At 38.6% G+C, this 72,089-nt stretch overlaps 1 long non-coding RNA gene across 1 annotated transcript; it reads right to left on the minus strand.

The window, feature by feature from the left end:
* Positions 1 to 24,115: 24,115 nt before the first annotated feature.
* On the minus strand, positions 24,116 to 40,799 carry LOC128645114 (uncharacterized). The gene is made up of 2 exons (XR_008400077.1): positions 40,696 to 40,799; positions 24,116 to 25,143 (listed from the first exon to the last, which is right to left on the minus strand). It is a non-coding gene; the product is annotated as an uncharacterized LOC128645114 (long non-coding RNA).
* Positions 40,800 to 72,089: the final 31,290 nt, after the last annotated feature.

Below are 72,089 nucleotides of genomic sequence, written 5' to 3' on the forward strand. Positions count from 1 at the left end.
CTTTAGTAATTTAGAATAGGGTAGGGCATTTTTTTTATTTTGGGGGTCTTTGTTATTTTATTAGGGGGCTTAGAGTAGGTGTAATTAGTTTAAAATTGTTGTAATATATTTCTAATGTTTGTAAATATTTTTTTATTTTTTGTAACTTAGTTCTTTTTTATTTTTTGTACTTTAGTTAGTTTATTTAAATGTATTTATTTGTAGGAATTGTATTTAATTTATTTATTGATAGTGTAGTGTTAGGTTTAATTGTAGATAATTATAGGTATTTTATTTAATTAATTTATTGATAGTGTAGTGTTAGGTTTAATTGTAACTTAGGTTAGGATTTATTTTACAGGTAAATTTATAATTATTTTAACTATTTTAGCTATTAAATAGTTCTTAACTATTTAATAGCTATTGTACCTGGTTAAAATAATTACAAAGTTACCTGTAAAATAAATATAAATCCTAAAATAGCTATAATATAATTATAATTTATATTGTAGCTATATTAGGATTTATTTTACAGGTAAGTATTTAGCTTTAAATAGGAATAATTTATTTAATAAGAGTTAATTAATTTTGTTACATTAAAATTATATTTAACTTAGGGGGGTGTTAGTGTTAGGGTTAGACTTAGCTTTAGGGGTTAATACATTTATTAGAATAGCGGAGAGCTCCAGTCGGCAGATTAAGGGTTAATAATTGAAGTTAGGTGTCGGCGATGTTAGGGAGGGCAGATTAGGGGTTAATACTATTTATTATAGGGTTAGTGAGGCGGATTAGGGGTTAATAACTTTATAATAATAGCGGTGCGGTCCGCTCGGCAGATTAGGGGTTAATAAGTGTAGGCAGGTGGAGGCGACGTTGTGGGGGGCAGATTAGGGGTTAATAAATATAATATAGGGGTCGGCGGTGTTAGGGGCAGCAGATTAGGGGTACATAGGGATAATGTAAGTAGCGACGGTTTACGGAGCGGAAGATTAGGGGTTAATAATAATATGCAGGGGTCAGCGATAGCGGGGGCGGCAGAATAGGGGTTAATAAGTGTAAGGTTAGGGGTGTTTAGACTCGGGGTACATGTTAGGGTGTTAGGTGCAGACGTAGGAAGTGTTTCCCCATAGGAAACAATGGGGCTGCGTTAGGAGCTGAACGCGGCTTTTTTGCAGGTGTTAGGTTTTTTTTCAGCTCAAACAGCCCCATTGTTTCCTATGGGGGAATCGTGCACAAGCACGTTTTTGAGGCTGGCCGCGTCCGTAAGCAAATATGCTCTACGCTCCTTTTTTGGAGCCTAACGCAGCCATTCTGTGGACTCTCAATACCAGAGTTATTTTAAAGGTGCGGCCAGAAAAAAGCCAGCGTTAGCTACGCGGGTCGTTACCGACAAAACTCTAAATCTAGCCGATAGGTATACAGGAAAAAAACTGACTATAGGAATCTATTAGTTCTGCTGACAAAATATGTGTCTAATCATTTCCTTGTTCATTTACATTATAAGTCCTATTTTATAGAATGTGGACACTTTATAAAAACAGTTAGATTTATGACATTGAGGCCCATTTATCAAGCTCCGAGTGGAGCTTGAAGGGCCGTGTTTCTGGTGAGTCTTCAGACTCGCCAGAAACAGCAGTTATGAAGCAGCGGTCTGTGTCCACCTGCTCTGATGAGGCGGACAGGAATCGCCACAAATCAACCTGATCGAATACGATCGGGTTGATTGAAACCCCCCTGCTGGCGGCCGATTGGCCACGAGTCTGCAGGGGGCGGCATTACACCAGCAGCTCACAATGCTGAATACGGTGAGCATATTGCTCTCCGCATTCAGCGAGGTCTTGCGGACCTGATCCGCACTGTCGGATCAGGTCCACAAGACCTTTGATAATTCAGCCCCTTAGTATTTAAAACCTTAGCTAAAACTCTGAAAGAGGATATTTTCCCCTTTTTTACCCCGTTACTAAACAAGATAATGCAGTAAAAAGATGTTTGTGATACTTAAATACAAATTAATTTTTGTAAAAATGTATCAAGGATAGTTTTAATACTGTCCTTGTTAAAAGATATGTTACTCCCTATAACTGATGCACAAATGCTATATGTTTTCATGTATTTATATACATGTAAATATATTATTAACATTAAAAGGATTATAACCTTTTATTTGTGGTAAACGTTTAAAAAAAAAATAAACAACACTGTTTTAATAAAAATAAAAATGTTTTCATTATAAATGTTCTGGAAAATATTCAGGATTTTTTAAAGAAGTACAGAGAAAAAAATAATTAGCCTATGTTCTGATTATGGTTGTCACATTTAGTACAGCCCAAACCCGATACACTATTTATAATAGCACATAAACACAACCTTGCATATAGATATTCACACTCTCACAAAGTCTCTCTGTCTCACACATGCTCACACTCTCACACACTCTAACACACATACTCTAACACACACACACATTTTCACACGCTCACACTCTCACACACTCTCTCTCACACACGCTCACACTCTCACACACTCTAACACACATACTCTAACACACACACACTCTCTCACACATGCTCACACTCTCACACACTCTAACACACATACTCTTAACACACACACAAAGGCATGCAAACCCACTAAGACACTAACACTCTCTCACAAACACACATACACTAACACACACTCTCTCACACACAAATATACTCACTCTTTCACACACATAAAGAAACTGAAAGACACAAAGACACACACTCTCACAAACAAAGACACACACAGACACACGCCCACACACAGGCACAGTCCCACATAAAGACGCATGCACAAGAGAGAAATAACTGTAGGCATGTGCAGCATGTTGCAAATGCCCAATGTCACCTTTTTGGCTGTGGCTTTTTCCCACAAAACCCTGACATGTCCAGGTCTGACTCAGCTTCAAACCGGGACAGACAAATGGAAAACCGAACCCTAGTTCTGAATTAAAGATGTATGTACACCAGATTCCAAATCTTAAAAGTACACAAAACCCACATTTTTCTCTTTCATGATTTAGATAGAGCATGCAATTGTAAGTAACTTTCTAATTTACTCCTATTAAAAAAAATGTAATTGTTTCCTTGCTATCTTTATTTGAAAAGCTTAAGAGTCCTGGGTAGAACTTGCTGATTGGTGGCTATATTTATATATGTTTTGCAAATTTGAAACTGTATAAAAAAATGCAAAAATGTAAACCTCCCATATTGTATCAAATGCACACTCTACAAATGTGAAAAAGCCAGAAACATCACTGATCTGTGTATGTTTACCACTTCTGTCATATGGTGCAAGACTATATGAACTCCAAGATGGCAACATCCAGTTGGAGCTTCACCAACAAAACTGTCACTTCACTAATGATTTGCAGAAATATGTAAAAACTCACATGAGTATGTATATTTTATCTTCTGCAGTTCTGGTCAATTAGGGATAACTAAGTCATTTTGTTCACTGCTCTAAGAAGTCTGTGTATAGTATATAGCTGATTAATGGCCAGATCACAAGTGGAGCCCAAACGTTTGCACGCAAGCGATAGTGGGTTTTCACGAATGTTTTACACTCATATTACGAGTTTAAGTTAAAGCAATTGGATTTATGCTACAATGATTACCGCGACTTCAGAGCTGTGGTTAACTGTTTTGCAAAAATAAAAAGTTACACAAAACAAATCGAAAATACATTACTAAGTACACTTGCAATCATAGAAACACCATCTAATAAAAATATTAAAAAAAAAATATTGCACACAAATGTTATAAGGGCTCAGATATGAGATCCCAGGTTTTAGAAAAAAAGGAAGCCAAAGGGCTTAATAAAGGGATACATATACATGTCTAAAGATGTATATGTATGTGTGTATATATATGTATTTATGTATTTATGTATTTATATGTATATATGTATTTATGTATTTATATGTGTATATATGTATTTACAGACATATATACACATATAAAAACATATATATATATATATATATATATATATATATATATATATATATATATATATATATATATGCAATGGAGCCCTTTGCAGTTAAGTAAATGAAAACATGCAAAATCATATTTCTTCCATATTAATATTTAATAAAGTTTTGCACTGTGTATTTACTGTAAATATTTTACATTCCAATGTTCTGCACATAGCACAATATGTTATAAGTATTTATAAATAGATATTACTATATACATCTGTATATATGTATACCTATATATAATCATATATATACATAGGTATAGATATATATTGTACCAAAATACCATCAGGTAGAATTAAGAAAATTATTTATGAATAAATAGAAAATTTTCTACTACGTGAAGAACACTGGAATGTGAAATATTCATATCTTCATGTCAGGTTAGCTCACATTAGAGTATTCGATCGGGTATGCACATCTGTGTATATGTGATCAGATATGCGCATATGTGAATATGCAATTGGGTTTGTGCACGAGTAGGGTTTTTTCTCCACTTCTTTTTTGCGAGATAGTCTAATTGCCCTAGAAGAAAGTTGCTTGCACTCGTCGCAAGAGCGCAAACTTGTTACTTTCAACTCATAATACCAGTGCAACCCATTGAGCGCAAAAAGTTTACTTCTAACGCAATTAGTGCTCTAGCGTAAGCACTAAATAGCGCTCCACTTGTAGACTGGCCCTTAGGGTGTTTGCAGCATTTTGCAGCAAGCCTGGGTTATACAATTTCCTGTTTGGTCACTATAGTGAGAGTGAAATAAGCACATTTTTTATACAAAAGAAAGGTATTTTAATACATAAGCAAGCAAAGTAAATAATTAACGTATAATGTTTTTATTTTTATTGTGCATAATTTATTTTTTATTATAATCTCAAATTGTTTCTTGTTACCTGACCACCAAAATTAGACACTCCAAAATACTTGTGTGAGAGATATTTATATTCTCTTTTTAAAAAACTGAGTGTTTAGTTGAAAATGTTACAGCTGGGCAGTTATCTGAGTGGGTTGGTAACTAAGGCATTTAACTGACAAAGATGTTTGAATAAGATCTTGTTTAACTGGAATAATGCCTATCGCTATTGTTGATATTACCTTTGTGACGCTGGCCTGTTTTCCTCACTAATCTGATCTGAAAGAGCTTTACTGACAGGTCAAGAACATTTTGTGGTTTTCCTATAGCACGTCAGCTCTACAAAGACCCTTTCAAGGAGATTGCTCAATATTAATCCTATGCTGTTTGCAGAATTTATTCCTTTGAATAACTAACTTTCCTTTTGTCAGTACAATAACACACCTATTAATTCACCAGACAGTGATTTAGTTTCTTTAAGCCAGACAAGTTTTAGGACCATTCTAGTGAAATGACTGAAAGGATTACAAGATAGATACAAGTACACAAGTGGATGAAAAGAATGATAATGCTAAGAAAATATAATTTATGCTTACCTGATAAATTATTTTCTTTCTTGGCAGTGAGAGTCCACAAATTCCGTCCATAACCTATGGGAAATACTTCACCGGGCCACCAGGAGGAGGTAAATACACCCCAAACAGAGCATTGAAATACTATGCACCACCACTTGAAGAACCTTTCTCCCAAAAAATGCCTCTGCTGAGGCAAAAACGTAAAAATCTGTAAAGTTTTGTGAAAATATGTAATGAAGACTAGGTAGCAGCCTTACAGATCTGTTCAACTGAAGCCTCATTCTTGAAAGCCTGCAAAGTAGACACCACAAGGGTAGAATGTGCTGTAATCCATGATGGAGGCTGCTGACCCACCTCTGTATAAGCCCTGCAAATCAAATTTCTGACCCAGAAGGAAAGAGTAACAGTTGTGACCTTCTGACCCTTGCGTTTTCCAGAAAACAGGATAAACAAGGAAGATGATTGACAAAATTCCTCAGTAGCATGAAGATAAAACTGTAAAGCTCTAACAACATCCCGATAATGCAATAACCTCTCCTTGGAAGAAGAAGGATTAGGACACAGAGACGGAATAACAATCTCTTGATTGATATTATGAGTGGAAACAACCTTAGGTTAAAACCACGTCTTTGTCTGAAGTACAGCCTTATCCAAATGGAACACCAGATAAGGGGGATCACACTGGAGGGAAAACAATTCCGAAACTCTATGAGCAGAGGAAATAGCTAACAGAATAACACTTTCCAAATGAGTAACTTAATATCAATAGAATGCATAGGCTCAAATGGAGCCTGTTGAAGAACTCTAAAACAAGATTAAGGCTCCATGGAGGAGCAATCAGTTTGAAAACAGGTCTAATTCTAGTAATAGTTCAAACAAATGATTGAACATCTGGCAAAGAGCCAACCCCTTATGTAACAATACAGAAAGAGCAGAAATCTGACCTTTAAGAGAACTAGCCAACAGGCCCTTCTCCAAACTATCCTGTAGAAACTGAAGGATATGCAGAGTTTTCATCTTGTGCCAAGGGAACCTCCATTCTGCACACCAAGACAGATAAAGCCTCCACACCTTGTGGTAAATACGTCTGGTAATGGGTTTTCGTGCCTGAACCAGAGTATCAATCACCAACTCAGAGAATCCTCTCTGGGACAAAATTATTCATTCAATCTCCATGCAGTCAGCTTTAGAGAATCTATATTTTGATAGAAGAATGGACCTTACGCCAGAAGGTCCAGCCTCTGAGACAGTCTCAACGGAGGAGCAGACGACATTCTCACGAGGTCTGCATACCAATTCCTGTGTGGCCACGCAGGAGCTAACAAGAACGCTTAAATTCTTTCCTGTTTGATTCAAGCTATTACTTGAGGAAGCAGAACAATTAGAGGAAAAAGAAACACTAGATTGAAATGCCAACGAACTGCTAAGGCGTCTACCAACTCTGCCTGAGGATGTCTCAATCTCTACCCCTATCTCGGTAGTTTGGCATTGAGACGGGAAGCCATCAGATTTATCTCCGGGCACCCCTACCTGCGGGTGATTTTGCAAAAACACTCCTGGTTTAGAGACTAATCTGCTTGCCAGTTCTCCACACCTGGAATGTGGATGGCTGATATTTGTCATTCTAATGTCTCTGGCCAAATGAAGAATACGAGACACTTCTAGCATCACCAGAGAGCTGCAAGTTCCGCCTTGGCGATTGACATAGGCCACGGTAGGGATGTTGTCTGATTGCAATTTAATATAATGGACAGAGCATAACTGTGGCCACAACAGAAGAGCATTGAAGATGGCCCTCAGTTCCAGAACATTGATCAGGAGAATCACTTCCTCTGACCGCCAGGTTCCCTGATCTCTCAGAGAACCCCACACGGCCCCCCAGCCTGTCAAACCCATATCTGTTGTTATAATTTCCCAAGATGGGCGCAGAAAGCACATTCCCTGGAGAATGGGTTCCTGAGACAATCACCAGGAGAGAGACTCTCTCGCCTCTGGATCCAGAGATATTACCTGAGACAGGTCTAAATGATTTCTATTCCATTCCCTGAGCATACATAACTGTAGAGGTCTTAGATGAAAGCGAGCAAAAGGAATAGCATCAGAAGCCACAACCATAAGACCTACCATATCCATGCACTGAGCCACCGAAGGCAGAGGAATGGATTGAAATAGACATCAGGCAGTCTGAAGCTTCTCCCAGCATTGGTCTGTGAGATAAATATGCATGCTGAAAGAATCTACGATGATCCCTAGGAAGTTCACTCTCGTGTTGGGAATGAGAGAATTTTTCTCTAGGTTTAATCTCCAGCCATGCGTCCGAAGATACCAGAGTAACTTCTCTGTGTGAGATATCGCTAAATATAAAGATGTCACCTGAACCAAGATGTCGTCCAAGTATGGCGCTACCGCAATGCCCTGTAGACTGAATATAGCAAGGAGCGCTACCAAAACTTTTGTTAAAATCCTCAGAGCCATAGCTAGCCCAAACGGGGGAGCTACAAATTGGTAATGCTCGTCCAGAAATGCAAAGCAAAGGTACTGGTAATTATCTTGGTGAATTGGAATATGAAGGTACGCATCCTTTAGATATATGCAGATAAAGTACGAGTTTTGAGCGATATAGAGAAATTAACGAACGCAACAAAAGTTACGTTATTTATTTTCCTATAACGCTGCATTTACAAGTTTGCCAACATACGCTTTTGCGTGCGATATGGTTGCGTTGAGCTACATACCGCACGCAATCAAATCGCTGCTGAGACGTGCCCAAAAAAAAACTAACGTCTGCGATCGCGGAAACATAAGTTCCTTAACGCAGCCCCATTGATGTCTATGGGGAAATAAAAAAACAGTTTAAATCTAACACCCTAACATAAACCCTACGTCTAAACACCCATAATCTGCCGCTCCCGATATCGCCGCTACCTAAATAAAATTATTAACCCCTAATCTGCCGTTCCCGATATCGCCGCCACTATACTATATTTATTAACCCCTAAACCGCCAGCCCCCCACATTGCAACAATCTAAATTAAACTATATTAACCCCTAAACCTAACCCTAACGTAACCCTAACGTAACCCTAACACCCCCTAACTTTAACATAATAAAAATATAGCTAAATTAAATTTACAATTATTAACAAAATAAACCTATTAACCCCCAAATCGCAACAAGCTAAATTAAACTATATTAACCCATAAACCTAATCGTAAGCCCCCTAACTTTAACATACTGTAATTAAATTAGATCTAAATTAAATTTACAATTATTAACTAAATAATTCCTATTTAAAACTAGATGCATACTGAAATAAAACCTAATCTAGCTACAATATAACTAATAGTTACATTGTAGCTAGCTTAGGTTTTATTTTTATTTCACAGGTAAGTTTGTATTTATTTTAACTAGGTAGACTAGTTAGTAAATAGTTATTAACTATTTACTTACTAACTACCTATTTAAAATAAATACAAATTTACCTGTGAAATAAAACCTAACCTGCCTTACACTAAAACCTAACATTACAAAAAATAAAAAAACTACCATTACCAAAAATAAAAAACCTACCATTTAAAAAAATAATAAAAAAAACTATCATTACAAAAAAACGAAATGATCCCAAAAAATAAAGATTAATCCTATTCTAATACCCTTAAAAAAAAAAACTCCAAAATAAAAACCCTACGCTAGAATAAACTACCAAGGGCCCTTAAAAGGGCCTTTTGGGGGGCCCTTAAAAGGACCTTTTGTAGGGCATTGCCCTGAAATAAACAGCTCTTTTACTTTAAAAAGAATACAAACACCCCCTAACACTATGCAAAACCCCACCCCCCAAACTACGAAGGGCCCTTAAAAGGGCCTTTAGGGGGGCCTTAAACAGGCCTTTTGTAGGGAATTGCCCTGTGATAAACAGCTCTTTTACTAAAAAAAAAACACCCTCTAAAAATACACATTACACAAAATAACTAATTATCAAAAATAAAAAAGAATTACACCTAATCTAATAGCCCTATCAAAATAAAAAAGCTCACCCAAAATAAAAAAAAACCTAGCCTACAATAAACTACCAATGCCCCTTAAGATGGCCTTTTGTGGGGCATTGCCCCAAAGATATCAGCTCTTTTACCTGTAAAAAAAAATACAAACACCCCCCCCAACAGTAAAACCCACCACCCAACCAACCCCCCCAAATAAAAAAACTATCTAAAATAACCTAAGCTAACCATTGCCCTGAAAAGGGCATTTGTATGGGCATTGCCATTAAAATGTAATTTAGCTCTTTTACTGCCCAGACCCTAAACTACAAAAAAAAAAAACACCCAAAATACCCTGAAAGGGACAGTCAACACCAGAATTTTTGTTTAAAAAGAAAGAAAATCCCTTTATTACTCATTCCCCAGTTTTGCATAACCAACAGTTTTACCTCTGTGATTACCTTGTATCTAACCCTCTGCAGACTGCCCCCTTATTTCAGTTCTTTTGACAGACTTGCTTTTTAGCCAATCAGTGCTCACTCCTAGGTCACTTCACGTGCATGAGCTCAATGTTATCTATATGAAACACATGAACTAATGCCCTCTAGTGGTCAAAATGCATTCAGATTAGAGGCAGTCTTCAAGGTCTAAGAAATTAGCATATGAACCTCCTAGGTTTAGCTTTTAACTAAAAATACCAAGAGAGCAAAGGAAAATTGGTGATGAAAGTAAATTAGGAAGTTATTTAAAATTACATGCCCTATCTGAATCATGAAAGCTTTTTTTGGACTTGACTGTCCCTTTAAAAAAACCTAACACTAACCCCTGACGATCCACTTACAGTTGTTGAAGTCCCGCTTGAAGGATCCATCCAGCTGGCAAAGTCCTCATCCATGTGGCAAGAAGTCTTCATCCAAGCGGCCTCTTCTATCTTCATCCAGCCGGCTAAGTCCTCATCCATGCGGCGAGAAGTCTTCATACAGGTGGCCTCTTCGATCTTCATCCAGCCAGCGTGGAGCGGGTCCATCCTGAAGACATCTGCCGTGGAGCATCCTCTTCATATGGTCTCCGCCGTACACTGTATCTTCAATGCAAGGGACATGATTCAAGATGGCGTCCCTTGCATTCCTATTGGCTGAAAATTTTGAATCAGCCAATAGGAATTAGGGCTGCTAAAATCCTATTGGCTTTTCACATCAGCCAATAGGATTCAAGCAGCTCTCATTCTATTGGCAAATTTGAATTAGCCCTTAAATGCCAAAGATAGTAACCTAGACATGGAAACCATGTCTGCTGACCAAGACTTTAGCCAGAGAGCCCTCTGAGCTAGCACAGCAAAGCCAGAGTTCTTGGCATTAAGATTAATTATTTGAATAATGGCATCACAAATTGGAAATTTCAGAGCTAGCCAAGTGTGATGGATATCCCGACTAATCCGGCTGGGTAGCTCCGCCAAATGGGTTCTGCTTCCTCCCTGCCGACTGCTGCTATGTAGCTGGCAAATGACCACAGCCTGTAGCCACCCCTGATGCTGACAGCACCAGTATTCATGGTCCCACCCTGTGGCAGACTCCGGCTACCCCGACTAGGTAGCTCTTCCAGAGGTTACTTCCTCCCCCAGACAAGGGGTCACTATGTAGCAGATGGCTCTGCCACTGGGGATAGAGACCGACTGTCTCCTCTCCCGAAAAGAGGTTCTGTGTAAGGGGAGGGAGGCTGACTACCTCCACCCCAAGGGTATGGCTCTGCCACTGGGGAGAGAGACCGACTGTCTCCTCTCCCTTCTCCTGGCTCTGCCACTGGGGAGAGAGACTGACTGTCTCCTCTCCCAGGAAGGGCTTCTGTGTAAGGGGAGGGAGGACGCATACCTCCACTCCCAGGGGATGGCTCTGCTGCTGGGGAGAGAGACCGACTGTCTCCTCTCCCTGCTCCTGGCTCTGCCGCTGGGGAGAGAGACCGACTGTTTCCTCTCCCGGGAAGGGGCTATGTGGGTGGGAAGAGAGATTGGCAACCTCCGCTCCCTGGTTTCCTGGAACTGTTGCAGGTGGTTGGTAGAGGCCGGCGGCTCTCTGTCTTGTTGCCAGCACTTCTTTTGAGGTAGCTCCCTGGTCCAAGACCATAAGCTTGGAGTCAGACTGCTGATTGGGATCCAGCAGCTCTGGGTCCCTTTTTCTTTGTTGCCACTCCGCCACAGTCGAGCTCCATGAACCCCAGAGTGCTGCACCCCAGATCTGTATAGCCTTGGCATGCTGCTTAACGAGATCTAGCAGCCTCTGGTGTTCCTTGACCAGTGCCTCTTCCTAGTCACTTATAAAATCCAGATTTTCTACTAGCCAGGATTCCTCCAAGAGATCCAGCAGTTCCTCAGAGATATCTTTCAGACCCTGGTCCATCTCGCTCCCAAAGTGTGGGTCCTCTGTCCTTTTTGTAAATAGTAATCCAGGGCCGCCAAAGCCCTCTGTGGGTGAGCCATCCTTTAGCCATGGCTGCGCTTGCATAGTGAGCCATCAGAGGGCACGGTAGTCGTCCTCCACCCACATCTCTGTCTTGAGCAGTCTATGTAGGACAGATAGTGATTCCTTCTTTGGCTGTTTTCCCAGGAAAGGAACTCGCAAGGTTGGCCGAACCCAGAAGCTTGTGTCATTCATGGGGAGGACCTTTCCAGGATCAGATCCCTCTGTTCCAGCTCCTCCTGTAGGTAAATAGGACCATCCAGCTGGGCCAGTGCCTCCTGTACTTTCCTTAGAAACTCGACTTCCATATATACCAGCTACTGTGGCGATTCTCCTCTGTCAGCAGGAATCATGTGAAAGAAGCAGATTTCACCGCTGCCAGTCAATGTGACGGATACCCCGACTACCCCGGGTGGGTAGATCCGCCAAACAGGTCTTTCTTCCTCCCTGCCAAATGCAGCTATGTAGCTCTCAAGTGACCACAGCCTGTAGCCACCCATGATACCCAATAGCACCAGTATACAGGGTCCCACCCTGTGGCAGACTCTGGCTACCCTTACTAGGTAGCTCTGCCAGAGGGTCCTTCCTCCCCCAGACAAGGTGCCGCTATGTAGCGGAGAAGAAGTGATTTCAGCAATCCCCACCAAAATAACTAGACAACTAGCATTTAGGTGGAACAAAGAAGAACTAATTTTATTGGAAAACACACACTTCTTTTATACACAAAGCTCATCTTGATAAGACACTGGACAATCCCACAATTTTCCAGCCATTCCCGCCCCTCCAGACAGACCGGCGCCTCCATTACCCCTCTCTCTGAAGAATCAAATGCATGTCTTCACTCTTCAACCACCTCCAGCAGAGAGAAAGTAAAGACTGAGGTATGTATGAGATGGGAGGGGTTTTATAGGGCTCTTGGGGTTTGGGAATCTATGCCTTCTCCTAGTGGAAGAAAAATGTATTAAATAATTATATATATATTTTTACAATATGAATAGATATACAGGTATAGGTTTATGCATATAGTAATATATATTTTCAATAAAAATAACAATTCCTGTATGTGAAGAACATTGTAATGTTAAATATGTACAGTAAGTATACAGTAAAACACATAAATACATATGTGCACACATATATACACATATTTAGACATGTGTATGTATGTATATATCCAATATAGCCCTTTTTAATCAAACACCTTGTCAATTAAAATGTTCTGCTTCCTTTTCATCCTTTTCGATTGTTTATCAGAAGCACTTTTTATTATTGGTTCTGTAAAAAATTATTTAGCCAGTCCTGTTTAATGTTTAACATATTTACAGAGCATGTATTCACTTATCAATTTCCACAGGAAGAAGGAAAAACCCTCAGACAATCAATCATAACTCTTTTAGGCAGGAATATAGTAGTTCACCTATTTATATAACATTCAGGTTAGATACAGATAGCTGCAACCCACCCCAACAAGTATCAAACATAGATGTAGGGGTAAATTTATTAAAGTGCGGACGGACATGATACGATGTAGCGTATCATGTCAGCCACACATTGATAAATGCCAACAGCATACGCTGTCTGCATTTATAATCGCACCAGCAGTTCTTGTGAACTGCTGGTGTGATACCGCCCCCTGCAGATTTGCGGCCAATCGGCCGCTAGCAGGGGGTGTCAATCAACCCGATCGTATTCGATCGGGTTGATTTCTGTCCGCAGCCTCAGAGCAGGCGGACAGGTTATGGAGCAGCGGTCTTTAGACCACTGCTTCATAACTTCTGTTTCCGGCGGAGCTTGATAAATTGACCCCTTACTGTTAGAACAATTCATTTAGGGCTGGTTGAAAATGGGGCCATGCACAAAATACACAACAATTTTTGGGTTACAGACATGAACAATAGCCCAAAATGTATGTCCTGTTGTACCTGGACCTTAATAAAAATCATTTATTTCATACACTATGCACCTTTTTATCTATCTCTCTTTCTTTCTCTCTGCTTCTCTTTCTCTCTCTCTCATTCTCTCTTTTTCTTTGCTTTTCTCTCTCTATCTCTCTCGCTCTATCACTCTCTTTTTCTCTGCTTTTTTACCTTTCTCTTAATCTTTCTTTTTCTTTCTGTTTTTTCTTTCTTTTCCTCTTTGCTTTTTTCTCTCTTTTTCTTATTTTCTCTCTGATTATCTCTCTCTCTCTGCTTTTCTCTCTCACTCTCTCTCTGCTTCTCTCTCTGGGGCATATTTATCAATGTGCGAGCGGACATGATACAAAGTAGCGTATAATGTCCGACACACATCGATAAATGCCGACAGCATACACTTTTCTGATTTTCTCTCTCTTTTTTCTTTTTCTCAATCTCTCTCTTTTTCTTTCTGTTTTTTTTTTCTCTCTCTCTCTTTTCCACTCTGCTTTTTTTCTCTCTTTTTCTTAATTTCTCTTTGATTATCTCTCTCCATCTTTTTTCTCTGCTATTTTCCTCTCTTTATCTCTGATTATCTCTCTTTTTCTCTCTCTCTCTCTCTGGGGCATATTTATTAATGTGCGAGCTGACATGATATGAAGTAGTGTATCATGTCCACCGCACATCGATAAATGCCGACAGAATACGCTGTCGGCATTTATTATTGTACCAGCATTTCTTGTGAACTGCTGGTGCAATGCCGCCCCCTGCAGATTCACGACCAATCAGCCACTAGTAGGGGGTGTCAATCAGCCAAATCGTATTCAAGACCGATGCTTCATAATTTCTGTTTCCGGCAAGCCTGAAGGCTCCTCTCTCTCTTTCTCTTTTTTCTCTCTGCTTTTCTATTCCCCATTTTTCTCTCTTCTTTTTATTCTCTCTTCTTTTTCTCTCTCTCTCTTTCTCTCTTTTTATCTCTGATTTTCTCTCTATTTCTCTCTCTGCTTTTCTCTCTATTTCTCTCTATTTCTCCGCTTCCGTCTCTCCTCTTTTGCTCACACTCTCTACCTCTCTTCTGCTCTTTATCTTTCTCATTCGTGTTTCCACACACTTTCTCTGTTTCTTTTCTTCCATTTCAATCTGCTGCTGGATAAATATGTAAGATTTATGAAGTTATACATTTTCAGAATAAAAGGGTTACCTTTTTATTTGTTTGTACAAAGGAGCATTATAATAAGAAGGGACATGGAGAGTTTGCTCCTGCGGTGTATCACAGAGAATTAAGAAACAATGTCAGCACCTCCCTGACAGCTGCCTTGAGCTGTACAATTAATACTATTATCCTGGTAATTGGTGCCAAGGGGTTTAATAGGATGAACTTTGCCCGCTGCCTAGCAAGACGTGTTATGTAATTGGTACCTCCCAGGGAGAAAGGCAGAAAAGTGAAAAGTATTATGAATAAAGACAGTGAGATTATGTATAAAACAAATAAAAAGTGTGATAGAAGAAAGTGGAAAGAGAGAGTACAAAGAGCAATAATAATTTTAAACAAGAAGATACAACCAGAGAGGAAGTTTGCAAAGCAGTGAAAGAAAAAAATGTTCAATGAGAGAAGAGGCTAAAAAGAGGGAGATGAGATGCAAATAAAGGGGGTGACAGAGATCAGAAAAGTAAAATGATAGATTAAAATAAAGAAATGAAGAAAGAGAAGGGATAAAAAATAAAGTAAAAAGAGATAGATGCGGTTAAAAGTAAATGCAGATGGAGGAGGTTAAAACAGCAGAAAAGGAGAGGATATAAGATAGGAGATATAAATATATAAAATGGAAAATGATGGAACTGAAAGACCAGGAATATATAATTATGTTTGAAAATGAGAAGAAAAAAAATACAAAAAGGACTCGCTGGGGGCGGAGCTAGAGCCCAAACAGAGCAGACGTATAGTGCTGGAGCTCCAAGAAACAGCATTTATTTTATTTGATTTATTTAGTCTTAACCATACCAAAGTGAGACTTACACACTCTAGGTGTGCCCTACTTTGGACTAGAAAGCTGTCTGGTGAATCGGGAGTGGAATTCCCTGAGCGGAGGAGAGCAAGTGTCTATTGCGCACATTGGGCCTTGGTGGTGCTGAAACCCTCTGAGAGTTGCGATCTACAACACAGCTGATCTAGATCCTTTACTCCTTGCCATGGCGGAGCTACTTGTTGTACTGCAGACCTGCATGGAGGAGCTTGAGAATGTATTTTGCAAGAGATTGGATGACATTATATCGTCTGTGAATGCAGCGAGAGAGGATTTGCGGTCTGGAGGGAGAGCAACAGGCGCAGCTTTGAATTTGAGGATGACCCCAGTAAGATCTCCTTCCTGCATACCTACCTGTTAACTGTCAACTGATGGTAAGGTGGAGCAGGAGGATGGGAGCCTTCTGGAGCAGATGTGCGAGCTGAGAACTCCTGCTGACTTGGTCCTTCAGAGATGCGGCCCAGCTGTGGTAGCAACAGCCTCAAGAGCACAAGATGATAACGTGCGTGTGGCGGTGGAGTTGCCGTGATTCCGCAGGTCAGTACAGGAGAGGAATATGCTCAAAGGGGGCTGTGGGATGGCGCTTGGGAGAGTGCGGCCGGCTCCGCGGAGTGTGGCCCATGCCTATCTAGAGTAACTGCAAAAGAACCAGGAGGTTTACAGTGTGCACCATCGGCTGGCAAAGCCCCACAAGTCAGGGTCGCTATCATGCAAAAACAAGTCAATCTGAGCTGCCTTGGTGTGCCCCTGATCTTCTACCTTGCCTGCTTCCTCTCACTATGCACAGACTGGAGGCTAACATTCGTATTCCATTGCCTTTGTTCCCGTAGATCAGGTGTAGGTTGAGAATCTCAAGCAGGGACATTTTTTATCTATGGCTACTTGCTTAATTTGATGCAAAAAAGAGTTTATTTCTGTTATTCTTTATTTTGTTTCTCTCTTTCCTCTGCCTAATTGTATGATAGTCCTGTGTCTAACATATTTTACAAGAGTGTTCCAATATCTGCAGAAAAAAGTGGATTTACACTTCGAGGGGGATATATATAGTAAGCAATGAGGGGTTGCTGCATTGCTATGTTATACCTCTTACAGTACTTAGATTAATGTTGTGCACACGTATGTACTACTCTATATCTTAATAGATTTATACAAGTTTCTCTATGTTTCTAAGTGTGCTCAATACTGCAACAATATGTACATTGGTCATAGACCTTTTCCAAACCTCCTTATACCCTCTGATGTTATATATTGTTATATATTATTTTGGAACTATAGTGTTAATATTTGGTAGCACATTGCCTATCCCCTGGATACATAAGGAGAACTTAACAGATAGCTATCTAAATGAATCTGTCCTGGGTCTACGTGAGGCTCAGCCGCTATAGTCTTCACTTTATACCCCCTTTATATCTGTCAAGGGTATGTCAAGGGAACAAGCAGGAGCGCCAAGCAAAACTCGCCACAAGCTGAGGGAGTGAGCAGAGAATAGAAGCTGCTGCTATCAGCGGTAATGTGAAGCTGGCGGATGACGTCACCGCGTTCCCGTAGAACACTGCTGTGAGCTGACAGGCAAGGAGAGCGGTAGCTGGAACCGGAGTGCGGCAGAGAGATAAAGCAGAGTCCTCTCAACTTTAAATATAGAACACAGGAAAAACGATAAGTTGCCTTAAAGTAAAACAAGACAACAGAGATAGGAGTTTCAATGTTAAGGTTTCTCAGGAGTTCAGAGGTTTGTGAACAGCGTTCACAGGATGGCATAGGTTCACAGAGGATCTAGGAAAGATTACTGCAATACTAAGCAATGAGATATCATGAGGAGGAGCCTTAAATAGGGAAAGGAGTGAGCCTGCACTGGGTCTTAAAGGTACAGTGGTTATGTGATACCTGACAGAATCCCCCCTTCAAGGAGCCACTCCGGGGCTCAAAGCTTCGGGCGATCTGGATGTCACTGATGGAAAAGTGTAATTAAACGTGGAGCCGAAATGTTGCAAGCTGGTTCCCAGGAATCCTCATCGTGCGAGTATCCTTTCCAATGAATGAGGTATTCTAAGTGACCACGTCTAATTCGTGAATCCAAAATAGTGTGTACCTCATACTCCACAGTAGGGTCTATAGTAACTGGTGGTTGCACTACCGAAGTAATGGGGTCTCTAACTTCTCTGTAGGGCTTGATAAGCGAGACGTGGAAAGTTGGATGAATTTTGAGGGTAGTTGGTAATTTGAGACGTATGGCATTAGCATTTATGGTACGTAATACTGGGTATGGACCGATGTATAGAGGAGACATCTTTTTTGAAGGAGTATTGAGACGTAAATGTTTGGTGGAGAGCCAAACCAGGTCACCTTCCTTATACTGAGGAGGAGGACGTCTACGGCGGTCATAATACCGTTTGTATACTTCTTTTGCGCTGTTTATAGCAGATTCAATAGTTTTGAAGTTAGCTGATATGTTGTCAGACAACTCATATATAGTGGGGGATGATGTGGTAGAGTTTTGAAATAAATGGAAGTTTGGGTGAAAGCCGTAATTTGCAAAAAATGGTGTGATACCAGTGGTGGAATGGATAGTATTGTTGTAACAAAACTCTGCATAGGGGAGGTAATCAGACCAAGAATCTTGGTTGTTGGAACAATATAATCTTAGGAATTGTTCTAACCATTGATTACATCTCTCGGTCTGTCCATTGCATTGGGGGTGATAGGCAGTTGTCAGTTTCCTTTCAACTGAGAAGGTCTTGCAGAATTGGTGCCAAAGTTTACTAGAGAATTGAGTTCCTCTGTCACTGAGTATAGATATGGGTAAACCATGTAGTTTAATAACATGTTCAATGAGCAAGTGAACTGTCTCTAGAGCAGTAGGAAGTTTGGGGAAAGCAATAAAATGAGACATCTTCGTGAATAGATCGACAACCACTAATATAGTATTGTTTTTTGATGATAGAGGTAAATCCACGATGAAATCTAGGGCAATTTCAGCCCAAGGTTTCTTTGGAGTTTGTAAAGGTAAAAGGAGACCATAAGGGGAATGTTTATCCCTCTTGGAAACAGAACAGGTTGCACAAGAGCTTACATAATTTCTGACATCGGCAGAGATGGTTGGCCACCAGTGGGTCCTATTTGCCAATTCCTGCGTTTTGCGCAAACCTGGATGACCAGCTAAAAAGCTGTCATGAATAGATCAGAGAAATGAAGGTCTAAGAGTAGGAGGGACATACAATTTTGTGTCATGAGTATAGAGACCTTGAGAGTTCTTTTTTAAGAGTTGTGATGGTTTTGTGGAATCCAAAGTTTGTTCCTTTTTAAGTAAGGGTGTCATATCCGTTGTAAAAGAGATGAAATTGTTTTCTGGAATCACTGAGCGAAGGGTTGGTGGAGAACTGGGATGGCCTCCAATTCTCGAAAGGGCATCAGCCTTTTGGTTTTTTGTTGCTGGTCGGTAGGTTATCAGAAAGTTGAAGCGTAAAAAAAAAAGATTCCAGCGAACCTGTCTGGCCGAGAGTGTTCTAGTGGATTTCAAATACTGGAGGTTTCTGTGATCCGTATAAATGAGTGTTGGCACTGGAGTGCCTTCAAGAAGGTGTCGCCAATGTTCTAAAGACAGTTTTATAGCTAAAAGTTCTTTATCACCAATAGGGTAATTTTGTTCTGCAGAGTTTAGAGTTCTAGAATAAAAGGCGACAGGATGAAGGGGTTTTTTCAAACTTTCTCTCTGTGAGAGAACAGCTCCAATAGCATGGTTGGAAGCGTCTACCTCCAGTACAAACTGTAAATTAGGATCAGGAAAACGGAGTATGGGAGCTGAAGTGAACATCTGTTTAAGTAAATCAAAAGCTTGTTGTGCTTGTGGGGTCCACTTAAACGATGTATTTGCTTTTGTCAGCGAAGTGAGAGGTAGAGATATCTTAGAGAAGTTTTTGATAAACTTGCGATAAAAATTCGCAAAACCCATAAAAGATTGAACCTGACGTACGCTTTTTGGTATGGGCCAGTTTAAGACTGCTTCAACCTTTTTGTTTTCCATACAGATACCTTTGGGAGAAATCTCATAACCGAGAAAGGATATAGACTGTGTATTGAAGAGGCATTTTTCTGCCTTGGCATATAAGTGGTTACCTCTTAGTCTAGAAAGTACTTGTCTAACATGAGAGATATGTTCTTCAAATGTTTTGGAGTAAATTAAAATATCGTCAAGATATATAACAATGAAAATATCTAAAATATCTCTAAAGATATCATTGATGAGGTGCTGAAAAGTTGCGGGCACGTTACAGAGCCCAAAAGGCATGACGACATATTCGAACAAACCGTAACGGGTTCGAAATGCCGTCAGCCACTCATCGCCAGCTCTTATACGGATGAGGTTATAGGCACCCCTCAAATCCAGTTTGGTAAAGAATTTTGCGCCCTCTAACCTCTCTGTTAACTCAGGAATAAGGGGTAAGGGGTAACGGTTTTTTATAGTAACCTTGTTAAGTTGACGATAATCGATAATGGGTCTAAGAGTACCATCCTTATTTTTCACGAAGAAAATTCCTGCACTAGCTGGAGAGGTAGAGGGGCGAATAAAACCCTTTTTAAGGTTTTCGTCTAGGTAAGTCTTTAAATGTAAGAGTTCTGGATTGGATAGAGGATAGATATGCCCTGTAGGGATTTCAGACCCTGGAATGATCTCTATAGGGCAATCATATTTTCTATGGGGTGGTAAGTTTTCAGACTCTGCCTTACTGAAAACATCTGCAAAGTCCTGGTAAACAGCAGGGATCTGAGGATCCTCAGGAAGTGCAGATGTATGAAGAACAGTCGCAGGGAAACAAGTAGACAGACAAAACTTTGAATTGAAATCAAGTGTAAGTGAGTTCCAATCTATTTGGGGGTTATGAGTACAAAGCCAATTTATACCTAAAACAATAGGTGCAATAGGAGAGGGAATGATATCAAAAGTAAAATATTCCCTATGATGGTCGGTGGAGGTGATAAGTAAAGGGATAGTCTGATATTCGACAGGACCAGTGGGGATAGGAGTACCGTCAATACCTCTTAATAAGACAGGAGACTTCTTTTTGACTACAGGTATTTTATTTTTTTGAGTAAATACACTATCAATATAGGAAGCTGTTGCTCCCGAATCAATGATCGCGGTAGCGTTGACCCGATGGGAGTCCCACTGCAAGAGAAGAGACAAGTGTAAGTATGGATCAGGTAAGAGCTGAGTGGTACAACAAAAAGGTTGAATGATAGTCTTACCCTTGTTCTGTTTCTGCAAGGATGGGCAATCTCTAACAGTGTGACTGTCGCAGGCACAATACAAACATAAGTTGTTGGCCCTACGCCTGATCTTCTCCTCGGAGGAAAGGGGGCCTTTAATGAAACCTATATCCATAGGTTCGGAAGAAGATTTACTCACAGCAGGTATGTTTTGTTTTTTAGGATAGCTATCATGGTAGGAGCGTTCCTGTTGTCTCTCTCTAAGGCGCCTGTCGATGGTAATACTGAGAGACATCAATTCTTCTAGGGTTTGGGGTAAGTCAGTGCGAGAGAGCTCATCTTTTATACCATCTGATAGGCCCAACCTAAACTGATTTCTCAGAGACAGGTTGTTCCACTGTGAGTCTTTGGCCCATTTTTTAAAGTCTGTAATATAGTCTTCGACTATTCTTTTCTTCTGTTTTAAGTTTCTCATAGCGTTTTCTGCGGTGAGCTGTTTGTATGGATCTTCGTATAGGGTACCCATGGCAGTAAAGAAATTTTCTAATGAATTAAGAATCTCATCGTTACTTTCAAAATAGGAGTTAGCCCAGGTGCGTGGCTCACCCCTCAAATAGGAAATAACAGTTAATACTCTAGCTCTATCATTTGGATAGGTATGGGGTTTCAAAGAAAACATGAGCAAACAGGCATTCTTAAAATCCCTATATTGAGAGCGATCACCATTAAATTTCTCTGGAGTACTAACCTGGGGCTCCAGTAAGGGGACCCTTTTATCCACAACATCCCGGATGTAAGTTTTCATAGTATCATTCTCCACTTTGAGGGTATTCAAGGCCTCTGTAAGCAGATCAACCCTCTGAGTGAGGTTCTGAATATGTGTATTCATCCCAGCTGGGTCCATGATAGTTGGCTTAGTATTATGTCAAGGGTATGTCAAGGGAACAAGCAGGAGCGCCAAGCAAAACTCGCCACAAGCTGAGGGAGTGAGCAGAGAATAGAAGCTGCTGCTATCAGCGGTAATGTGAAGCTGGCGGATGACGTCACCGCGTTCCCGTAGAACACTGCTGTGAGCTGACAGGCAAGGAGAGCGGTAGCTGGAACCGGAGTGCAGCAGAGAGATAAAGCAGAGTCCTCTCAACTTTAAATATAGAACACAGGAAAAACGATAAGTTGCCTTAAAGTAAAACAAGACAACAGAGATAGGAGTTTCAATGTTAAGGTTTCTCAGGAGTTCAGAGGTTTGTGAACAGCGTTCACAGGATGGCATAGGTTCACAGAGGATCTAGGAAAGATTACTGCAATACTAAGCAATGAGATATCATGAGGAGGAGCCTTAAATAGGGAAAGGAGTGAGCCTGCACTGGGTCTTAAAGGTACAGTGGTTATGTGATACCTGACAATATCCTCATAGCTAATGGTCCATACAAGGCTATTAACTCCCAGCTGGGGTATGTTCTCCTTTTACTTATTTACACCTTTTCGGGGGATTTCAGGCACTTTTTATAGTCTGTAATATATGGATCTATATATCTCAAATTTTAAATGTATTCACCAAGTTGTATGCTTTTCACAATATACCTAGTGTACATCTTTCAGCCTATGGTGGTAGGCCAGGCATCGATTCAGTACCCCCCCTACAAATTTAGCTCATTGCGGACAGGGGTGACCTTTCGCCCTCCGCAACTTTAGGCAGAAGTTAATTAGTCTCTGCCCATCCCAAATATTAGTGTTCCGACGCCATATCATAGTACCACAATCTTAGTGTGGTCTTAAAAATGGCTGCTACCTATTATTTGGGAACATTTTTATGGTCTTAATATTATATATACATGGGGAATGTCTTATTTCTGCAATTTCAATACCAGTTTTTATCTATAAAATTGAGCCAATGGCCTCTAGTTATCAAGCTCCGTAAGGAGCTTGACAGCTCCGTGAGGAGCTTGATGGCCCATGTCTCTGGCGAGTCTTCAGACTCACCAGAAACAGCAGTTATGAAGCAGCGGTCACAAAGACCGCTGCTCCATAACCTGTCAGCCTGCTCTGAGCAGGCGGACAGACATTGCCGGAAATCAACCTGATCGAGTATGATCGGGTTGATTGACACACCCCTGCTGGCGGCCTATTGGCCGCGAGTCTGCAGGGGGCGGCATTGCACCAGCAGCTCTTGTGAGGTCTGGCAGACCTGATCCGCGGTGTCGGATCAGGTCTGCCAGACCTTAATAACTAGAGGCCAATGTGTGCAGACCCAGAGGGCCCTACTGCTATATACCCCAATATTTACCCCTTATTGATATTTAACAGCCGTGGTCCACGTGAGGCCACTATATTGTGTTTGGGGTATGCGTCACTGTCACTTTTATATTTTTATGGGGTTCCTCGAGCCAAAATATGAATCCTTTATAAATAAGAAAAAATTAGGTTTTAGGCCGTTCTGGTCTATTTGGTTTTGTATATCTTTATGTTGCAGTTAATATATTGGGGCCTATCTATCTATCAAGCTCCGAATGGCTGGTACAATGCTGAATACGGAGAGCGTATTGCTCTCCGCATTCAGCAATGTCTGTCGGACCTGATCCGCACTGTCGGATCAGGTTCGACAGACATTTAATAAATATGCCTCATTGAGTCTAGTTTTTGTGTCTCTGAATTGTTCCTGCAAGACATACTGTATCTGTGTCTCATATATATAGCTGCTTGATATTATTGTGATGCTTGCAGAACTTACTGTGCCCGCAAGATATGTATCTCTGTGAATCGTCATTACACCGGCTCTGTAACTTGCATTAATGTTCATTGATGATCTATCCCATTTGTACTTTTCTCTTTGTTAACCTCAATAAAAATTATGTTAGAAAAAAAATACAAAAAGAAACCCAATGACAGAGGAGCAAGAACTGAGGAGAGGTTGAAAGCTGAGCATAAAGGACAATGAGAGAGTAGCTAATACCACAGTGAGCCTTTGAGGCACATAGGCACTGGTTCTAGAGCACAACTAGATAGATTCACCTCTCTAATTCTCTTATTCGCCAAATCTTATGAGAAACACAGGAACCAGTGGCGTCACTAGGGGGGTGCGGGCCTCACCTGGGTGACACCCTCCAGGGGGTGACACATAAAAAAAATTAAAAAAAAAATTAAAATTTTATTGAAACAATGTTGAGATGCATAGATTATTTTATTAGAGGCTGGCATTTGTGAACATTAGTGGGACTGGGGAAGTTGTAGACACACAATTTTTTTGCCCCTTGAGCCAGGGCTGCAATTTCAACAAATAGTTCTTTTGCTTGTTTGTACTTTGCTCCTCCCCTGCCCAATTTCACTATGAATGTTGTGGGTGTGCCGTGGGGCTTGCAAAGTTGCGCTGCTAGCCTAAACCTGCCTGCCTATCTGTGCTCACTGCTCAGTGACATGCGGCCCAGGGCTGTGCACTGACAGACTTGGAACAGAGTCAGAGAGCAGAATTTTCATAGTTTGCGCTCCTAAACCTTTTCTTCGGTGATTTATTTTAGAGTGCTCTGTTTATCTTTCATTTGATGTTCTGCTGAGCCAGGGAGCAGCTCTAGGCATGAGCTTCATAATTAATGCAGTGCAGTTTACATATTTTGTATGTGTGTGTCTGAGTTTTTGTGTGTCTCAGTGTTTTTGTGTGTGTGTTTTTGTGTGTGTGTCTGAGTGTGTTTCCGAGTGTTTGTGTGTGCATCTGAGTATGTTTTTAAGTGTGTCTGAGTGTTTGTATGTGTGTTTGCCTGTGTTTTTGTGTGTGTCTGCTTTCGGGGGGGGTGACACCATGACTTACCGCACCGGGTGACACCAACCCTAGTGACGCCACTGCAGGAACTGCAAACATTGTTTACACAGCAGAGGTCCAGGAATGTATTTAAGACTCTGTATTTTGAGATGTGCTGTAATCTGTTTTAGCTTTTTGTTGTCCCACATCATGGGGTGGACCTTTCCACTTATTACTTCACTATAGACTTTAATAAATACTACTACATGAGCTTCCTGCATTGATAGAACTAACTGGCTGGGACTGGGAGTGCTGAGGGTGTAGTTTAAGTGGTATGGGGTTGAGGTGGAATAAGGCTGGGACTTTATGGCTCAGCAACAGACTGAGACTCAGGATGCTCAAGGGTAGCTGTAGGGTCCATGTGCATGGTCAGGTGTGGGTATAAGGTGGTCCTCAGCTGAAATATATAAAGAGAAGGAAAAACATCAGGAAAGACAGCTGGATTGGGCTCTCAAGAGAGGACAATCTTATAAAATACAGTAGGGAGCTCTGCGTGTATGGTAATCAGTTTGTAGAAGAGGAGGGCCATGTAAAATGCATTGGAGGGCCACATTGTAATCCTAAAGCATTGGAGCAGACTGATATTAAAGAATATTTATTTGCCTAGGAATGTACCTGATAATTTCATAGGTAACTCATGTTAACAACCAATGACACAATTATAGCTATTTGCCTCTGAAAACAGATAAATTTGTGTATAATCTCTCTCTGATATTCTTTCTTTTTGTATAACTTTTTGCAAAAGTAATAAACCTAATGTGTATATGTAAGTAAATATTTAGAAATGAAGAACTATGACAAATACAAAAAGGAAGTTTGTTGGCTCACAAGCTAAGGTGCCAACACTAACAAACTAAACAAATATGTGGCACATTTTATTTCTCTGGAAATCATTGATGAACTGCATTTATTTTAAGAAAATATGGAAATGTTTGGCAATTATTTGTTTTAAATGTGTAATTTAATGTTGTTATCAGAAAACCAGCTGAGATAAATAAAGGCTGAGAGGAAGCCCTTCCTATGTAAACTTCTGAAGACTGTACAATTATTATCATAGCAACTTCTGCAGACTGTACTATTATAATCATAGCAACCTATGCAGACTGTACCATTGTAATCATAGCAACCTATGCAGACTGTACCATTATAATCATAGCAACTTATGCAGACTGTACCATTATAATCATAGCGACTTATGCAAATTGTACCATTATAAGCATAGCAACTTATGCAAACTGTACCATTATAATCATAGCAACTTATGCAAACTGTACCATTATAATCATAGCGACGTATGCAGACTGCACCATTATAATAATAGCGACTTATGGAGACTGTACCATTATAATCATATTTTTTAGTGGCAGAAAAAAAAAGCGCTGGATTTTTAACACTATATATGCAAAAATAAAGATTAAAAATCGCTAAAGGATATTTTAGCGCTAACAAACTTAGATAAGAATGACTGCTAAAATATAATGTGAAAAGGATAGAATAGAGGAAGTGATATCACAAAAAATTAGAAAAGTTTTTCACTAAAAAATCATATATTTAAAAAACTGGTCATTATAGAATATTAATTCTATTTTAATACAAATTGGTACAAATTTAATTATACAATTCCCTTTAAAATTACAAATTTAATTATACAATTCCCTTTAAAAAATTCATGAATTAACATAACATAAAAACATATTAAAATAGGATTGATACTTAAATACAAGCTGAGTCCAGTGTATAGAGTATGTTGCAGTCCGCAAAAAGCAACAATGTTTTCCTTTTTTGGAGAGTTGCAAACAGACTTTGTTATCCAAGCCGTATTTCTCCAGAAAATGCAGTAATTAGATACAGATACAGAGCTTCTCTTAGTGTAATAAACGTTAGATTAACAAGTCAAAGTATATCCAAACTTACACTTAGGAAAGTCTGGTTCAGCTCCAGACAGCCAAACGATGTCGGATCTCTGTGCTGTGTAAGTGAAACCAGCCACAAGTCTGCAGTATTTCGGTTGGAAGCAGGTGCTTACAGAAGCTGTATAGACTCAAAAAACAGCAACGCGTTTCAGATTTCTCCTTTGTCAAGCTGAGAGTTACAAATACAGATACTGCTCCTTAAATAACAGAGTAACATAGAGGAAGGTGCAATTTAGAGGTTATGGACATTTTTATTGGCTGCTACTAGCAACTATAAATGGATCATTTTTATGTTAAAACTGTCACTTAAAAAAGTACCACTTAAAAAAGAAATTATCACTTAATAAAGAAACTTTAAAAGTCAAAGATGTTTAGATTTTGAAAAAAATCTGAAATACAAAATGATTCACAATAAAGCACACCTTCCTTTCACAATTTTGGAATATAAATTTCTTCTAAACATAAATGCCTTACAAGCAAACATAATTAGGCATATAAGAAATCGATAACATACTACTAGAAATTTTAAAGAAGTTAAAAATAAAAAAGTTAAAATAAAGAAGTTAAAAATAAAATTAAAAATGTTAACATTGCAATAATAATAAAACAAACAGGAAATAATACAGAATAGATACAAAGAAGGGGGGTATTATTATTTATTTTGCATATAGAATGGAGGACATTATTATTATTATTATTATTATTATTATATATCTCAAAAAACTCTCTAAATCAAAATCTATGCTTAACCCTATGGGGGTTAGGGTATTTAACTCAAAAATATACTTAGCTTCCAGTCTTAAAAGTGCATTATGTACATCTCCTTCCCTCCAGTTTTTTTTTGTAGTCTATCTATAATAGTATATATAAAGAATTTTAGGTTACCCCCATTGCACTGTTTGAAATGCTTGGGTACTGGGAGGTCTTTATTTTGTTCTTCATTCATATTTTCGATTGATGAGATATGTTCCCTTACACGATCTCTTGCTGGCCTCTCTGACTCCCCCACATATTGTACCCCACATTTACACTCAAGTAAATAAATTACATTTTTGTCTGTACATCTGTGCATTCCTTTTATTTTATATTCTTTGCCTGTTGATTTAGAAATGAAGATCTTTTTCTTTTCTGAATGCTTACAAGACTTGCACGAAATACAGGAATAAAAACCTTTTATATCATTTCCCCATAGATCTCTCTGTTTTTGTACCATCTGCTTCTTTTTTAAGTCAGTGGGGACTAGGATACTTTTTAAGTTTTTAGATTTTTTATATACTTTTTGAGGATGATTTGGTAAAAGTGGTCCTAATATATCATCTTTTTTGAAGAGAGGCCAATGTTTTTTCATATTTTTTTCTATTGTACATTGATTACAGTTAAATTGAGTAATAAAAGGTAAAAATAATATAAAAAGGTAAAAATAATATATTTTCCCTTGCATCTTTTTTCTTTTGTGATTTATTATGTAACAAATCTTCCCTAGACTTATTCATACTTTATTGTCTATCTTTTTCTATTGTTTCTGGACAATATCCTCTTTCTTCAAACTTTCTGACTAATATATTTGACTGAGTTATATAGTCTCTGTCACGAATACCAGACAGCTAAGGCTACCCCTGCCCTACAACCTCACCCCTGTTGTTTCTCAGTGGTCCCCCCCCCCACCTACAACCTCACCCCTGTTGTTTCTCAGTGGTTTTGGGCTCCTCAGAGCAACCACAATGACTGGAAGCTTTTGTTCGCTTGTTTTGTGAAGAGCTGGTATATGACCAGGAAAACCCTCCTAGGCTGGCTGGGCTCCTGGAACTCCCGGTCGGCCGCTTCACAATGGACACCCGACTAACTCCTTTCAAGCTGGCCGGACTCCTGGAAGTCCCGGTCGGCCACGGGACAGCAGGACACCCGCTAATTTTACCCTGGTCGCTCCAGCAGCCCTTTGCCCCAGAGCTCCACTCTTTTGGGGATTCGAAGCCCCTAGGGAGGGCAAGAGCTGTGGCAATTATCAGAGGGGAGCTCCTTTGGGAACCTGGGGTTTTGGACACCCCTAACTCCATAAATTTAACGGACTGTAACTCCGGTCCCCAGTAACGAATCATGCTGATTTTTGGACTGTGAAATTTGGGGACCGAGGGCTTTAAAATGACACCCTGGAAGTGCCGCCGCTCCACCAGGATCTCCCCAAAACCGCCACCCCTAGGTATTGAGATTATGTAGGACTCTGGCTCCTATGGAGGTGCCGGTCAGTCTGGATGGGCGGGAATGGTGGGAAAATAGTGGGATTGTCCAGGGTCTTATCAAGATGAGCTGTCTGTATAAAAGGAGTGTGTGTTTTCAATAAAATCAGTTCTTGTTTCACCTGAATGCTAGTCTGTCTAGTTATTTGGGTGGGATCACTAAAATCACTTTTCTGGGCAACATAGCAGCCTGTTCCAGGCAGAGAAAGGATCCTCAGGCAGAGCTACCCAGTCTGGGTGGCTGGAGTCTGCCACAGGGTGGGACCCTGAGTACTGGTGCTGTCGGGCATCAGGGGTGGCTACAGGCTGTGGTCACTTGCCAGCTACATAGCTGCAGTCGGCAGGGAGGAAGCAGGACCCGTTTGGCAGAGCTACCCAGTCGGGGTAGCCGGGGACGGTATCCGTCACAGTCTCCATCACTGCTGCAATTTTTTTTCTAATCCTGGTAAATTGACTTTTAAGGATGTTGCACTTCCATTTATTTTGGTGACAGGAGAAATCTGAAACGCATTGCTGTTTTTTGAGCCTATACGGCTTCTGTAAGTCTGTAAGAACAGACCCATTGCATTTAGACCTGCTTCCAACCAAAATACCGTGGACGTGTGGCAGGTTTCACTTGCACAACACAGAGATCTGTGTAAGTTTGGATATACTTTGTCTTGTTTATCTAACGTTTATTACACTAAGAGAAGCTCTGTATCTAATTACAGCATTTACGGAGAAATACGGCTTGTATAACACAGTCTGTTTGCAACTCTCCAAAAAAGGAAAACATTGTTGCTTTCCGTGTACTGCGACATACTCTATACTCTGGACTCTGAGCTTGGATTTAAGTATCAATCCTATTTTATTATGTTTTTTTGTTATGTTGATTCATGATTTTTTTTAAAGGGAATTGTATAATTAAATTTGTAATTTAAAAGGGAATTGTATCGAAAAAAATGGCATGCTCTGGTTTTCCGGTGGAGGAGGAGCAAGTAGCTGCTACTGAGCTCCCTGCTCCAGTCCCTTCAGCTGCTGGCGGTAAATTCTTTGCACCTTACCCCAAGAATTGAGGCTGCTACATGGACAGATAGGAACATCACTCTTGGAACCTAACAGTGCCCCTACACCGCACTGTTTTTGCTACAAGCCCTGCTGGCCTGGACCTTGCTACCCTGAACAGCTTGTTGTTACCTACAAGGAAGCCGTGCTGATTATAACCCAACTCTCTGAGTCTCCTACCCCCCATACCCCCCCCCCCCTTGGACTTCCTTATCTCCTTCTGTAAAATGGAGGGATAACTCACAAGAACCCTGCAACACTAACTCTTTGCACCCGCTCTCCTTCCTCCCTTGCTAAGACTCACTTTCCTAGTCTAAAAAGATCTTCCCCTGTCTAGCCGCACTTGTATTGCTGCAACCTTTTCAGAGACTGCGCTGCCCAGGGGAAGCACTGATCACATACTCACCACCTGGCTGGACTCGCCGGCACTTTGCCTTGTTCCTGCAGCGGAGTCGGGTCCGTTTCTCTGTGGCTGATTTGCCCCTCTCCCACTGGTGCTGCGAGAGAGGGGGTCAGCGTTGAGGTGACGACAGAGCTGTTGGGACGTGGAAGGGTCCCTTACACTCCGGTTTCCTCCTTTGGCTGCTCTCTGGTCCTTGCAGCTTTTGCCCCTCCTTCCTCTCCCACCAATGCTGCGAGAGAGCAGGAGGGATTGTGTGTGACGAGCGGAGCCTGTTTTGCGGCGGAGAAAGGCAGGTGGAAGCCATCTGCATCTTACGAACGCCTGATCCTGGAAGCTTCAGCACACAGCGGCGGGCAGTAAAGGAGAAGTGGCCAGCAAAAGGTGAGCTATGTAAGGCTTTGACAGATACAGTTGCTGGTTGAAGGAGAGGAGTTAGCAGCGGTCTAAGTTTGTAAAAATATACTGCAAGGAGACAATATTACATTGGTATCTCTTGCCTACCCCACAAGCTCCAATAAATCAATGACTCTCTATATCTCTGTTCTACTATAAATGCAATAATACACTACCTGTCATATTCTATGTGTTTATACTTTCCTATATCTGGTGGTTGTAATATAGGAAAAGGGGGCAGAAAGGAGTTAATACCTGGCTGCATAGAGAAGGGAAAAGAGAAGAGACACAGAAACTATAAAACAGCAAGAGAAAAGAAGAGGAGAGATAACAGGAGAAGAGAAAGGGGGAGGAAGAAGGAAGAGAAGGGGGAAGAAGGAGAAGATAAAGAAGAAAAGGGGGAGAGAAGACACCAAAATTTATCTCTAATTTGATTTATCTTCATTTCTACATACTGCAAAAAGTATGCCCCCTGGAGAAAGACTCTTTACTGTTTGAATTTAACACTACCAACCTCCTACATGTTAAAAATAGCTTGTCTTTTTTTTGTTTTTTGTTTTGTCCTTTTTTTCTTTTAAGAAGGCACAATAATATAAAAAGTCATATTATGTTTTAGATACTATACCTAAGGTCACAGTATACTAGGGGAAAATTAGCTTTTCTTTCCCTCCTCTATAGGGTTATCTGGCTTCTGGTTCCCTGTGCCTCTTTTTTTTTTTTTTTTTTTCTTCTTGTATGTTCCTCCCTGGGATACACTCAGAGAGGTAGAGCTACATTGTATAGATAAATCCGTCACATATTAGGAGGTTAACTTGTTGCAACTTTTAGGTTCTACAAAATTGTTGCCTTAGGTATAACTTCTTTTAACTCTTTGGCAGCTGTTCTTACCTCCTAGACATTTGTAATCTGGTAGAATTAAATTCGTTACATTTTAGAAGGTCAACCTCCTGCAGTTCTTAAAGGGACACTGTACCCAAATATTTTCTTTTGTACTTCAGATAGAGCATGCAATTTTAAGCAACTTTCTAATTTACTCCTATTTTCAAATGTTCTTTATTCTCTTGGTATCTTTATTTGAAATGCAAGAATATAAGTTTAGATGGCGGCCCATTTTTGGTGAACAACCTAGGTTGTCCTTGCTGATTGGTGGATAAATGCATCCACCAATCAAAAACTGCTGTCCAGAGTTCTGAACCTAGAAAAAAGCTTACATGCCTTCTTTTTCATATAAAGATAGCAAGAGAACGAAGAAAAATTGATAATAGGAGTAAATTAGAAAGTTGCTTAAAATTGCATGCTGTATCTGAATCACAAAAGAAAAAATTTGGGTACAGTGTCCCTTTAAGTAACACAAAGTTATTGTTTTGCCAAGAGAAAGGAGAGGAGAGAGGGAGAAAGGGAAAAAAAATGTAATTTTTCTCTTAGGCATTTGTATCCATTATTGTTACTGATTTTCCTTAGGTTTAATTAACTTGCCTCGCGTCCCCTGGGGGGTAAGAGAGGGAGTAAGAGAAATAATTTAGCTTGGAAGAGTTAATTGAAGGAAGAAGAGAGGGAAGGAAAAGGGGGAAAAAAGAAAAAAGAAAAACCTGGGTTTCCCCCCCTCTGTTATACTTCAGAACATTCCTGGGATATTAGTCTAATAGCATATTCTTCCTGCTAACAGCAGGCTCTGACAGTGAAATACCCCTTTTCAGAGAAACCCTCTCTATCCATAAAATATGGATGCCTTCTGTTTTCGCTTAAATTAAAATTACCCTAGTGTCTCTTTACTTAGTTATCAAGGTTATTTGAAAATAGTTTTTCCCTTCTGTCAGGTTCAAGGAGAACTCTTATAGACTCGGCTTCCTTTTTTTTTTAGACGGGCCCTCATTCACGTTATTTTTTTTTCCTTCGCCTCCTCACGTCACAAAAGGGGACACTACCCCCCTAATTCCTGCCTGAGTTTCCCCCCCCCCCTGTAGATATAATATTCTTGGGTATTCCTTACCCTCTCTCAATAATTTACGTATAGTACACTTTTTTCGCTCACACTTCGCCTCACTTCACAACTGGATATTCCTTCGGGAATCTTTAAATCACATCATTTTATATGGATAAATTCCTACACGGGCACTCCAAAACTTCTCCTGCAACCATGACAGGGAGACAAAGGGATAAAAAGAACAAAGCTGTCCTCGAAACTTCAGCCGACACATCTATGTCTATTTCATCTTTGTCAGCTACCCCAGAGCAGATGGATATCCATTTACTAGTTTCTAAAATTTCAGAAGCATTATCCCCAAAATTTGATTTATTGGAAAAAGAAATTAGACAAGATATTGCCTCTTTATCTAATGAGGTAAAACAGTTCGCTTCCAGAATATCTGAGGCTGAACAAAGAATCTCTGATTTGGAGGACCTGACTGTTAATTATAAAGATAACCTTGAATCTACAAATAATACCATTTTGAGAATGCAAAGTAAAATAGAAGACTTAGAGGACAGATCAAGAAGGAACAACCTTAGGATTATAGGGGTTCCTGAAGAAAAGCAATTTGAAGACCTTGAGAAATTAATAACTGTAACATTGCCTAGGTTAATGCAGATACCAGAATCCCACTCACCTATCATCATAGAAAGAGTTCACAGGGTAGGCCCAGCTGACACACACAAAAATAGTACCAGACCAAGACCCATTATTGCAAAATTTTTAAACTTTCAGCACAAGGTTATACTACTCCAGGCCTTTCGCAAACAGCAACCAATTTTTCTAAATGAGGCAAGAATTTATTTATTCCAAGATTACTCTGCAGGTACAGCGGCCAAAAGGAGGGACCTCACTGCACAAATTTTATAAAGAAAGGCATTCAAGCAACCTTGCTGTATCCGGCCAGGTTGAAACTTTTCATTGATGGTCGAGTACACTTTATTTAAACGGCGCGAGATGCAGCCAAATGTTATGCTGAATCCTTCCCCCTGAATAAAAACTGAAAGGAGTTAAGTAACTGAATAAGGTTTAACTATATAGGTCGACTCAGATGAGTAGATTGATAGTATACGGCTTAGGGATGGGAGGCAAGGGCAAGCTTGTCAGGGTGCTTGTTCTTCATGGGTTTATAGGGTTCAAATTTCCCCCTCTTCTTTTTTTTTTCTCCCTACTTATCCCCCCCTTTTTTTTTTTTTTTCTCTCTTCTTTTAAAACATGGCTGCGAGGGGTAACTTCAAAATGACTTCCTGGAACATCGGAGGCCTTACCTCTCCCATTAAATGGAAAGCAATACTTGCCCATTTAAGAAAGAATAATACTGATGTAGCTTTCCTACAAGAAACACATCTAAAACCTGAGGAAATTTAAAACTAAAAACTTCCTGGGTTAGGGAAGTTCTTTTTTCATCTACCGCTAAAAGAAAAGGTAGGGTAGCGATCCTCTTGGGGAAAAAACTCTCATATGAACTCATTCAAGTAGCTACAGATAATGAGGGAAGATATTTAATGGTAAAAATTAAGATTTCAAAAATAACATATACATTCTGTAATGTTTATGCCCCTAATGTTTTTAACCTTCCCTTTTGGGAAATGCTGCAAAATAAGCTTCTTTCGTTTGCAGAAGGGTATTTGATACTCGGAGGCGATTTTAATATGGCCTCCCAACACCCGCTTGACAGGCTTAGACAGAACCCTGTTCCACTTAAAACAAAGAGAGACAATTTAGAGTCCAAACTATTTCTTAAATTGTTCCGCAACTTGAAACTTTGTGATATATGGAGGATCCAAAATCCGAATCTTAGGGATTTCACGTGCCACTCAAAAGCACATAAAACCCTTTCAAGGATAGATCTTTTTTTGGTAGATGAAAGAGTATGCAAATCGAAAATAATTACTGAGATTCTACCTATAACTATCTCGGATCATGCTCCAATTGCTCTCGAGTTTCATTTAACCCCTTTGGGGAATAGGAACAGGGGTTTCTTCTTTCCACAGTATCTAGCATCTGACTTAAAATTTAAAAACTGGCTCATCTCTAGATTCCGTGAATATGCACTCCTCAACCAACAACATACTCCCCAATCTGCTCTGTTTTGGGAAACAGCAAAGGCCGTCTTACGTGGGGAAATATTAGCGTATAATATCTTGAGGACTAAGAAAATTAAAAGCAGGGAAAACGAAGTCTTGAAGGCTGTTACAAATGCTTATAATAGATATTTCTTATATAAAACGGCCGAAAACTGGGCTAGGTATAACGCAGCATTGGCCGAGAGGGATTCTTTTTTAATTTACAAAAGTACCCAGAGAGATATTAGGTTAAAGGCTAAATTATACCACTATGGTAATAAAACGGAAAGCTGTTGGCAAGTCTAGTCAAAACTGAAAGAGGCTCTTCCATTATAAAATCTATCACAAATGGTAGTAAAAATGTTAACTCCCCTGAAGAAATAGTTAGAGTCTTCGCAGAATACTATCAGTCTTTATATGCTCCCAAAGCCTCTAATGTTTTGCAGAGAGAAAAATTCTGGAATGAAATAGATTTCCCATCTTTGACCCCGGATTTACTTCAAACATTGCAATCTCCCATAACTGAAGTAGAAATCTCTAAAATGATCCAAAGATTATCCTCCAACAAAGCTCAGGGACCTGACGCACTCCCGAATGAGTTCTACAAAATATTGGCACCTGAAATAACAAGGTATATTACTTCACTTTTTAACGACATTTATATTTCGTATATTTCCCAACTAAAGAATTTGTTGCATCATATACAACTCTTATTGTAAAACAAGGAAAAGACCCAGATAAAAAGGAGTCATATACACCTATCGCACTCTTAAACACAGATTACAAACTTTTCACATCCATTTTAGCGCATAGACTCCAACCCCTGCTTGCCACCATCATCCATAAAGATCAAGCTGGTTTTTTGCTAAGGCGAAATTCATCAGCTAAAATTAGAGAGGTATTTACGACAATCGAATATTTCAGGATGCTAGACTTGAGGGGGACGGGGGGAGGACACTCCTGACATGGAGATTATATCTATCAACGCAGAAAAGGCGTTTGATTCGGTACATTATGACCACATATGTTTTTCACTACAGAAGTTCGGTCTTGGAAATTACTTTCTTTGTTTATTTAATAACTTATACAGTAATGCATCTACGAGAATTTTAGTTAACGGTGATCTGACTCAAGACATAAAATTAGGAAGGGGAACCAGGCAGGGGTGTCCTCTTTCCCCCCCTCCTTTTTGACCTGGCTATTGAACCTCTTGTCATTCAAATTTGTCACCAACTTGAGGGCATTAAAATCAAGGGGAAAGAACTGCAAATTGCACTCTATGCAGACGATGTTCTAGTATATATCTCAAACACAGCTAGAAATATCCCAAAACTCATCAATATCATAGATCAATTTGGCTCCTTCTCTGGGTACAAAGTGAACATTCTAAAATCAGAATTGTGTTTGCTTAAACATACTAAGGAATCTTGCGCAAATATCCCATTTTCTGTAGTTCAAGGTGCGTTCAAGTATTTAGGTATTTGGATTTCCCCCAATCCCAATGTCTGGTATGACTTAAATGTTCTTCCTGTACTCAATAGAACTAAAGAAGCTTTTAAAAACTGTCAGAATCTTCCACTGTCTCTGAAAAGATGTATTGCACTTTATAAAATGACCCTTCTCCCCAAAATCCTGTACGTGCTTCAGAACAACCCACTTGTTTTGAAAACAAAAGATGTTTTTTTCTTTAATACAGCTCTGCGTTCTTTTATCTGGCAGACCAAGAAACCTAGGATCTCTTTGTCTAAATTAACACTTCCTGTTGAGTATGGGGGGCTTTCTTTACCAGATATTTGTTTATATAATACAGTGTTGCAAGCTAGAGTGGTGGTAGATTGGCTAACTAAAGCTAGCTATGTAACAAATTTTGATCTTGAAAAGAATATAGTTTATCCGTATTCCTTATTAGCTTTATTACATTGTAACAATAATATAATTCCTTCTGATATAAAAAAAATAAAGTCTATCCACAATCCAATTCAGATGTGGAAAAAGATATGCACTATGTTGCATATTCAGTTAAGAGTTTCACGATATCTACCACTTTTAAACAACCCACAATTTCAAGCTGGGATACAATCAGCTCTCTTCTCTAAATGGGAATCTCTGGGTTTAGTTAATATCTTCCAACTACTTGATACACAAAGAAGAGGCATTAAGACTTTTGATTCTCTTAAAGAAGAATTTCATCTCCCCAATAAAAACTTTTTTGCTTACCTTCAAGCAAGACATTTTGCTTTTAACTTAGAAAATGACTTTGGCTGGGATTGGTCTCTAGGAACACTTGAAAATTGGCTTTTACTAGCTAAAAATGGCCTGACCTCAATTTCATATATCTATCGAAGACTGACCTCTCTCAAAGGCCCAGAAGTGGCAGAAACACTCCAGGCTAAATGGGCAGCAATGTTAGCGGAGAAGGTAGAGGTGACTCCTATAATAACCTTATCTATTCAAGCTATTACACGTGTTACTCTCTCCGCAACCTGGCAGAAGGCACATGTTAAGTTGCTGCTTATGACTTATTTCTCCCCAGCGAAGGGAACCAAATGTCGAAGTGACACTTTTAACAAATGTCCAAAATGCTCATATCCTTCGGCCAACCTTATTCATATGTTTTGGTATTGCCCGAAAATACGAAATTGCTGGTTTAAAAATTCAATATTGGATTATCAATTCTGCTTTGAAATTATCTCCCCTAAATATAGTCTTCCCTGTGGAGGACCTAGGTCTTCCCCAGGAAAACCTTAAAATAGTCACTTTGGCAATCTTAGCGGTTAGATATTTAATTCTGAAGAAATGGAACTCAAGAGCAATTCCAAGCATATTAGAAGTAAAAAATTGCCTGAAGAAACAATGCATCCTGGAGCAATTAGATACTAATTTATTTAATGAACAAGACATGAGATGTTTCTTCTCCAAGTGGTCGAATTTCATTAAGGCCCTACCTCCCAGCGAGGTCGAACACTTGATCTATCCATTTAAAGATACGGAACTGGTTCTTCTTGGAATTTGGTAACCCTCCGCAGCCAACAAAATTGATAAAATCAATAAATTCCCTCTCCCCCCCCTTTTTTTTTTTTCCACTTCCCCTCTTTTCCCCCTTTCCTATTTTTTTTTTTCCTTTTTTTTTCTCCTTCTTTTTTCTCTTTTTTTTTTTTCTTCTTTCTTTTCTTTCTTCTCTTCTTTCTTTCTTTTAGTGATCTTAATGATGAATATTATGAATCAACCATTCAAAGTAATTATGAAGCAATTAGCTGATATGATTTGTATATTAGAAATAAAACAGTATGGTCGTGGTTAAGAGTGGGAATAGGGAAAGAAAGAGGGCATTAGGTGGTCTGTTTTAAAAATGTTAAGCTAAATATAAAACCACTGAGTGTATAAACCACGATATCATTGTATATTTAAGACTTGGTTTCATTATCATAAGACATAGAATTGTTGGTTTGTTTTCTGTTGTAACACCACTTTTGATGCTCAATAAAAAAAAAAAAAAAAAAAAAAGGGAATTGTATCATTAAAGTTGTATCAATTTGTATTAAAATAGAATTAATATTCTATAATGACCAGTTTTTTTAAATATATGAATTTTTTATATATATATATGAATTGATTATATGTTTTAATTGAAATATGTGGGTTTAACTTTTTTGCAGAGGGAAAACGTTTCTAATTTTTGTGATATCACTTCCTCTATTCTGTCCTTTTCAAATTATATTTTAGCAGTCATTCTTATCTAAGTTTGTCAGCACAAAAATATCCTTTTCCAAAACCATTATAATCATACGGCTAGATTTAGAGTTTTGTCGGTAAAGACCCGCGTAGCTAATGCAGCTTTTTTTGCCAACGCACCCTTAAGACAACGCTGGTATTTAGAGTTGTCTGAGTGGCTGCGTTAGGCTCCAAAAAGGGTGCGTTGAGCCGAATTTACCGCCACTTCAACCCTCAATACCAGCGTTGCTTACAGTAGCGGTAAACTGGCAAAACGTGCTCGTGCATGATTCCCCCATAGGAAACAATGGGGCAGTTTGGGATTAAAAAAAACCTAACACCTGCAAAAAAGCAGCGTTAAGCTCCCAACGCAGCCCCATTGTTTCCTATGGGGAAACACTTTCTAAGTCTGCACCTAACACCCTAACATGTACCCCAAGTCTAAACACCCCTAACCTTACACTTATTAACCCCTAATCTGCCGCCCCCGCTACCGCTGACACCTGCATTATATTATTAACCCCTAATCTGCCGCTCCGGACACCGCCGCAACCTACATTATCCCTATGAACCCCTAATCTGCTTCCCCTAACACCGCCGACCCTTATATAATATTTATTAACCCCTAATATGCCCCCTCAATGTCGCTGCTACCTTACCGCCACTATAATAAATGTATTAACCCCTAAACCTCCGCACTCCCACCTCACAAACCCTATAATAAATAGTATTAACCCCTAATCTGCCCTTACTAACCTCGCCGCCACCGAACTTCAAGTATTAACCCCTAATCTGCCGACCGGACCTCGCCGCTACTATAACAAATGTATTAACCCCTAAAGCTAAGTCTAACCCTAACCCTAACACCCCCCTAAATTAAATAATAATTTAAATCTTATTAACTAAAGTATTCCTATTTAAAACTAAATACTTACCTGTAAAATAAACCCTAATATAGCTACAATATAACGAATAATTATATTGTAGCTATTTTAGGATTTATATTTATTTTACAGGTAACTTTGTATTTATTTTAACTAGGTACAATAGTTATTAAATAGTTAATAACTATTTAATAACTACCTAGCTAAAATAAATACAAATTTACCTGTAAAATAAATCCTAACCTAATTTACAATTACATCTAACACTACACTATCATTAAATTAATTAAATAAATTAATCCTATTTAAAACTAAATACTTACCTGTAAAATAAACCCTAATATAGCTACAATATAACTAATAGTTACATTGTAGCTAGCTTAGGATTTATATTTATTTTACAGGCAAATTTGTATTTATTTTAACTAGGTACAATAGCTATTAAATAGTTATTGACTATTTAATAGCTACCTAGTTAAAATAATTACAAAATTACCTGTAAAATAAATCCTAACCTAAGTTACAATTAAACCTAACACTACACTATCATTAAATAAATTAAATAAATTAACTACAAGTACCTACAATTATCTACAATTAAATAAACTAAACTAAAGTACAAAAAAAAACCCACTAAATTACAAAAAAACCCACTAAATTACAAAAAATAAAAAAATATTACAAGAATTTTAAAATAATTACACCTAATCTAAGCCCCCTAATAAAATAACAAAGCCCCCCAAAATAAAAAAATGCCCTACCCTATACTAAATTACAAAAGTTAACAGCTCTATTACCTTACCAGCCCTTAAAAGGGCCTTTTGCGGGGCATGCCCCAAAGAAAACAGCTCTTTTGCCTGTAAAAAACAAAACACAATACCACCCCCCAACATTACAACCCACCACCCACATACCCCTACTCTAACCCAAACCCCCCTTAAATAAAACTAACACTACCCCCCTGAAGATCTCCCTACCTTGAGTCGTGTTCACCCAGCCGGGCCGAAGTCTTCATCTGATGGGGCAGAAGAGGACATCCAGACCGGCAATTTTAAACAAATTACAGCTAATCTAAGCCCCCTAATAAAATAACAAATCCCCCAAAATAAAAAAATGCCCTACCCTATACTAAATTACAAAAGTTAACAGCTCTATTACCTTACCAGCCCTTAAAAGGGCCTTTTGTGGGGCATGCCCCAAAGAAAACAACTCTTTTGCCTGTAAAAAAAAAAACACCACCCCCCCAACATTACAACCCACCACCCACATACCCCTACTCTAACCCAAACCCCCTTAAATAAACCTAACACTACCCCCTGAAGATCTCCCTACCTTGAGTCGTGTTCACCCAGCCGGGCCGAAGTCTTCATCCGATGGAGCAGAAGAGGACATCCAGACCGGCAGAGGTCTTCATCCAAGCGGGGCAATAAGAGGTCACTCCTGACATGGAGATTATATCTATCAACGCAGAAAAGGCGTTTGATTCGGTACATTATGACCACATATGTTTTTCACTACAGAAGTTCGGTCTTGGAAATTACTTTCTTTGTTTATTTAATAACTTATACAGTAATGCATCTACGAGAATTTTAGTTAACGGTGATCTGACTCAAGACATAAAATTAGGAAGGGGAACCAGGCAGGGGTGTCCTCTTTTCCCCCCTCCTTTTTGACCTGGCTATTGAACCTCTTGCCATTCAAATTTGTCACCAACTTGAGGGCATTAAAATCAAGGGGAAAGAACTGCAAATTGCACTCTATGCAGACGATGTTCTAGTATATATCTCAAACACAGCTAGAAATATCCCAAAACTCATCAATATCATAGATCAATTTGGCTCCTTCTCTGGGTACAAAGTGAACATTCTAAAATCAGAATTGTGTTTGCTTAAACATACTAAGGAATCTTGCGCAAATATCCCATTTTCTGTAGTTCAAGGTGCGTTCAAGTATTTAGGTATTTGGATTTCCCCCAATCCCAATGTCTGGTATGACTTAAATGTTCTTCCTGTACTCAATAGAACTAAAGAAGCTTTTAAAAACTGTCAGAATCTTCCACTGTCTCTGACAAGATGTATTGCACTTTATAAAATGACCCTTCTCCCCAAAATCCTGTACGTGCTTCAGAACAACCCACTTGTTTTGAAAACAAAAGATGTTTTTTTCTTTAATACAGCTCTGCGTTCTTTTATCTGGCAGACCAAGAAACCTAGGATCTCTTTGTCTAAATTAACACTTCCTGTTGAGTATGGGGGGCTTTCTTTACCAGATATTTGTTTATATAATACAGTGTTGCAAGCTAGAGTGGGGGTAGATTGGCTAACTAAAGCTAGCTATGTAACGAATTTTGATCTTGAAAAGAATATAGTTTATCCGTATTCCTTATTAGCTTTATTACATTGTAACAATAATATAATTCCTTCTGATATAAAAAAAATAAAGTCTATCCACAATCCAATTCAGATGTGGAAAAAGATATGCACTATGTTGCATATTCAGTTAAGAGTTTCACAATATCTACCACTTTTAAACAACCCACAATTTCAAGCTGGGATACAATCAGCTCTCTTCTCTAAATGGGAATCTCTGGGTTTAGTTAATATCTTCCAACTACTTGATACACAAAGAAGAGGCATTAAGACTTTTGATTCTCTTAAAGAAGAATTTCATCTCCCCAATAAAAACTTTTTTGCTTACCTTCAAGCAAGACATTTTGCTTTTAACTTAGAAAATGACTTTGGCTGGGATTGGTCTCTAGGAACACTTGAAAATTGGCTTTTACTAGCTAAAAATGGCATGACCTCAATTTCATATATCTATCGAAGACTGACCTCTCTCAAAGGCCCAGAAGTGGCAGAAACACTCCAGGCTAAATGGGCAGCAATGTTAGCGGAGGAGGTAGAGGTGACTCCTATAATAACCTTATCTATTCAAGCTATTACACGTGTTACTCTCTCCGCAACCTGGCAGAAGGCACATGTTAAGTTGCTGCTTATGACTTATTTCTCCCCAGCGAAGGGAACCAAATGTCGAAGTGACACTTTTAACAAATGTCCAAAATGCTCATATCCTTCGGCCAACCTTATTCATATGTTTTGGTATTGCCCGAAAATACGAAATTGCTGGTTAAAAATTCAATATTGGCTTATCAATTCTGCTTTGAAATTATCTCCCCTAAATATAGTCTTCCCTGTGGAGGACCTAGGTCTTCCCCAGGAAAACCTTAAAATAGTCACTTTGGCAATCTTAGCGGTTAGATATTTAATTCTGAAGAAATGGAACTCAAGAGAAATTCCAAGCATATTAGAAGTAAAAAATTGCCTGAAGAAACAATGCATCCTGGAGCAATTAGATACTAATTTATTTAATGAACAAGACGTGAGATGTTTCTTCTCCAAGTGGTCGAATTTCATTAAGGCCCTACCTCCCAGCGAGGTCGAACACTTGATCTATCCATTTAAAGATACGGAACTGGTTCTTCTTGGAATTTGGTAACCCTCCGCAGCCAACAAAATTGATAAAATCAATAAATTCCCTCTCCCCCCCCTTTTTTTTTTTTTCCACTTCCCCTCTTTTCCCCCTTTCCTATTTTTTTTTTTTCCTTTTTTTTTTCTCCTTCTTTTTTCTCTTTTTTTTTTTCTTCTTTCTTTTCTTTCTTCTCTTCATTCTTTCTTTTAGTGATCTTAATGATGAATATTATGAATCAACCATTCAAAGTAATTATGAAGCAATTAACTGATATGATTTGTATATTAGAAATAAAACAGTATGGTCGTGGTTAAGAGTGGGAATAGGGAAAGAAAGAGGGCATTAGGTGGTCTGTTTTAAAAATGTTAAGCTAAATATAAAACCACTGAGTGTATAAACCACGATATCATTGTATATTTAAGACTTGGTTTCGTTATCATAAGACATAGAATTGTTGGTTTGTTTTCTGTTGTAACACCACTTTTGATGCTCAATAAAAATAAAATTAAAAAAAAAAAAGGGAATTGTATCATTAAAGTTGTATCAATTTGTATTAAAATAGAATTAATATTCTATAATGACCAGTTTTTTTTAAATAAATGAATTTTTTATATATATATATGAATTGATTATATGTTTTAATTGAAATATGTGGGTTTAACTTTTTTGCAGAGGGAAAACGTTTCTAATTTTTGTGATATCACTTCCTCTATTCTGTCCTTTTCAAATTATATTTTAGCAGTCATTCTTATCTAAGTTTGTCAGCACAAAAATATCCTTTTCCAAAACCATTATAATCATACGGCTAGATTTAGAGTTGTGTCGGTAAAGACCCGCGTAGCTAATGCAGCTTTTTTTGCCAACGCACCCTTAAGACAACGCTGGTATTTAGAGTTGTCTGAGTGGCTGCGTTAGGCTCCAAAAAGGGTGCGTTGAGCCGAATTTACCGCCACTTCAACCCTCAATACCAGCGTTGCTTACAGTAGCGGTAAACTGGCAAAACGTGCTCGTGCATGATTCCCCCATAGGAAACAATGGGGCAGTTTGGGATTAAAAAAAACCTAACACCTGCAAAAAAGCAGCGTTAAGCTCCCAACGCAGCCCCATTGTTTCCTATGGGGAAACACTTTCTAAGTCTGCACCTAACACCCTAACATGTACCCCAAGTCTAAACACCCCTAACCTTACACTTATTAACCCCTAATCTGCCGCCCCCGCTACCGCTGACACCTGCATTATATTATTAACCCCTAATCTGCCGCTCCGGACACCGCCGCAACCTACATTATCCCTATGAACCCCTAATCTGCTTCCCCTAACACCGCCGACCCTTATATAATATTTATTAACCCCTAATATGCCCCCTCAATGTCGCTGCTACCTTACCGCCACTATAATAAATGTATTAACCCCTAAACCTCCGCACTCCCACCTCACAAACCCTATAATAAATAGTATTAACCCCTAATCTGCCCTTACTAACCTCGCCGCCACCGAACTTCAAGTATTAACCCCTAATCTGCCGACCGGACCTCGCCGCTACTATAACAAATGTATTAACCCCTAAAGCTAAGTCTAACCCTAACCCTAACACCCCCCTAAATTAAATAATAATTTAAATCTTATTAACTAAAGTATTCCTATTTAAAACTAAATACTTACCTGTAAAATAAACCCTAATATAGCTACAATATAACGAATAATTATATTGTAGCTATTTTAGGATTTATATTTATTTTACAGGTAACTTTGTATTTATTTTAACTAGGTACAATAGTTATTAAATAGTTAATAACTATTTAATAACTACCTAGCTAAAATAAATACAAATTTACCTGTAAAATAAATCCTAACCTAATTTACAATTACATCTAACACTACACTATCATTAAATTAATTAAATAAATTAATCCTATTTAAAACTAAATACTTACCTGTAAAATAAACCCTAATATAGCTACAATATAACTAATAGTTACATTGTAGCTAGCTTAGGATTTATATTTATTTTACAGGCAAATTTGTATTTATTTTAACTAGGTACAATAGCTATTAAATAGTTATTGACTATTTAATAGCTACCTAGTTAAAATAATTACAAAATTACCTGTAAAATAAATCCTAACCTAAGTTACAATTAAACCTAACACTACACTATCATTAAATAAATTAACTACAAGTACCTACAATTATCTACAATTAAATAAACTAAACTAAAGTACAAAAAACCCCCCACTAAATTACAAAAAACCCACTAAATTACAAAAAATAAAAAAATATTACAAGAATTTTAAAATAATTACACCTAATCTAAGCCCCCTAATAAAATAACAAAGCCCCCCAAAATAAAAAAATGCCCTACCCTATACTAAATTACAAAAGTTAACAGCTCTATTACCTTACCAGCCCTTAAAAGGGCCTTTTGCGGGGCATGCCCCAAAGAAAACAGCTCTTTTGCCTGTAAAAAACAAAACACAATACCACCCCCCAGCATTACAACCCACCACCCACATACCCCTACTCTAACCCAAACCCCCCTTAAATAAAACTAACACTACCCCCCTGAAGATCTCCCTACCTTGAGTCGTGTTCACCCAGCCGGGCCGAAGTCTTCATCTGATGGGGCAGAAGAGGACATCCAGACCGGCAATTTTAAACAAATTACAGCTAATCTAAGCACCCTAATAAAATAACAAATCCCCCAAAATAAAAAAATGCCCTACCCTATACTAAATTACAAAAGTTAACAGCTCTATTACCTTACCAGCCCTTAAAAGGGCCTTTTGCGGGGCATGCCCCAAAGAAAACAACTCTTTTGCCTGTAAAAAAAAAAACACCACCCCCCCAACATTACAACCCACCACCCACATACCCCTACTCTAACCCAAACCCCCTTAAATAAACCTAACACTACCCCCTGAAGATCTCCCTACCTTGAGTCGTGTTCACCCAGCCGGGCCGAAGTCTTCATCCGATGGAGCAGAAGAGGACATCCAGACCGGCAGAGGTCTTCATCCAAGCGGGGCAATAAGAGGTCTTCCATCCATCAGAAAAGTACCAAAAAACAAACAAACACTAAATTACCAAAAATAATAAAATATTACAAGAATTTTAAACTAATTGCACCTAATCTAAGCCCCCTACTAGCTATTAATATAGCTACAATATAACTAATAGTTACATTGTAGCTATTTTAGGATTTATATTTATTTTACAGGGAACTTTGTATTTATTTTAAGTAGGTACAATAGTTATTAAATAGTTAATAACTATTTAATAACTACCTAGCTAAAATAAATACAAATTTACCTGTAAAATAAATCCTAACCTAAGTTACAATTACACCTAAAAATACACTATCATTAAATTAATTAAATAAATGAATCCTATTTAAAACTAAATACTTACCTGTAAAATAAACCCTAATATAGCTGCAATATAACTAATAGTTACATTGTAGCTATTTTAGGATTTATATTTATTTTTCAGGCAACTTTGTATTTATTTTAACTGGGTACAATAGCTATTAACCTCTTAAGGACATATGACGGAATTTTTCCGTCATAAAACAATTGAGCAAACAGAAAGCTGTGTCCTTAAAGGGTTAAATAGTTATTGACTATTTAATAGCTACCTAGTTAAAATAATTACAAAATTACCTGTAAAATAAATCCTAACCTAAGTTACAATTAAACCTAACACTACACTATCATTAAATAAATTAACTACAAGTACCTACAATTAAATACAATTAAATAAACTAAAGTACAAAAACCCCCCACTAAATTACAAAAAATAAAAACATATTACAAGAATTTTAAACTAATTACACCTAATCTAAGCCCCCTAATAAAATAACAAAGCCCCCCAAAATAAAAAAATGCCCTACCCTATACTAAATTACAAAAGGTAACAGCTCTTTTACCTTACCAGCCCTTAAAAGGGCCTTTTGCGGGGCATGCCCCAAAGAAAACAGCTCTTTTGCCTGTAAAAAAAAACACAATACCCCGGGGGGGGGGGCGGGTCCGTACACCGACCAAGATGGCTGCTTTTTAGTTTTTGCTGAGACTGGGGGTTGATAGATCCGCTGTTTATCATCTCTTTGCTATATAATCTGCTACATATTTGACAACAGTTTTAGAGACGAATACCTCAGGAACAGATCAATATATCACTCATCTAGATTCTTAGCCACGCAGTCCTGATTAGATGGGGTGCGCAGCGGAGGCCTTCTAAAGGGCCTGGCCCTCATCTACCCTCCCTAAGTCCTGACAAATCAGGTCCAGCAGCTCTGCGAGCTGTCCCTAATTCCTAACCTTTCAAACTTGGGAGTTTCAAAAAGACTAAACAATTCCATTTAAGAGACTGACTTGTTTATTTCCTACGCTACATCCGGATAGGTTGTATGGAGATTTTGATGGAGTCCGCAGCAATGGCATGGGAAGAAAATATTTGTAACACGCTAGAGGAACACTTTGCGGAACTGATCCAGTTAGTGCGGCATTGCTTTTCTGGAGCTTCAGAAAGACAGGAGCTGAATGCAAACCGCTCCGAACAAGGGAGCACTCTGGAGGAGAGTTGCAGTGAAGACACGGCTGTTGGTGCAGAGACGGCCGCGGCCTATATGCACAGCACCGTGAACAGTATCAAGGAGTTAAACCTACTAAGCCTAGTGTCCGGGAGTTCTGCGCATCCAACGAACCATGAGGGAGTTCCAGATACTGTCGAGATTACCCAGGAGATTCAGGACGGTGTGGTGGTTATACCGACACTCGCACTAGCTCTCCTTGCCATAAATAAACCAGCCAATGATCACCTAGAATTGCATGGAAGGCTACAAGATGCAGGGAGCCGCTCTTCTAGTTTGCAGCTACGCTACTATTTAGAGTTAATGAGGGGCACTTGGCCTCTATGGGAGATCCTCACCCTCAAGATACTTAACAGACTGGGGACATTTTCCAGAAGAAGAGGGATCGGGTAATCCCCAAAGTTGACACAGCTGGCTGTCTGCGATCCCCGGACACAATTTAATGTTAAAGGCAGACCGGACTATAGAAATTGATGCTTATTAACTTGGTATTAACGGTCTGTTGACCTAACACTTCAGTAGATTCCCTGTGTGCAAATATGTTATATGTTTGGTTGTTATGTTTCACTCTTTGCCTAGTCTATACTATTCAGATGTTGCTGACTATTGCTGTATATATCTAGGTCTTGTGAGGTAGTCGGTATTATGCTCACTCTAGTATGATCTCTCAGTTACATAGTGTTCATTCCAGGATCATTAAATATCTCTGTCTGAGTTCCTGATAATTAGAAAGACAGAAAATTGCTAGTATGTTATGATGTAAGGTCTCCTAATTAGCGTGTAAATTAGGGATACTACTCCCAAAGTACTGAATGCTTCTAGCCCTGAAAAGCGTTTTCTGTAAATTGATTGTTTGTTTTATGTTTCAACTTATTTCACACAGTCCTTCTGGTTTAATTCATGCTTTATGCTATGTATAAGGTGCTATGCATCAGTTTATAATGTTGTCAACAGATTTCCCCCTCTAGGGATATGCAGACCCCTAAGCTGTGGAGGTTTACTATGTTGGCCGCCAACAGATCTCACTGGGATGGAAATATAAGCATATATTACTTAAACACTTTCGCTTTTCATATAGCTTATGTAGATTAGATGACCATGGCTGGGGCTAGACACAGGATGCCATATTTTCAAGATACTAAATTACAGTAGCAAGTCAGTCTTTAACTTCTCCTTTTCAGTTCCTATATGTGTATGAGAGTCCAAAAGGGGCCTTATTGGTTTCAGTCATATAAAGGGAACCCTATCACAATCTGCTATACGAATATATTTTATTCTAGTTACTATATATATTCATAATATGTTTATCTATAAGAGGGTCCAAAAGTGACCTACTCATACATTAATAGGTATTTACCTTTATCAAAAAATGGGGTTTTCATTGCACCTGCCTATCTCTGACTATTATGAAGCTATGACAATATGTAAATACATATATTATTTTTACTTGTGTGGGGGGAGCATTGTACCTACATATATATGTGCACTTTTCATTTTATATTGTTTTTACTTCTGTGTTAGTATGGCAAATTTTCATTTGCTTTGCACTTGTTTTTCAAACCTCAATAAAAAAATTCTTTTAAAAAAAAAAAAAACACAATACCCCACCCACATTACAACCCACCACCCACATACCCCTACTCTTACCCAAACCCCCCTTAAATAAACCTAACACTACCCCCTTGAAGATCTCCCTACCTTGAGTCGTGTTCACCCAGCCGGGCCGAAGTCTTCATCCGATGGGGCAGAAGAGGACACCCAGACCGGCAGAAGTCTTCATCCAAGCGGGGCAAGAAGAGGACTTCGATCCATCAGAAGTCTTGATCCAGGTGGCATCTTCTATGTTCATCCATCCGGAGCGGAGTGGCAGCATCCTAAAGACATCCGACGCGGAGCATCCTCTTCTTTCTTGATCCGACGACTAAATGACTGTACCTTTAAGTGACGTCATCCAAGATGGCATCCCTTGAATTCCGATTGGCTGATAGGATTCTATCAGCCAATTGGAATTAAGGTAGGAAAATCTCATTGGCTGATTCAATCAGCCAATCCGATTCAAGTTCAATCCGATTGGCTGATTGGATCAGCCAATCAGATTGAGCTTGCATTCTATTGGCTGTTCCAATCAGCCAATAGAATGCGAGGTCAATCTGATTGGCTGATTTGTATTTATTTTAGCTAGGTAGTTATTAAATAGTTATTAACTATTTAATAGCTATTGTACCTAGTTAAAATAAATACAAAGTTGCCTTTAAAATAAATATAAATCCTAAAATAGCTACAATGTAACTATTAGTTATATTGTAGCTATATTAATAGCTAGTAGGGGGCTTAGATTAGGTGTAATTAGTTTAAAATTCTTGTAATATTTTATTATTTTTGGTAATTTAGTGTTTGTTTTTTTTGTGGTACTTTTCTGATGGATGGAAGACCTCTTCTTGCCCCGCTTGGATGAAGACTTCTGCCGGTCTGGATGTCCTCTTCTGCCCCATCGGATGAAGACTTCGGCCCAGCTGGGTGAACACGACTCATGGTAGGGAGATCTTCAGGGGGGTAGTGTTAGGTTTATTTAAGGGGGGTTTGGGTTAGAGTAGGGGTATGTGGGTGGTGGGTTGTAATGTGGGGGGGGTATTGTTTTTTTTTTTACAGGCAAAAGAGCTGCTTTCTTTGGGGCATGCCCCGCAAAAAGCCCTTTTAAGGGCTGGTAAGGTAATAGAGCTGTTAACTTTTGTAATTTAGTATAGGGTAGGGCATTTTTTTATTTTGGGGGGGCTTTGTTATTTTATTAGGGGGCTTAGATTAGCTGCAATTAGTTTAAAATTCTTGTAATATTTTTTTATTTTTTGTAATTTAGTGTTTGTTTTTTTGTACTTTAGTTTAGTTTATTTAATTGTAGGTACTTGTAGTTAATTTATTTAATGATAGAGTAGTGTTAGGTTTAATTGTAACTTAGGTTAGGATTTATTTTACAGGTAATTTTGTAATTATTTTAACTAGGTAGCTATTAAATAGTCAATAACTATTTAATAGCTATTGTACCTAGTTAAAATAAATACAAAGTTGCCTGTAAAATAAATATAAATCCTAAAATATCTACAATGTAACTATTAGTTCTATTGCAGCTATATTAGGGTTTATTTTACAGGTAAGTATTTAGTTTTAAATAGGATTCATTTATTTAATTAATTTAATGATAGTGTAGTGTTAGGTGTAATTGTAACTTAGGTTAGGATTTATTTTACAGGTAAATTTGTATTTATTTTAGCTAGGTAGTTATTAAATAGTTATTAACTATTTAATAACTATTGTACCTAGTTAAAATAAATACAACGTTGCCTGTAAAATAAATATAAATCCTAAAATAGCTACAATGTAACTATTAGTTATATTGTAGCTATCTTAGGGTTTATTTTACAGGTAAGTATTTAGTTTGAAATAGGATTCATTTATTTAATTATAGTAAATTTATTTTGTTTTATTTAAATTATATTTAAGTTAGGGGTTGTTAGGGTTAGGGTTAGACTTAGGTTTAGGGGTTAATAACCTTATTATAGTAGCGGCGACATTGGGTGCGGGAGATTAGGGGTTAATAATTGTAGGTAGGTGGTGACGATGTTAGGGAGGGCAGATTAGGGGTTAATAAAATTTATTATAGTGTTTGCGAGGCGGGAGTGCGGCGGTTTAGAGGTTAATACATTTATTATAGTGGCGGTGATGTCCGGTCGGCAGATTAGGGGTTAATACTTGTAGTTAGGTTGCGGTGATGTTGGGGGGGTAGATTAGGGGTTAATAACTATAATGTAGGGGTCGGCGATGTTAGGGACAGCAGATTAGGGGTTAATAGCTATAATGTAGGTGGCGGCGGTGTCCGGTCGGCAGATTAGGGGTTAAATAATTTTATTATAGGGTTTGCGATGTGGGGAGGCCTCGGTTTAGTGGTTCATAGGTAGTTTATGTGTGTTAGTGTACTTTGTAGCACTCAGTAGTTAAGAGCTTTATATTCAGGTATAAGCTCTTAACTACTGACTTTATTCGGTAGATTTGGATGGCCGTGTATTACACTAGTACTATTTACACCTAATATACAGTACATAATACTAGTCTAATACACAGCATATCCCACCTAAAACATACCGAATTTCCGAATTTCGGAACCGAATCGAACCGAATAGAACCAAATTCAGCCGAATTTATTCGAATCCGAATAAATCCGAAATGAATTCATTCAAATTTTGCTGAATTCGAATCGATCCGAAACGAAATTCGAAAAATCTGAATCGATCCGAACCGAAAACGAACCGAATTTTTTAGCCATGCACATATCTAATACACAATAGATACAAATATATATTTTTGAATGTTTCGATATAGAATATCGCATAATTCGAATATTACATTTAAAGAAGGCATTAGAAATACTATTACAAGCATATAAATTCGAATTTTTCGAATTCGAATATTGCATAATTTGAATATTAAAGGGACAGTATACTATAAAATTGTTTTTCCCTTAATGTGTTGCCAAAAACTTTATTTACCAGTTGCAGAGTATACAATGTATGAGATTTGCTTTTTTTAATGCTTATTTGTGTATATGAATCAACTGATTTTGTGTTTTGAAGCCACAACCTAATAAAATGGGTTGAGTTTGTAGGTATAATCAGATCTCATCACTTTATCACATTGTGTACATATACCTGCTTCTTTATCTTATATCTGTCCATAAACCATTCACCAATACTTGGAGAGAGCAATGGAAAATTAACATGTTATTACCTTATCTCTTCTATAACCCCCTGGAAGTGTAATTTTTTCTAATGGCTGTGTTAACACAGCTTGGTCTTGAGGCCAAAAACTTTCAGGATGGGTTGGGATACCACAGGCTAAATGAAATATTTCAAATACTAATATAAGGCTAATTGAAATACTTGTAAAAATTTAATACACTCCAGCAGGTAAAGTGGATCATTGGGAAAAAATTAAAGGGGAGAATTTTTTTGAGTAAACTGTCCCTTTAAATTTAAAGAAAGCATTAGAAATACTAATACAAATTCAAATTTTTCTAAATGAATATTTTCAAATGTAATCGTGAAATTCAAAACCGAACATTCGAAAATCGAATGTTAGAATGTTATGTAAACATTCGAAATTCGATTCGAACGAACAAATGTGTTAAAATTTGTTTCATTTTTTGAATGTTGCGAAACATTCGCCCATCCCTAGTGTGTGTGCATGTATATTAATTAATCCGTTAAAGTGCACTCACTTGAACAAAATATACATCCACCGAGGTGCTAAGTGTAATGGGATACATACATCTTTAGAGATATTGACACCTTTTCAAATGGCTCCAAAACAGAGTAAAAAAACACACACATATATATATATATATATATATATATACTCTATACGTGAAAAACGTGATCGGGTTTGCTCGTGAGTAAGAGTGTAAGGTTTTCTTCCCACGTTTTGCGCTCCATTGTAGTCTATGGGGGAATACGTTAATGCAATTGCAATATTCAAAGGTCAACATTTTGTGCATGTCAGGTTAGTACTTGTGCTAAAACGTTTTCTTTTAATAAACGCGCACAAAAAGCTTACTTCTAGCGGGGTTAATGTGCAAGCATGAGGGATAAATATTGCTCCACTTGTAATCTAGGCCATTGTATTTTACAGTAATACACACAAATACTGTATATAACAAACTATATACAAATCACATATATACAATTTACACACAATTTTCCATCTCCTTTATGTTTATTATTATGCCTGATGAAACGGCCGTTAGAGCCGAGAAACGCGTAGCATATTGCTATATGCTCACCTGAAGGATTGTTTTGTACATTAAGCTGCATGTTACAGCAATAAAGAATTTTGATTTTACTTTGTGGCTTTGATCCTCATTGGGTGATCTGACTACTACCATGCACCTGTCCTGAAGAAAGTGGAGACCGGAGGGAGCCAGCTGGTTAGCTCTAATAACCAGCCTGCGTCTACAAGCACATAGGTGTGCTGTGTAAAATTGTGAGTACCCTGTACAAAGAATTTTTGCTGCATATGCCATTATCCATCACAGATACACACATTTGGGCGCCTCTCTTGTGTTTGCATACTTACAGATCTACTACCCTGCCGTGGAGGAAGTATTACTAAGATCGCTGGGAGAAAGCACACTTCTGTTTTGGATATCTGGGTATCCCTTGTGAAAAGTCTGTTTACAGTTTAGACTTTTAAAAGACTACCAATTTGCCTTTTATATTCTTTCTTTTTATAGTTACTGTTTGGATTTTAATCATTAAGTAATTTATTTTTTAAATATTCACTCATATTGATTGTCTTATACAGCGCCCTCTAGTGAAGATCATTATCTCACATGTTTATTATTACGTTGTTTGTTCATGTTTTTTTTTTATTCTTTATTACCAATGATGATTGTATACATAGCAAATATTTGGGGTTCTAGGGGAGTAACCTGTTTATATTGGGGAAACATTGCCAGAAATATCTAATGTTCTAAACAATATCTGCACGTTTAAATGAACCTTTGACACATTACCAGAAAGTAGCACTTGTAGCAGTTGAAAGTAAAAAGTTTTTGCTTGTGCACTAACCCAATGCACACAAAAAAAGCTGAAGTTAGCATATTGCGCGTGCGTTAACGTATTCCCCCATAGAAGTCAATGGAGCAAAAAAAGTGAGGAAAAACCTAACACCCTTCTCGTTCACTAACCCGACCGCATTTTCTCAAGTGCACTAATCCGACATGAAAATATTAATATTTTACATTCCAATGTTCTTCACTTAGATGAATATGTTCTGTTTATTGGTAAATACATATTTCTGCATATATCTGATGGTATTTTGGTAAAATATATGTTCACATGTTCACATTAACTTTAAATTTGTACTACAAGCGCTAAACCCGACGCACACAAACACCCACGTTAAACCCCTTTTTGTCTTGCCTGAAAGTATTCTGGGTATGTGCTCTGGGGTTTACCTTAAGGGGTCGATATATCAACCTCTTCGGCAGGCTTTCACCTGCCTACGACTGCAGGTTTCCACAAGAGAACCTGCACGCTGTATTTAACAAGCAGCGGTGATAAGACCGCTGCTTCCCTACTCTTTGACCACCTCTTAGGTGGCGAATTTCAATCTCCCCGGTCTAGTCCGACTGGGGAGATTGACAGCTCCTGCCCGCACCTGATTGGCTGTGCGTGGGCAGGGGGAGGGATTGCACGCGAGTGCAAAATAGCGCTCGTGTGCAATGCTGAATTCCGACAGGGGAATTCAGCCCGCCAGAGGCAAGCTGCGGCGGACAGGAGTGCGTATGTGCACCCCTGTCCGCCTCAGCTTGATAAATCGCCCCCTGAAGATCTGTTCTTCAGTTTTGCCATATTTTCTGGAAATACAAATTCCTTTTATAACTATTACTACCTTTTTTGTACATACATTGCACATAGGTTAAGAGTTTAGATCATCCTGCATGTAAACATTATACATTCTGAAGTGCCTATCTGGGGAGCAGTCTATAGTGAAGTTTCCGTGGCATCACTGGAAATCAAAGTTGACTGATTGGCTATATGTGCATTCTAGCTTCACAACCGTATTTTGCATAAATGGCTGCTTAATAATGTTGCAAGATCAGTATTTTCATTCTTCAGATATGGTTGACATTCTTCCATACATAATAAATGGGGGAATTATTTTAAACCCGGCAACTATATCTGCAGTCTCCCTAAATCTCAAAGCAACTTGAATATTGAAAGGTTTACGTATACAACATGAATGCTGATTAATATTATACAGCTAAGGATCGAATCAATTTGCTTTATCTTATATAAAATGAGCACAGTTGTGACATTATAATTGGATTGAGCAATGGATGAGTAGACACTGGTTTGGCTGTTAGGTTTGGCTTTGATTGTTAGGTTTGGCTTCGATTAACTAATCTCATTGTTCTTTAAATTATGTGGAGCAATTACAGAAATAAGTTTCAAATGTATGTGCTGACCTTGGTGTCTACAGAAGACAGACTTTAGGCAAATCTTGCATTGTACTTGCAGATTTTATGCTCCAGCATTGATAATTGTCTCAAGTTTTGTAGCTTTCCTTAACACCTTTTTCAATACTATATCTGTCAAATTTGTTTTCATATGTATGTCCACAGTTACTGTACATGAGCAGTTGTATACAATGCAAAGAAAATTCATTCTGAGGACCTTATGGCTTAATTGAAAATATGCTGAGAAGCCACACACTCTACCTTGATATATTTGCAACACATATATTTCCTTTCTCTCCAGCTAAATTGTACCAATCAGTGTCATTTCATGGTCAACGTGTATATGTAAGTTGTTGCTAAATTGCTGCGCACAAGTAACATCAAGTTTTTGCGCACGTCAGATATAGTGCACTTATTACAAGTTGAACGTAAATATAATGGTGAGAGCGCAATCTTATTTTACGCGTCAGGCTAGCACAGCTGAATCCCTTGCGGTAAGGTGTAGTGCGTTTTTAAAAAAAATGTCACGAAACATAACATAAATAAATTTAAAAACAGTTACACTCATATAAACACTATCTGGATTTTTTTTTATTTACATATTTAAAAAAAGGTATAAGGTATATGACAAGGTGTTTAACTGCAAAGGGCTAATATATCAAAAAAGTCCAATAATAACGGAATATTGAAGAGGATACATTACCCCTCCTAAAGCAGCACTCTATTTTATGTGAAAAAAAGCTTATACAAAATATGTATTTGCTTAAAATGATCTCCAAAATATACTGAATGATTGCATAAATAGAATATAAAATCACACAAATGGGTAGTACCACCAAAAACACTTTACTTAAATAGCATGCATCTATTTAGTCTATTTATGCATTTATTCAGTATATTGAAGATCATTTTAAAGTAAATAAATATTTTGCATAAGCTTATTTCACATAAAAAAAAATATTATTTGCCTTTCTTTGGAGGAGTTTGAGTATAAATATAAGGGTCTGCAAAATTCCTTGAAAAAGGGTTTTCAGTTCAATTTAACTTATGAAACTATGCCAGTTATTTATAATGTATATATACATACGTATACATGTCTAATTATGTGTGTGTGTATATATATATATATATATATATGTGTGTGTGTGTGTGTGTGTGTGTGTCTGTACATATGTATTTATGTGTTTTACTGCACATATTTGACATTCTAATGTTCTTACATACAGGATAATGTAAACATTTTTTTTCTATTTGAAGAACATAGAAATGTAAAATATGCATAACCCGCATAGGGGTTTACAATTTAGGTCTAACGTGCTATCAGGTTAGTGCACATGAAGAATTGCGAACCTCAATTCACATTATTGAAACATTAACCCCTTAATGACAACTGACGTACCAGGTACGTCATGCATTAACAAGTAGTTAATGACAATGGACGTACCTGGTACGTCAGTTGTCTAAGAGAGTGCTGGAAGAGATCGCAATCGCTTCCAGCAGCTCTCAGGGTATTGCAGTGATGCCTCCATATGGAGGCATCCTGCAATACCTTTTTAGAAGACTCCGATGCAGAGAGGGCCACTCTGTGGCCCTCTCTGCACCGGTAGCGATGGTGCCGGTTCGTTGGTGGGTGGGAGTGCAACAGGGAGGCGGGTGGGCGGCCCATCGCTACCCGGCATCCGGTTCCTAGAAGTGCAATGTGCACGCCGGGTGCTGGGAGCGTGCGGGGGCGCGCGTGCGTGTGCGCGCATTAGCTGGCCACTGACACCAATGAGTAGGGAAGAAGGGGGGGGGAAAGATTTTTTTTTTTAATAATATAAAAGGATCTGGGAGGGGGAGGGGGGTAGGGGTATTGTGGGGGGCTGCTACACTACAGAAAACCCCCCAAAAAAAAGAAAAAGAGCAAAAAATACTTTTGTTTTTGGCCAAATTGGGTACTGGCAGACAGCTGCCAGTACCCAAGATGGCCGCAATTAGATAGGGGAGAGGGTTAGAGAGCTGGGGGGGGGGGATCATGGAGGTTGGGGCTAAGGCAGGAGTCCATCACAGCTAAAATATTTTATTTTTTTTATAAAAAAAAAAAAAAACTCCTTTTATTTAGTACTGGCAGACTTTCTGCCAGTACTTAAGATGGCGGGCACATTTGTGGGGTGGGGGAGGGAAGAGAGCTGTTTGGGAGGGATCAGGGGGTGGGATGTGTCAGGTGGGAGGCTGATCTCTACCCTAAAGCTAAAATTAACCCTGCAAGCTCCCTACAACCTACCTAATTAACCCCTTCACTGCTGGGCATAATTTACGTGTGGTGCGCAGCAGCATTTAGCGGCCTTCTAATTACCAAAAAGCAATGCCAAAGCCATATAAGTCTGCTATTTCTGAACAAAGGGGATCCCAAAGAAGCTTTTACAACAATTTGTGCCATAATAGCACAAGCTGTTTGTAAATAATTTCAGTGAGAAACCTAAAATTGTGAAAAATGTAAAGTTTTTTTTTTATTTGCTCGCATTTGGCGGTGAAATGGTGGAATAAAATATACCAAAATGTGCCTAGATCAATACTTTGGGTTGTCTTCTAACAAAAAATATATACATGTCAAGGGATATTCAGGTATTCCTGACAGATATCAGGGTTCCAATGTAACTAGCGCTAATTTTGAAAAAAAGTGGTTTGGAAATAGCAAAGTGCTACTTGTATTTATGGCCCTATAACTTGCAAAAAAACTAAGAACATGTAAACATTGGGTATTTCTAAACTCAGGACAAAATTTAGAAACTATTTAGCATGGGTGTTTTTTGGTGATTGTAGATGTGTAACAGATTTTGGGGGTCAAAGTTAGAAAAAGTGTGTTTTTTTCCATTTTTTCCTCATATTTTATTATTTTTTTGTAGTAAATTATAAGATATGATGAAAATAATGATATCTTGAGAAAGTCCATTTAATGGCGAGAAAAACGGTATATAATATGTGTGGGTACAGTAAATGAGTAAGAGTAAAATTACAGCTAAACACAAACACCGCAGAAATGTAAAAATAGCCATTGTCATTAAGGGTAAGAAAATTGAAAAATGGTCCGGTCATTAAGGGGTTAAATATAAAAAAATAAAAATAAATATTCATTATTAAAATTATTATACATACTGTAATTTTTTTATATATATATATATATATATATATATATATATATATATATATATATATATATATATAAGAAGGGCAATAAGTCCAGCACAAGTCAACAGTTCATAAACAGATAGCAGAGTGCACGGCAGCCAGAGGGTCCTGCTCACCTCCAATATATAAATCCAAAGGAAAAAGGCAAGTGGCTCCAGCACTGTTTCATAAAAGTGGAAAAACCTTTATTGAGGTGTCATCATGAAAAGACAGCAACGTTTCAGGTAACACAAACCCTTAATCATGCTTGATTAAGGGTTTGTGTTGCCCGAAACATTGCTGTCTTTTCATGATGACACTTCAATAAAGGTTTTTCCACTTTTATGAAACAGTGCTGGAGCCACTTGCCTTTTTCCTTTGGATATATATATATATATATATATATATATACTATGGATTATTTAGATTTTAAAACAGTATGTATAATAATTTTTAATATTTTAGATTTAATATTTCAATAACACGCTTTGAGGTTAGCAATTCTTCATGTGCGCTAACACGACACCACATTAGTCATATTTTAAATTACTATGTTCTTCAACTAGAAAATAATTTAAATTTTATACATATATATATATATATATATATATATATAATATAAACTAGATATCTATACCTTTATATCTATTGGAATAGATTTAAAGGTATATACAGATATACCTGTATATAGAAATATGTATTTACTATAAAAATTATATTTTTCTGTATGTGAAGAACATTGGAATGTTAAATATGGATAACTCTTGTGTGCAAGCGATAGGTGTTAGGATTTTTTCTTCTGCGCTTCTACAGAAGAAATGGAGAAACTAATAGAATTAGTGTCTGTATACTGTGCTTATATTGTGCTGTATCACTGTATAATTGTGAATTATGTGGACATACAGATAACATATTACTAGTTATCAATACTGTATATAACACTAGTTTATTTTTTCTTGTTTGTATTGTGAGGCAATGAGTATTCTTTGGGGCCTGGAGCTTTTGGAAACTTAACATCAATTTATTTAATAAACGGAAAAGAAAAAAAAGCAGCCAGACAGGTGCTGCCCTGCAGAACAGGAGCATTTCAGACTCTATTGCTATGATATGTGTATTACTTTGTTCGTGGAGCAGCTGATGTCACAATAACAGCTGCTGGGCCAGGGATGGTTTATTCAGCTGTGTTGTGACCCGAGATCATGCGGCAGGCTGGCTGCATGTGGCTAAGGGAATTCAGAGACAATATTATGTTATAAAGGTGATCTACAGAATGATTTAGCAGCCAGTCTTGCCTTAATAATGACAGTCTCCTGCACTTGTTATTTACCTTGTAATACTCTGCTCAGGAATGACAACTTGCCCCATGACACCTAATTCTAAACAAGACCATCTAGATTTTGTCCTCCAGTCCTGGCAACAGAAGGGCTGCGTGTTGTAAGCTGTGGAACAGTGATGTCTTGTCCAACCAGATATACTTCTAAACATCAAATGAAGGAATGTTGTATTTGTTCATTCGTTTCTTTCAATATTTAAAAATCTAGCATCATTTAAAAAATAAATTGTCTAATCTAGTCTGAGTTTTTTTTTTATTTAACATTTTTGTAGAATTTTGTCTCAGTTGCAATCTAATGATCATATGTTATTTAAATACAAATTTCTTAGTTTAAAATTGTAATTTAGGCCGTGTTTTGAACTTTTTATAAAAAGGAACGTAAACCACTTGTAATTACAAGACATTTTGTTGTGTTGCTAAAGAATAACATATCACCTAAGTCTTAACGTATTTAAAACAAATTAACATCCATTTATTGCAATTATCTTTCAATAGCCAAACTCCACCTACAATTTGCCTTATTTGAAAGAGCCATTCTGGGCTTTAGTCAAACAATAAGACTAGTCACTGTCATAGGTTAGTATAGAATGAATTGTTTTGCAGTTATCTGCCACTTAGGGAGAGATATGTGGCAGGTTTAGCCTTGATAACTCAGCAGGGTGCATTTCAAACTCAGAATAAGAAATTGCTCAATTTGTAGAGCTAAATTACATGAAATTAGGGACAAAATAAATAATTAAAGAATATTGCAAATTAGTTTCATTGTGCATAACTTATAATTTTATATGTAATTATCAAAGTGTACTGGGGATATGCATTTTGGATCCTTTGTGAGTATCTGAATGTGAAAGTAAGCAGCGGCTCGTGCCCTCTGGATATTTACATAGCTGGATTGATTCCTGTAAAAGATCCCCACACTAAGATTTGCAAGAATGAATCCGGCTACGAAAATATCCGAAGGGCACGAACTTCAGCTTACCGCTGCTTTCGAATCCTCACGAAGGAACTGCATGCATATCCCTAGTGTTTACTGTCCCTAGAAACAGCAATAACTTGTTTTCCCTTTTCTGCAGCTTTCCGTTAGATAAACCTACTATTAGACATTATTAGAACAGGTTAACACCTTTTTTATTAAGAAAACCTCCATTGTTTGGAATCAGCAGTAAAGATAAGATAACAACTGTAAATTATGAACAGATATGTAGCAAGGCTAGACTTGTGAAGTCTGCCACAAGCCCTTTCAGGTTTTCAAGTCTGTTTTTAGTTTTCAGATTTAAATTGCAGGAAAGGGTGCAAAATAAATTCTGAGCATATTGCAAAGTTGTTTTATTATGCATAATTAAAGGGATAGAAAACCCAAAAACAGATAGAGCACACCATTAAAAAAAAAGGTTCCAATTTTCTTCTATTATCAAATTGTCTTTGTTCTCATGATATTCTTTGTTAAAGAGATACCTAGGTAGGGGTCTGGAGCACTACATGGCTGGAAATAGTGATTCCATCTAGTGCTCTTGTAAATGGATAACATTCTTGTAAAACTGTTGCAATATAGGGCTGCAGAAATCGGCCAGCTCCTAAGCATACGTCTCGGTTTTTCCACAAAAGATACCAAGAGTACAAAGAAAAATTGATGTCCCTTTAAAGGGACACTGTACCCAAAAATTTTCTTTTGTAATTCAGAAAGAGCATGCAATTTTAAGCAACTTTCTAATTTACTCCTATTATCAATTTTTCTTCATTCTCTTGCTATCATTATTTGAAAAATAAGGCATCTAAGCTTTTTTTGGTTTCAGTACTCTGGACAGCACTTTTTTATTGGTGGATGAATTTATCCACCAATCAGCAAGGACAACCCAGGTTGTTCACCAAAAATGGGCCGGCATCTAAACTTACATTCTTGCATTTCAAATAAAGATACCAAGAGAAAGAAGAAAATTTGATAATAGGAGTAAATTAGAAAGTTGCTTAAAATTTCATGCTCAATCTGAATCACGAAAGAAAATTTTTGGGTACAGTGTCATTTAAGCATTTTATATTACAATCTGAAAGTGTTTACTGTCCCTTTTAAAACTAGGATTCACCCTGCAGAGGCTAATTAGGAACATATATAAATTAGTTACAAGAGTAAGCAAACAATGGCTGTGTGAAATAAGCATTATTAGGCTTATGAAGTAGGGATCGGCACACAAAGCCTACAATTTAACATTAATATAGAAAAAAGGGGCAGAATAAATCTTGTATATTGCATCATTTTGTACTACAAAGAATTAAACAGAGCAGTGGTACAATAAGTGTGTAAACTTACTGTGAGGGGCAAGCACAATACAAGTTGCACTACTATGTAGGAGTAGAAAGGTGGTGTAATCTATAGACACCATTAGATGTAGACAAACAAAAGATATGAACAGAGGCAAAGGTGTCTGTTATCTCCTCTACTGACTCAGCACTGACTCACACTACTGTCATCACAAGGTCACTAAACTGCTTGTGAGCAAAATGATGTAAATAAATAGTTAATAAATGTGCAAATGCACTAATTATATGTAACATTAACCCCTTAGTGACCAGACCATTTTTCAATTTTCTTACCGTTAAAGTGAAGGTAAACTTTCACGAATGAGTGCCCAGTTTTTAAAAATAATATTAAAAACATTCATAAAAGTTTACATTTCAATGGTTTTGTTAAAATACTTACCTTTTCTTCTTGCAAGCCGGAGCAGCGATTTCCCCGCCCGCAGCTCGTCTCTTCTCAGCAATGACGAATCTGGCTTCCTCCAATCACGGCGTGGCCTTAGACAATGTTTGCTCTTAAGGGGAAAGTCATGATAACATAAGAAGAGACCACCTGTGGGCTGTAATGTATTTAGCTGTAATTTTCCTCTTACTCATTTACTGTACCCACACATATTATATACTGGTTTTCTCGCCATTAAATGGACTTTCTAAAGATACCATTATTTTCATCATATCTTATAATTTGCTATAAAAAAAATGATAAAATATGATGAAAAAATTGACAAAAACATACTTTTTCTAACTTTGACCCCCAAAATCTCTTACGCATCTACAACCACCAAAAAACACCCATGCTAAATAGTTTCTAAATTTTGTCCTGAGTTTAGAAATACCCAATGTTTACATGTTCTTTGGTTTTTTGCAAGTTATAGGGCAATAAGTACACGTAGCAACAGTGGCGTCACTATGGTTGGTGTCACCCGGTGCGGTAACTCATGGTGTTACCCCTTCTGACCATGACACCCGAGTGCAGTCCGCAGCCCCCGCAGCAGTGACGCCACTGTATATACACACACATATACATATATATATATATATATATATATATATATACACACATTCACACACACACAGTATATATACTGTAGATATATACTGAATAGATAGATAAAGATTAGATACAGATAGAGATAGATAAATAGATAGATACTGAATAGATAAATAGATAGATACTAAATAGATAGATAGACATGTAAATATAAATAGATACAGATAGATAGATACTGAATAGATAGTTTGATAGATAATAGATAGATACTGAATAGATAGATATCTAGATACAGATAGATAGACAGATTGATTAATATAGGTAGACAGTGAGATTGAGGATAGATACATAGATAGAGATAGGGAGATGAAGATAGATATGGTGAAAGAGCTATGAACTTGAAAAGTATAATTTTTAAAGGGACAGTCTAGTATTAAATTAAACTTTCATTATTCAGATAGGACTTTTAATTTTAATCAACTTTCCAATTTACTTTTATCATCAAATTTGCTTTTTTCTCTTGGTATTCTTAGTTTAAACTAAACCTAGGTAGGCTCATATGCTAATTTCTAAGCCTTTGAGGGCTGCCTCTTATCACATGCTTTTCAAATCTCTTTTCAACACAAAGAGACAGAAAGCACACGTGGGCCATATAGATAACACTGTGTTCAGGCACAAAACAATGCTAAATTTAAGACAATAGATAATAAACAGTCACAGTCATGTGATCAGGGGGCTGGAAGAAGGTTCCTAGATACAAGGTAATCACAGAGGTAAAAAGTATATTAATATAACTGTGTTGGTTATGCAAAACTGGAGAATGGGTACTAAAGGGATTATCTATCTTTTAAAACAATAACAATTCTATGGTAGACTATCCCTTTAAATAAGAATTACAACTAGTTATAAGCATATTTTATTATTCAGACAATTTCCTTTTCATATATTTAACAAAGTGCATTGGAGCCTTTTTTTAGTTAAGTAGCTGAAAACATATTAAAACATATTTATGCATTAATCTCTAAACTTTACAAAATAATTTCCAACTCTGAAGCGGCAGATCCCCCCTCATATACATACTCTTGGAATAGAGACCTAGACTGTGAAATAGACATGGATACCTGGCGCAGGGCCTTTAAATTAATCAAAAAGTCTTCGGTTTTGGCATTAACTCAAGAAATCCACCTAAAATATTTGTGCAGGTGGTACTTAACCCCGACACGCCTCCATAGGATTTTCCCAAGCCTAAATAATACATGTTGGCGGAGCTGCGGGGAAGAGGGTTCTATTCTCCACATTTGGTGGTCATGCACCCGATTGCTTGACTTCTGGCCGGCTATCTTGACAGAGATGTCAGAGATTCTTGGAGTTGTGATTCCTCACAATCCTAAAGTTATTCTGTTCCTTGACCTCCCTAAAATAGAGGGAGTAGGTAAACGACCGTTACTCCTAATTATGATCTCTGACGCTAAAAAACTCATTCCAAAATATTGGAAATCCCAGACAGTGCCCACTCGGGAAATGTGGAGAACTGCGGTTTCCGATCTTCTCTTATTAGAGAGATATCATTTCCTAAAAACGCACAATTTGGAAACGCATGAATTGATGGTGGCGAGGTGGCGAGGGAGAATATAAATTCTTTCTACTTTCTACTCTTACTTTCTTCCCTCCTTCAGAAAACCCGTATTTCTATCCCTCCTCCCTCTTCCTTTTCATACTATTCTCTTTTTTCTTTTCTTGATCCTTAAAAACAGTGAGACTTTGGACAGCTGTCGCTGTCAAAGTTCTGAAAAATGTAAAATCTGAATAAACACCGTGAGAAAAGTTTACATATAAAAAAAAAAAAAACATATTTATGCAATATTCATATTTTAACCCCTTAACGACCAGCGCCGTACCCTGTATTGAGGGGGGGGGGGCAGCTACACTACGGAAAAACATAATTTATGCTTACCTGATAAATTCCTTTCTTCTGTTGTGTGATCAGTCCACGGGTCATCATTACTTCTGGGATATAACTCCTCCCCAACAGGAAATGCAAGAGGATTCACCCAGCAGAGCTGCACATAGCTCCTCCCCTCTACGTCAGTCCCAGTCATTCGACCAAGAATCAACGAGAAAGGAGTAACCAAGGGTGAAGTGGTGACTGGAGTATAATTTAAAAGATATTTACCTGCCTTAAAACAGGGCGGGCCGTGGACTGATCACACAACAGAAGAAAGGAATTTATCAGGTAAGCATAAATTATGTTTTCTTCTGTTATGTGTGATCAGTCCACGGGTCATCATTACTTCTGGGATACCAATACCAAAGCAAAAGTACACGGATGACGGGAGGGATAGGCAGGCTCATTATATAGAAGGAACCACTGCCTGAAGAACCTTTCTCCCAAAAATAGCCTCCGAAGAAGCAAAAGTGTCAAATTTGTAAAATTTGGAAAAAGTATGAAGCGAAGACCAAGTTGCAGCCTTGCAAATCTGTTCAACAGAGGCCTCATTCTTAAAGGCCCAAGTGGAAGCCACAGCTCTAGTGGAGTGAGCTGTAATTCTTTCAGGAGGCTGCTGACCAGCAGTCTCATAGGCTAAACGTATTATGCTACGAAGCCAAAAAGAGAGAGAGGTAGCAGAAGCTTTTTGACCTCTCCTCTGTCCAGAATAAACGACAAACAGGGAAGAAGTTTGGCGAAAATCTTTAGTTGCCTGCAAGTAGAACTTGAGGGCACGAACTACATCCAGATTGTGTAGAAGACGTTCCTTCTTTGAAGAAGGATTTGGACACAAGGATGGAACAACAATCTCTTGATTGATATTCCTGTTAGTGACCACCTTAGGTAAGAACCCAGGTTTAGTACGCAGAACTACCTTGTCTGAGTGAAAAATCAGATAAGGAGAATCACAATGTAAGGCTGATAACTCAGAGACTCTTCGAGCCGAGGAAATAGCCATTAAAAACAGAACTTTCCAAGATAACAATTTTATATCAATGGAATGAAGGGGTTCAAATGGAACACCCTGTAAAACGTTAAGAACTAAGTTTAAACTCCATGGCGGAGCAACAGCTTTAAACACAGGCTTGATCCTAGCCAAAGCCTGACAAAAAGCCTGGACGTCTGGATTTTCTGACAGACGCCTGTGTAACAAGATGGACAGAGCTGAAATCTGTCCCTTTAATGAACTAGCTGATAAACCCTTTTCTAACCCTTCTTGTAGAAAAGACAATATCCTAGAGATCCTAACCTTACTCCAGGAGTAATGTTTGGATTCGCACCAGTATAGGTATTTACGCCATATTTTATGGTAAATCTTTCTGGTAACAGGCTTCCTAGCCTGTATCAGGGTATCAATAACCGACTCAGAAAAACCACGTTTTGATAAAATCAAACGTTCAATTTCCAAGCAGTCAGCTTCAGAGAAGTTAGATTTTGATGTTTGAATGGACCCTGTATCAGAAGGTCCTGTCTTAGAGGTAGAGACCAAGGCGGACAGGATGACATGTCCACTAGATCTGCATACCAAGTCCTGCGTGGCCATGCAGGCGCTATTAGAATCACTGATGCTCTCTCCTGCTTGATTTTGGCAATCAATCGAGGAAGCAGCGGAAAGGGTGGAAACACATAAGCCATCCCGAAGTTCCAAGGTGCTGTCAAAGCATCTATCAGAACCGCTCCCGGATCCCTGGATCTGGACCCGTAGCGAGGAAGTTTGGCGTTCTGGCGAGACGCCATGAGATCTATCTCTGGTTTGCCCCAACGTCGAAGTATTTGGGCAAAGACCTCCGGATGAAGTTCCCACTCCCCCGGATGAAAAGTCTGGCGACTCAAGAAATCCGCCTCCCAGTTCTCCACTCCCGGGATGTGGATTGCTGACAGGTGGCAAGAGTGAGACTCTGCCCAGCGAATTATCTTTGATACTTCCACCATTGCTAGGGAGCTTCTTGTCCCTCCCTGATGGTTGATGTAAGCTACAGTCGTGATGTTGTCCGACTGAAACCTGATGAACCCCCGAGTTGTTAATTGGGGCCAAGCTAGAAGGGCATTGAGAACTGCCCTCAATTCCAGAATGTTTATTGGAAGGAGACTCTCCTCCTGATTCCATAGTCCCTGAGCCTTCAGAGAATTCCAGACAGCGCCCCAACCTAGTAGGCTGGCGTCTGTTGTTACAATTGTCCAGTCTGGCCTGCTGAATGGCATCCCCCTGGACAGGTGTGGCCGATGAAGCCACCATAGAAGAGAATTTCTGGTCTCTTGATTCAGATTCAGAGTAGGGGACAAATCTGAGTAATCCCCATTCCACTGACTTAGCATGCATAATTGCAGAGGTCTGAGGTGTAGGCGTGCAAAAGGTACTATGTCCATTGCCGCTACCATTAAGCCGATCACCTCCATGCATTGAGCTACTGACGGGTGTTGAATGGAATGAAGGACACGGCATGCATTTTGAAGCTTTGTTAACCTGTCCTCTGTCAGGTAAATCTTCATTTCTACAGAATCTATAAGAGTCCCCAAGAATGGAACTCTTGTGAGAGGAAAAAGAGAACTCTTCTTTTCGTTCACTTTCCATCCATGCGACCTTAGAAATGCCAGAACTAACTCTGTATGAGACTTGGCAGTTTGAAAGCTTGAAGCTTGTATTAGAATGTCGTCTAGGTATGGAGCTACCGAAATCCCTCGCGGTCTTAGTACCGCCAGAAGGGCACCCAGAACCTTTGTGAAGATTCTTGGAGCCGTAGCCAATCCGAATGGAAGAGCTACAAACTGGTAGTGCCTGTCTAAGAAGGCAAACCTTAGATACCGGTGATGATCTTTGTGGATCGGTATGTGAAGGTAAGCATCCTTTAAATCCACTGTGGTCATGTACTGACCCTCTTGGATCATGGGTAAGATTGTCCGAATAGTTTCCATTTTGAACGATGGAACTCTTAGGAATTTGTTTAGAATCTTTAAATCTAAGATTGGCCTGAAAGTTCCCTCTTTTTTGGGAACCACAAACAGGTTTGAGTAGAACCCTTGTCCTTGTTCCGACCGCGGAACCGGATGGATCACTCCCATTATTAACAGATCTTGTACGCAGCGTAGAAACGCTTCTTTCTTTATCTGGTTTGTTGACAACCTTGACAGATGAAATCTCCCTCTTGGGGGAGATAATTTGAAGTCTAGAAGGTATCCCTGAGATATGATCTCTAGTGCCCAGGGATCCTGAACATCTCTTGCCCAGGCCTGGGCGAAGAGAGAGAGTCTGCCCCCCACTAGATCCGGTCCCGGATCGGGGGCTCTCGGTTCATGCTGTCTTTGGGGCAGCAGCAGGTTTCCTGGCCTGCTTGCTCTTGTTCCAGGACTGGTTAGGCTTCCAGCCTTGCCTGTAACGAGCAACAGCTCCTTCCTGTTTTGGTGCAGTGGAGGTTGATGCTGCTCCTGTTTTGAAGTTCCGAAAGGGACGAAAATTAGACTGTCTAGCCTTAGCTTTGGCTTTGTCTTGAGGTAGGGCGTGGCCCTTACCTCCTGTAATGTCAGCGATAATCTCTTTCAAACCGGGCCCAAATAAAGACTGCCCCTTGAAAGGTATATTAAGTAATTTGGACTTAGAAGTAACATCAGCTGACCAGGATTTTAGCCACAGCGCCCTACGTGCCTGTATGGCGAATCCTGAGTTCTTAGCCGTAAGTTTGGTTAAATGTACTACGGCCTCCGAAATGAAGGAATTAGCTAGTTTAAGGACTCTAAGCCTGTCCGTAATGTCGTCTAGCGTAGATGAACTAAGGTTCTCTTCAAGCGACTCAATCCAAAATGCTGCCGCAGCCGTAATCGGCGCGATACATGCAAGGGGTTGTAATATAAAACCTTGTTGAACAAACATTTTCTTAAGGTAACCCTCTAATTTTTTATCCATTGGATCTGAGAAAGCACAGCTATCCTCCACCGGGATAGTGGTACGCTTAGCTAAAGTAGAAACTGCTCCCTCCACCTTGGGGACCGTTTGCCATAAGTCCCGAGTGGTGGCGTCTATTGGAAACATCTTTCTAAATATTGGAGGGGGTGAGAACGGCACACCGGGTCTATCCCACTCCTTAGTAACAATTTCAGTTAGTCTCTTAGGTATAGGAAAAACGTCAGTACTCGCCGGTACCGCAAAGTATTTATCCAACCTACACAGTTTCTCTGGTATTGCAACGGTGTTACAATCGTTGAGAGCTGCTAAGACCTCCCCTAGTAATACACGGAGGTTCTCCAATTTAAATTTAAAATTTGAAATATCTGAGTCCAATCTGTTTGGATCAGAACCGTCACCCACAGAATGAAGCTCTCCGTCCTCATGCTCTGCGAGCTGTGACGCAGTATCAGACATGGCCCTAGCATTGTCAGCGCACTCTGTTCTCACCCCAGAGTGATCACGCTTGCCTCTTAGTTCTGGTAATTTAGACAAAACTTCAGTCATAACAGTAGCCATATCTTGTAATGTTATCTGTAATGGCCGCCCAGATGTACTAGGCGCCAAAATATCACGCACCTCCCGGGCGGGAGATGCAGGTACTGCCGCGTGAGGCGAGTTAGTCGGCATAACTCTCCCCTCGCTGTTTGGTGAAATTTGTTCACATTGTACAGATTGACTTTTATTTAAAGTAGCATCAATACAGTTAGTACATAAATTTCTATTGGGCTCCACCTTGGCATTGGAACAAATGACACAGATATCTTCCTCTGAGTCAGACATGTTTAACACACTAGCAAAAAACTTACAACTTGGTTATAATCTTTTTTAGCAAAAAACGTACTGTGCCTCAAAGAGGTACTAACGATTAAATGACAGTTGAAATAATGAACTGAAAAACAGTTATAGCATCAAACTTTAAAACAACAAAACTTTTAGCAAAGGTTTGTTCCCATTAGTAAAATAACAATAATTAAATTTGACATAAAAAATACAAAGCAACGTTTTTATTCACAGTCACTATAAGAATTCTCACAGCTCTGCTGAGAGAATTTACCTCCCTTCAAAGAAGTTTGAAGACCCCTGAGATCTATCAGAGATGAACCGGATCATGCAGGAAATATAAAAGTAACTGACTGGTATTTTTTGATGCGTAGCAAAGAGCGCCAAAAACGGCCCCTCCCTCTCCCACACAGCAGTGAAGAGAAACGAAACTGTCACAATTAAAGCAAAAAAACTGCCAAGTGGAAAATAATGCCCAAATATTTATTCACACAGTACCTCAGCAATGTAAACGATTCTACATTCCAGCAAAAACGTTTAACATGATAAATAGTTATTAAAAAGGATTAGTGACCTTTAACAGAGTAGTTCCGGTGAAATACCATCCCCAGAATACTGAAGTGTATACATACATGTCATTTTAACGGTATGGCAGGATTTTCTCATCAATTCCATTCAGAAAATAAAAACTGCTACATACCTCAATGCAGATTCATCTGCCCGCTGTCCCCTGATCTGAAGCCTTTACCTCCCTCAGATGGCCGAGAACAGCAATATGATCTTAACTACTCCGGTTAAAATCATAGTAAAAAACTCTGACAGATTCTTCCTCAAACTCTGCCAGAGAAGTAATAACACGCTCCGGTGCTATTTTAAAATAACAAACTTTTGATTGAAGTCATAAAAACTAAGTATAATCACCATAGTCCTCTCACACATCCTATCTAGTCGTTGGGTGCAAGAGAATGACTGGGACTGACGTAGAGGGGAGGAGCTATGTGCAGCTCTGCTGGGTGAATCCTCTTGCATTTCCTGTTGGGGAGGAGTTATATCCCAGAAGTAATGATGACCCGTGGACTGATCACACATAACAGAAGAAAAATAGGTCTTTTATTTTTTTTATGAAAATTAGCATAATATGGCTGCAAATAGGTAGAGGGGGGAGGGTTAGAGAGCTTTTTTTTTTGGGGGGGGGGATCAGGGAGGTTGGGGGGAACCTACACTGCAGCAGGTGGCGTCCAGGACAGCTCGTGGGCTATTTAGCCTCTGACTGGTAAGCACACATTGCACTGTTATTTTTTCAGGAGTCTAAGGACGGGCATCACAGCCCGAAAACGTTCACTCTGATGTTGAAATAAATGCACCATTTTATATTTACGGCGAGTGTCTCTGTTCATTGAACCACCAATTTATTTGATACTTTGGGTGCACCCCGGCATTGTGACTGACATAGTGAGTGCTGGTAATTTTGGATTTTATATATATATATATATATATATATATATATATATATAAAAATTAAAAAAGGCTTTTATTTTCATAATGGCAGACTTTCTGCCAGTACTTAAGATGGAGGTGACAATTGTAAGGTGGGGAGAGAAGAGAACTGTTTGAGGGGGGTCAGGGAGGGATCAGGGGGTGGGATGATCTCTACACTAAAGCTAAAATTAACCATACAAGCTACCTAATCAACCCCTTCACTGCTGGGCATAATACAAGTGTGGTGTGCAGCAGCATTTAGCGTCCTTCTAATTACCAAAAAGCTATGCCAAAGCCATATATGTCTGCATATTTTTTTCCCCACTTTTCATGCTCTATTCAAGTCTATGGGGAAATACGTTAATGCGGTCACAATATTATAAGTTTAGCTTTTTGCATGCATCGAGTTAGCACACGAGGGGAAGCGATAAATAACGCTCCACTCGTAATCGAGCCCAGAATGTTTGGTTAACTAATACATTACATTTACAGAAATAATTCATTTAGGAAACTAATGTTACAAGAATGAATGTGTTTATAGTGAAAATGCCTTCTGGGTGTAAGGGATACAGCCATTTTGATGCTGCTGCTTTTAGTAAAAGTTTGGCAGAAATCAAATGAGGATATTTTAATGATAAGCTCATGGGGGTACTAGTCTCAGGAATGCAAAGGGTTAATGCTTGCTTTTTTAACCTCATGAACGCATGTATGCA

Source organism: Bombina bombina, chromosome 1, assembly GCF_027579735.1.
Source record: "Bombina bombina isolate aBomBom1 chromosome 1, aBomBom1.pri, whole genome shotgun sequence".
NCBI lineage: Eukaryota > Metazoa > Chordata > Amphibia > Anura > Bombinatoridae > Bombina > Bombina bombina.